The following is a 60,948-nucleotide window of genomic DNA, read 5'->3' as shown; positions in this document are numbered from 1 at the left end:
TCATTGCAGTGGCTGCTTCCATTTAGATGCTGGCTAGCAGACATACATTAAAAAAACTAGAACCTCCACCTGGGGACAGGGATCAACAAAAAACATGGAAACCGACTATTATTGCTAATTCAAACATATACATTAATAAAAGCATTCCCTTTTTTCTTACAACCTTTTAGTTCATTTCTTTATTTTAAATATAGAAAAATATTTCTAGCAACATTCATTTTCTTTGTCTTGCTTTTTTTGTATACATTATTTACAGATTGCACAAACACACCATGTGATGCCAGCATGACTGGATACAATGAGACAGAGTTGCATAGATTCCAGGAGACTGAGTTCTGCGCAGCAATCCCCTTTCCCAACAAACTGGAACTGAAAGAATGTGCAAATTAAAAAAAATATATATAATTACAGTTTATAGCTAGAACAACAATTAAAAACTGATAGGGCTGTCCTGCCTCCTAGTGAACCCCATTTGACTAACAGAATTCTCCACTGCTGTTGCCTCCAGATTCTTATGGAGTTTAGCCTACAGCCCAAGTACCACGGTGGTAAACCTGCTTAAAACACTGACTGCATTCACCCTGAGAACTTCAACAGCAGAGAAAACAACCAAAATCAATACCCTTATGATGCAGCGAGATCTATGGCACAACGAAATCTACAGTACGGAGACAGCGAGAACCACAGAAGACCGTGACTTACATGCTTTAGTGAGATTTCTGTCGCAAGCTAAAATCTGTCCGAGATAAAAATGTCATCAAAAAGTAGGGCTAAAGTGAGGCTACAACAAGCCAGAACACACTTTACCTCAGAATTTATGATTACATATTTAAATGTTATTCATGAACTGCTTATGACATTGTAATATCTGAAACATGAGAGGAAACAGTTCTTATGGCTTAACCGTTTGAAAGAAAAAAATCTTAGTGGATAAAATGAAAGCAACTAAATTTGAAACAAAGAACAAGATAAAACAAACCACTAAAAGCAGGACAATCTCTCATATGAGACACGACACACACTGTAGAATGTATTTGATGGGGTTCACTGTGGGTTTAGGACAGCCTGTCAGCCAATCAAATTATCCGGATTACTATATTTGTTTAAGCCAGGCAGACAATGAGGCCCTGAGTGAAGCTCAATGAGAGAAAAATACAATTAAAAAAATTAAGAATAAAAAGCAGGCATTATATTATACACGTTTAAAATCGGCACAACATTCATTTTCTGTTCTGTACACAAATAATACAGCCGTTTGATGTCCAATCAGTTTTCGGTAAAACCAAAATGAACGCTTAAAACCAAAACCAAATTTGTGCAGCCAAGAGAACAGGATATACCATTACACACTTTGTTTAAAAATCAAGAAATAGATGCAACTGTTAAATAAGTTCAAATACAGTGGTATTGCATCACCAATGTATTACACAATTAGACACATTGCACAAAGAATAAAATAACATATAGACATTACTTTTTTAAAAATGTATTATTATTTTCCTGGTACCACCATTGTCTCCGCCATCGACTGCAAGTGGATGAGCTAAAATCACGTCTGAGTAGAACTACTGCTATGTATGGTTTTCAAAATTGCAATTATTTAATCCACACGTTGGCGTCAAAGATACTGAGATGTTTGGTAGCTTTTTAAAATATATTCTAATAAAAAAATGTCACCTAGATTTACATGCATGTCCGCAAAAACTAAAGCTAGAACGCAGGCCGACTTTTGACTTCTCAGGCTGTTTTTTTTTTGTTTTTTTTTAATAAAGTGTAGGATGCACAGGCTGAGTGTTTGCATATGCCTGCTGCCAGGGGCACCTTTCATCAACAAACCTAATAAGAATACAGCCTCAGACATCTACACATGCAGTTATCCCTACTGAGGGCACTCAGGAAAGTCTTGTCATAACTTACATTTATGTTACATACCAAAGTATTAAGGGATGTTCATATGAACCGTCTACATGCAGGAAAGTGCGATAAGCTCCTGACAATGCTGCCAGCTTAGTGCCGATGTGTATATATATATATACATATATATATACACACACACACACACACACACATATACACACACACAGTTTCGGATTGGTTTTATCTTTTGTCGGCATCGTTCATTTTATGCACATTAGTTTCGGTTTAGGAAAGTCATAACCATTGCATTCCTACTCTTGAAACGTTACTGGGCGTGTCAAGTGATCGAGTGTGAAAAAACCTCGCTCTGATCCGCTCACTTACTTAACATGTACACTTACACCTCCCCAATAGTGAGCCACTTACTCTCCAGTACAAAATGTAATAATGCACTATTGAGGTACCGGGATGATTCTCTATGTAACTGCTGGAAGCCTGTGTGACTGGAGAAAATATAATGAGGGTGCAAGTCTCACAGTACCTTGGTATGAATCCAGGTTCAACTGAAACTCAGCTGCACTTGTGTGATACATTATACAATGGGTTCTAGAAAAGATCAGACCAGCATTATAGACAGCTTGTGTGACATCAGAATTTGCTTTGGCAGATATTGGGGATTTCAGAAGTGCAGAAAAAGAGGACAACATTGAGACAAACCGCATATATTTCAGAGTGTCAGACATGTACCAACTGAACAATTATAACTCTAAAATACAAAGACTTAATACAGGGTTAAAAACTGAAATAGTACTAATGTCTCCTTTAAAAAACTGAGACTTCAGTCTGAAATTCATTTAGCGTCATTCAGGATGGATTGAAGCTGCACATTGTGAATGCAAATGGCCTGCAAGATCTTCTTTTTGTCTGTAGCTTCATTCGTATGTTCTTAACCATTTAATCCAAGCATTTCGGATCTCATGCCGTGGGATAAACCATTACTCCAATCAGAGAGGGCAAGGACTACTAAACCAGCCCTGGTAATTTAAAACTACATCTTCACCAAGACAAACACATAACCCACTCACACCTTCCTGCTGGAATTTCACTTCTCACTGAAGTGGGGGCTTTGACAACATGCTCTCATTATAGTCTGCTATTGTGATCTGACTTGAAAAATATTTCACCCAGCGAGTGAGAAAGACTGACCAAGCGCTTTATGTTGTAAGGCAGACACAGTCTTTGAGAGTGACAGGCAGACAGATGGTGATTAGCCGAGATCCAGTTGATTGAAGCGATACGGTATACAGCAGGAAGACTACATGGCTCTTGTGTAGCATGAGAATCCCTCGCTACTGATAGGTTTAAAAAAAGTTTATAAAAAAACATAAAGGACTGTCACCCAAGAGCCCTCCTTGTGGAGTGGAACGGCAGGGATGGGAAAGTCAAGGCGCACAATTCAGTAACCCCAGATTAAAATGTTCACACCTCCATCTTTTTGATACCTGTGTCTCCCCTACATCTCTCACTTACATCACTGAAGAATAATCTTGCAGCAGATTCACAAAATAAGGGGAGGGGAATACATTAGAATATCTAGTCTGAACATTCCTCCGCCTCCCTGAATCATAGTTCTTGCTTCTCTGAGGAGGGCAGAGTTGATTTCCTGACCCTCACGCTCAACCCATAATCACCAGTGTCCTGTTGTTCTAGCATCACTCCTCTGTGTCTTGGCAGTGAGGGAAGGGCGTGGTGACAGCGTGTTCCTGTGCAAGCGCAGCCAACTCCTTCAAGAACTCTGAGAAAATGATGCCGCAATAGACTGCATTCTTTACTCGCAGTGCCTCGTTCTGGCGTTCCACTGTCCCAGCTGCCGAGCCCTTGAACAGGGCGCTGTGCAGAACCTGCCCTCCGTCTCTCACGTGAGCGAATGCCATTTGGGCTGCCTGTCGTGCCCGCGTCGGACTGTTGGTGTGACGCAGGATCAGCTCACCCAGAGAGGGCTTCCGACTTTTTACTGTAGAAGAACAAACAAGAGATCAAGTTATCCTCAGTAAATCTAGACTTATTGCAGATCATCTTTCTGCTGGAAGAATACCTCTTATTGTAAAATCACTCATCAGAACATTTCTCTTGTATTTATCTAAATTACTACACATCTGTTAAAGCCTAAAACGAACAAGAAATGTAAACAAAAACAAAGCATCCCCCAGGTCAAAATAAAGTTATTAACTCAAAGTGACTACCTTGAAGAGCATATGCTAGTAAGTTAAGATCGCCAGCAAGGTGTGCACACACTCTTACCTAGTGTATCTGACCTCCTTAAGTTTGGCACAGTGATGGGCGAGTCTGCCCAGTCCAGCTTCCCTCGCGCCACCAGGTACTTTCTGGCCTTGCGCAGCATCAATGGAAAATCCGCCTGAGTGGCAGCAAAGGCTTCGATCCTATTCTTCACTGAGCCCAGGACCTACAGCAAGAGAGACAGCGAGCGAGTGTGAGAGAGGAGAGAGAGAGGATGAGAGTGGCAGGGAGACTTGGTAGCTTGGTATAAGGGACTGACAGGTAAATAAAATATGGAGGTGTGGATGAAGATCTGCTGTAAAGAAGAAACACTGATCATGACCAGCAGTGTGAAGCTAGCAACACTAAGTTCCTTTTTTCAAAATAGCACAGCTTTGGCAAAGTCTAAATAAAAGTCCCATAATCTACACCAAAAAAATAGGTTATTTTATGGCACAGCCCCCCCCCCCCAAAAAAAAGAACTAATGAAGCGAAACCACGCTCAAACCCAATACCCAATTTTAACCATTTTTATGTAAACATTAAGCTAGTTTTCTAACATTACCAGATCTTTCATCACAAACAGTTCTATGCCAGATTGTCACAAGAGAGCTGCAAACACATTACAGGCAAGGGTCTCTTAACAGCTGCACCTGCACTAACCTGAGCGTTTGAAACGGAAGTATCGTCACACTCTCGTGCTGTTAATAACATTCTGAACTACACAAGAGTCAGGTTCAGTTTCTGTTCATGTCTCTGGTGTTGGTGGTTTAGCTTTTTTGTTGTAGAAAAACTCCAAACGTAGCTGTCTTTTTGCCATTTTAAAAAGGGCTACATCAAATTCACTGTTTTTAGCACATATTTTTGCTGACTGAAAAAGTGAGTCTTACATGAGAACAAATACAACGGTGAAGGGTCTTAGACACCATTTTGTTGTGTTATTAAGGTTTGAAAAAACTGCACACTTATATTCTCTACCCAATACATATATTTTTTCATTTTTAAATAATAAACCCTGGCAGCAGTGGCGTAGCCAGGATTTTTTTTTTTTTTTTTTTTTTAATCTTTGTCAACTAGAACAGTACCAACTGCTTTTAAAACTGCCGTGCTGTCAAGTGGCTGATGTGCAGGGAACAGTCAGAAGCAACAGAAAATAAAAAAAAAAAAAAAAAAAAAGGAGGCCCGGAATAGATAACAAAAAGAATAAAACAGTTCAACCGTAATCCAGCCTTGGCTATAAACTAATAAAAACAACAGGAGGATGCACAGACTGTCAAAGGTGGAACTCTGAGCACACAACTACTCAGCAGGCTCGAACAACCAGAGCCTACACCTCTCTCCCTGAATGACCCAACTCCAGGTATTTGTACTGCTGCCTACCCTAGCCCCTCCTCTGGACTAGTCGAACACACATTAACAATCGAACTAAAAATATATACAGTTCCACCCCACTGGAATTAACACATTAAAACCTCACGCATACATTTCCCTTTTCTACAGGTTACAAGCAAACTGACCCCAGCACTATGAACAACCCCCTCTAAAGGAAGTATTTTCTCTTTTCCTTTACCAGGCCCACATTAAAATGTATACATTTACAATGCTACAAACACACAAACAATCATAAGCACCAGCTTTGAAGACAAAGTCCCTTTCAGTAGGAGGTAGGGTACTAGTGATGGAATGCATTTAATCCTGTTTTGTTCCTACAGCCGAGTAATTTTAAATCTCCAATTAACCTTTTATAACTAAGATCTTGGAGAAGGTAGTAGCCAATCAATCAATTTAATATGTTTCTTCATAACGGTAACGTTCCAAAGGTTTTTGACCCGCTCATAATAAATACTTGACTTGTCTGGGTCTTTTTCCATGTCTGGAGCTGTACTAAACTGGTTCGAGTCCTATTTCACTAATAGACAGAATTGTGTTTCCTTGGGAGATTGAGAATCAGGATTAACTACAAATTACCTGTGGTGTTCACCAGGGTTTCATTCTTGGTCCCACATTTTCACAGCTTTATATTTCTTTGAAACCTGGGGATACCGCTGTGGTCTCTGATTTCATTGAGTGTTTGAATGATGTATAAAATGTGGATGTCTTTGCATTTTTTGCAGTTAAACTCAGAAAAGACAGAAGTTTTGACTTGGGGGTCTCAGCAAACTGAAGTTTGCCAATTTTACATCAAAACCCAAATCCTGAAGCCAGAATCGTGAACTTCATATTTTATTCCGATTAATGTTTTGAGGCTCATATCTGTAATGTCACCAATACACCAATTTCAATTTTTTTGTATCGGGGGTGTTTTATTGGTGTTAATAGGTTAAAACTGAAAATCAGAAGCCCCAGTTATACCTCAGGGAGTGAAGCAGCCAAACATATCACGTAGTATATCTTTATTCTACCACAGAATCAAGGCAAATGTAGCATATGTAGCAAGGCTGTATGGTAAATCCACAATATAAAGGGTCAAGTTACAGATTACATACCCAGTTTTGGGTGAAGGAAATGTATGGTCAAAAGAGAACAGGAAAATAGGGAGGGAGGGGTGATGGACAAAATGAAGCAATTCAAAAGGAGAAATGTGAGGAGTGGGGAGACAGGAGAGAACATGGGAACAGGGGTTAGGGCGGGTCCCTACCTGGATGAGTGACTTGACACTGGGTTGGAAGACCATGTTGGTGTTTAGCAGGAAGGAGCGGAGCAGGGGTTGGGGGTAGCAGGCTAACTGTGCTAGGATTCCAGTGAGAAGGATATTCACGTACAGAGAGTTCTGCAGCATGTTCTCCAGCTTGGCAAACAGCACCGCAATGAAGGGACCTGGGGAAGAGACAAGGAGCGAGACCTAGGTACTCCCATATTTACTAATCTGTACACATTTACGTGCATACCACTATATTTATAAGCATTTATTGGTGCACATCAATATTAACCTGTGGTTCAACATAACTTACTAATACTTACCAATGCATGCCATTGTGTTCACTCTTGTAAAGTTACATACAGTTGCAGCCTTGGTCAGCTACTTACTTGGAGTGCAATAATGCAAAAATGCTGTACTGTTGCAATCCTGTTTTTTTATGACCGATTCAGCTGCACTTCGTTAGTCTTGCCACCAGATGGCAAAATAAAACAAACCCATTAAAACAAAAGAGGAGGGGTCGCTGCAGACTTAAAGACTATGGTTTAACCCTTTGCAGTCCATTTATTCAGCACTTGTCAGGTCCAACATATTTTCACATGCACTGTTTATTTTACACACCTTTTTTCCCTCCCTAGAGCAAAACAAGTTTAAAATACATTGCATGGCAAAACGACATTAGTACTGCATCTCCAGCCAAGCCCCACCCCTTATACGCTGTATTTTTCACATACCTCTTTATGGATGTACATAATGATCTCCTGATCACTTGTTTTATCACCACGCTCCTCAACAATACGATCCAAGTCATTATTTTATTACTATAACATCTCAAAAAGCTCTGCAAATATCCGTGATATTCTTTGAGTGCTGGATGCAGAAACAAAAATCTCCTTTGTTTGTGTCCGTGTTATCTCTGTGGTGCAGCTGCTAGCTCTATTACTCAGACACGCCCATTTTTTTTTGGTTTCATTCGGCTCCAATCAGTCTCAGTCAGCCATTAAATGGTTCTCTGCTTTTTCTGGAGAAAAATCGACTAGACACCTGTGCTTGACACTTTTTGATGATGTCGGACAGGGTCCGACATTGGACTGGAAATGTAAAATCATAATGTCGGACCTGTTCCGACATAGGACTGCAAAGGGTTAAGGAAAGAAGCTTTCAAAAACATTAAGCTAAGCTACAAATGTAAGCAGAAAGTCAGTTTTTTTTTTTTTTTTTTTATTTCAACACAGGCACAAAAAAACCAAAAAAAAAAACAGATTGTTTTTGCTTCTGTCTGGATCACATCCCAAAGTGAATGTAGATGTTTGGATAATTTTCTACCCTTCTTTTTAATGTCACCTTACTGTACAGTATATTCAAGTGTACAGCACACACATTTCAGGACGTGGGGGGACATGGCCTGGAAATATGATCCTAATATTTCAAAAACAATTCTGGAGATATGCTTCAATGTCAATTGATTTGTTTACTACCCGCTTCCTTGGAATATTTATGATTTTTCATGGTTGTCATCAAAATGTGAAAACAATATTTTCACAGAATACCTTTAGACAGTGCACTACATTGTCTGGCTAAACACTACTGTGTGTGAATAAAACAATGCATACCCCAGCTCACTCGAGGCCATACACAGGGTGTGAATATTTACAACACACTAGGTACCTATGGTAATTCATGTGTTTTGTTGTAAATCCCTTTAAGCTTGTTCAGAAAGACTTTAAAACTAGTGTACCCCATTATCTCCTATGTACTCAGTTACATACCTGTGTAGGGTTGGCTGAGAGGCTGTCCCAATGCTCTGGTCGGGCTAATCAAGGGGGGCACATTCTTCAGTTTAGGGGACCCTGTATCAGCAAGTTCAAATTCATGGGTGGGGGACCTCTCCTCCTCCTCTTTGTGAGAGAGGAGTGGGACACACCCCCCACCCTGGCTGCCATTATTTGCACTGCCAGGATCCTCCTGCCCTGTCTGGGCATGCTGCTCCCGCACTGTCTCCTCCAGCTCCTTCAGCTCCTGGCTGAATGATTCAATGCTAATCCCAGATCCATTGGCCTCTCCTGGGGCTTGGTCCAGCAGCTCCTCAATCAAGCTCTCCACTGACTCCAAGCTCCGAGTTGGCACATTACGTTTACCGAGTGCAGAGAGTTGCTCCTCACTAAGCTGTGATCCATGTGAAACCTGGCTGCCTTGCGACCCCAACAAACCCTTGGATACCTGTGACCCCAGTACACCTTTGGTGACTTCTGACCCCAGTGAACGTTGGCTGACTTTTAGTTCCCCTGAAACCTGGCAGTTTTCCGGATAGTGCCCACTGGTGTCAGGTTGGAGGATCTCACCCTGGGCTCCGTTATGCCCCCCACAACTGTTCTCTCCAGAATCTCTCCGAACCTTTTTTACCTCCATACCCCCATCCTGCCCCTCCGTGGAGTTTGTCACCACCTGCCTGATCCCATTGAAGAGGGGGAGATTCTCTCCTTGTCCTAAGGGGTAGCTCCTGGCAGAGGCCCCTGGAAGCAGGGAGGAGGATGATGTGGGAGACAGCGGGTTAGACATCTCCCTCTGCAGGCTCCGTTTCTTGGTGCGTGGAGTAACTATGACAGAGTTCTTTCCGAGAGTGATATCCCACTCCCCACTGTCCTGCTCCGTGCTCTCCCAGTCTGGGCTGGACCTGTTTGTTGTCTGTTGACTGGGTTTGCGCTCTGCGCTGTCTGATCTGGGTCGATTTGGCACCGCCTGCTGACTGTTGAGGTGCTCTGCATTGATATTTAGGCAAGCCAGTGGGGGTGGAGGTGGAGGCGGTGCGCTGACGGGAGAGGGATCCTCCCCATCATAGGGTGCGGACCAGCCACGGCAGGCCCAGGCACAGAACTCAATGTTCTTCTGAGCATCCCGGAGGTACTCTATATAACCAGACTCCATATCCCCCTGCTCGGAGCCCTGGTGCATGGGGCTTTCAGGAGAGACCACTCCGTGCGGGGATTGAGGAGGATCCACATTCGAACTAGAGCCTATGCTCTGCTGGCGAATAAACAAAGCCAGGCGGGATGGGGTGCTGGGCTTGGAGGCTGGGGACTCAACACTGGGGCTTCCTGGCCCTGGAATACAAAACATCTATGCTGTTAATAGGCAAATCAGAAATGTTTAAAATAATGAACACAGGGACACATCTGTACAGTAAATAAAAATGCCCAAGATCAACGCTCATATGCGTCACCTTTTCCCCAGTAGGCAGGTTCTTCCTCATGCTCAGCAGCACCCAGCTCCAGTCGACAGCACTCTGGGATGAGAGACATGAACTTATCAGCTGACTTGCCATACAGGTCAGTCTCCCTGACAGCGCGCCGTTGACTTAGCATCACGTGGGTGCATGGAAGGAGGTACCTGTAGAGGGAAGGAGAGACTCTGTGTAATGGTGGCTGTTGATCTATGATTTCGCTTTCACCTGTGTTTGTCGTGTACCATGTATAGTTCGCTGGTCTCCCCAGCCCTTCAGCTCAGGTCATCTACTGCAGGGCTCTTTTTTTGAGAGATACCAGGAATAGTGTAATAGTGTGGTTGCTTCCTACTTTCTCATTTGGTTTAAATAAACATACAAAAGTGGAAATGCCCCCCAACCACACTCTTACTTCTATAGGAATTCCAAATCTGTATATATCCTATGATTAGGGCTTCAGTTTTTAGGGTTTATTTTTGATCACAAGATATCTCAAACTTATTTTGAGAGGATTGTGTTTTCTAATTAAACTCACTAAAAGCTGTGAATTACAAGATGTCACTTGATTTTACCTTCATATCTTGACTGAGCCTGATTCTGTTTCACTTAATTTTTATTTCAAACAGGCGTGACAAATTACTTGAATTGCTCATCGCTGATGCTAATTGTATTTCATTCTTGCAGTTGCCTAGTGCTTTTATTATTTTCACTCGTTTAACAGAGTTGTCCTGACAGACTTTCTTTTCAACATAAAGTATCCAGTACAGAGTGTACACTGACAGCAGGTCCATCATTTCAAATATCCTTGGACTTGCAGCAAAAAAAAAAAAAAAAAAAAAAAAAAAAAAAAAAAAATCTTAAACCTAGTCTTAATTAGTAGTTATCCCAAGCTCATAAGACAGGCCTGCTGAAAAGGCCAATTGTAAGATGCTATTTTAGCAGGTACCAGCTCACCAGCTATTTACAGTGTTTGCCCCTCCACAATTGAAGGGGATTTTCCTATGGAACACCAAAACCAGGACCAATTGCACCCTGCTTTGTAAAACTATGTATTACCTGAGAACGAGCTGCAGCATGAAATCCTCGCAGTTCAGAGAAAGAAGTGTCCTGAAGAGACTTAATGAGACCATGCAAAGCTAGAGAGGAGACAGAAACTGAATTAAAAGCTAGAAATGTGTGTATTTGTGAACAAAAACAAAGCATCCCTGTCAAAACAAAGTGTATTCGCTACGCATCCTCATGCAATACAGACACATATGGCTTGTGACTCGAGTTAAGAGCACCAGCAAGGTGAGCAAGGCAAACTAATAGCTAGGATCAGTTTAGAACATTTACAGAGGTGACCTGGGGAGCTGCTGAAAAGAAATGGAAGAAAACGTTTTTATCATAACCCTGGTTCCCTGAAATTTATCCATTACATAATGGGTTAACTTTGTTTACCTGAAAGTTTTGAGACTTCCCAAAGCTGTCATGCAGTGAGCGGCAACGTCATCACACCAGTCTACGCCCCTCCGGAGAGACACTAGGCTCTGTGATGATGTTTGAACTGCACCAGTCAACTTTTTTCTTCAGCCTCCTGCATGTAATGTATGCAGCAACCGAAGACCGTAATGGATACATTTCTATTTCAAGGAACCAGGGTTATGATAACAGCCAAATGTTCCCTTTCAAATACGAAATGTAACAATTACATAATGGGCAATTATACCCAAGCCGTCGCAAAGTGCATTACTTGCAGAATGAGAGGGTCAGACAGTTAGGCTGCCGCAATAGATTTATTGATTTATTATTTTTGGTAAGACCCTGAACTCGTACGCTGTTCTTAAGTGCGGCAGTTTTTATAGGGATATAGAAATAGGCATCCTTGATGTCCACTGTGGTGAGCCAATCACCTGGCCTGAATGACTGCAGTAGCAACTGTTGCATTGCCAACATTTTTAACCTCCCTCGGCTCAGAATAGGTTGACCTGCCTGAGGTCGAGGATTGGTCCGAGGCCACCATCCCGCTTGGGCATGGAGTAGAACTTGGAGGGGATGTACCAAATGAATAGCTTGTTCTTGCAGCAAAACTGCTACCTCCTGAGACACCACAGCGGCGTCCTGTGGGTCCGTGGCTGATGCTGTCATGCCCCGAAAGGGAGAGGTACCGTGCTTAAACTGCAGTAAGCAGCCGCTCTGAAATGTTGTAAGCACCTGGATGTTTGCGCTGCACTGACACCAATGCTCCACATGGCTCCCTGAGAAGGGGCCCTGGACCTGTGGCAGCAAACCCCTAGGGCCGCTGCTCACCTTGTGGCTTGGCCTGAGGCTCTTGCCTCTGTGCCAGGAGGCGTTCTGGCCGCAGGCGCCACTGGCTGTGCTGGTCCCTGAGGCTACTGGCACATGGATAAAAACCCACTCCTTATGCAATAGCAAGCAATGCACTGTAAGAATGTACAGTTGCTGCCTCAGCAGCTAATGACAGAAACAGGACTGCTTGGTAACAGACTGGGATTTAAACACCGGTCAGTAGCGGGCCGAAACAGAGCAAACTTGGCATGCGTGTCTGTGGGGAAACTGCTGCCCAACACTTCTCTATTCCCTGGTGTGTGGCTCTCCCTCAGCCACCTCTTCAAAGAGAAGGTGACTGAGAAGAGCACTACAGAGTGTTCTGTAGGGCTGCACAACAAACATGCAGAAATGTGGTTTACTAGTGCCTCCTCTGTGTGCTGCTGCCTCAGGCAGGAAGAGCATCTGCTTGTCCACAGGCAGGCTGGCCTTGCAAGCGTCACAGGGATAAACCCAGTCATTATGCAAATAGCATAATGTACTGTAAGAATGAAATTACTTACCCTATTCTTAATTTTGTTCTCATCTGAATTTGATCTTATTTTCTACTGCTTTTTCTGTACGTTATAACTGCTCTTATCTGTAATGTGATATTCTGTAATGTGATATTTTACAGTGTGATACTTTGTACTGTGATATTTTGTAACAAACTGTAAGTCGCCCTGAATAAGGGTGTCTAACAAACAACAGGGGAGGGGGGCTGCAGGCCTGAATTTGAATGTTACTGTCCTATATAGGGATTTAGCACCATTGTTCTTCTGCCATGGTAGAATCTCAGTTTAACAATCTCAATTTAAAAGTCTCATCCAAAGGATAACATCATCAACATCCCACATATCTACAAAACCATGCTGGGATGTTGGTTGAGCTAACACTCAATAGAAGATAATCTATTTAAACCACAGCATTTTCTACACTATCTGTCCCCTATTATCTGACCTGGACCAACCTAAAATAAGGTGGTATTAGCTGCAGGCTTTTCCCTTTAACCTTTGTTTACCGTCTATTCCTTGCAATCAGGATAGTCTAAGCCCTCACCCGCGAGTTGCTGCTGATCCTCGTGATAAGTGTGTCCAGGATGGTGTAGTTATCATGCTGGTGCAGCAGGATGAACCGCAGGAAGGTTTTAAGAAGGGCTGTTTCTGTGATGCTGCGCAGGAACAGGTCCAGGTAGGCAGTGCTAGCGATCATCTCCTCTACTGAGGACTGACGGCAGTGGGAGAGAGGAAACAGAAGGAGAAAGAATGAGGGACATGAGGGGAGAATAGGCTTCCAGTTCTTCCATGAATTGAAATAGATACAACGGAGAACAATCCATGGGGGGACGGACGGACAGACAGACAACACTTTTGAATTGATGATTTTTAATCTACCGATTTAATGAACTGACACTGAATCTCATAATTTAGTTTCAACAGCAGACAAAGAAAGTACCGACCTTTCCTGCCCGCTATTCACAACTCTCTGTAGAATCCCGCTTACCTTATGAAGAGCAGGTCCCATCACTGGCACCAGAAACCCGTTGTGAACGTAATCCACCAGTTGGCTCTGCACAAGAGGGTGAGAGACCTGGGGGGCAGAAGACAGAAAGAGAACTACGTTAACACCACACAATAGGCTAATGAAATCAATACAGACTTCACACTGCAGGGGTATTGGGGTATGAATTCTGCTCATATTGCCAATAAAAAGCCTGTCAATGCATCTGCAGCCTGGCAGCCTCAAGGAGATGACGTATCTTTACATCTCGTACCTGTATGACCGCGTTGCAGAACTCAAGGGAGTTCATAAAGAGAACAAGGGATGGCACTCCAATCCAGTCGTCTCTGTGCAAGGCGTGCCAGTCGTCTCCACGCACCTCAATCTTCCGTGGCAGTGAGGAGTAGAGTGCACTCAGACCAGTTGCAAGCACCTACAGGTTGGAAAGAAAGTGGTGTTTACATGGGTATTGTAGCAAGCAACAGCGAAAGACAGGTCAAAAACATGTCATCTCATTAAGACATTGTGGCTTTGGTGAGTGCCCAATGAACAGCAACCAGAATACAATAAGGATCTGAACCTACTTAACCTAGAATAAAGAATGGTTCAGACTTACCAAACCCTAAAACGTGCTGCACTTTGAAAAGGAGATCCCCAAAGTCACTACCTTAAGAGCAGAGACCATGGTCAGAGCTCACAGTTGGAAAATGAGAGGACACAAACTCAGGTCAGAGGAGGTTTTTTTTAACAGAGTGGTGAGTTTATGAAATGAGTTACCATGTCATGCTTTTGCTGATGAGCGACTAGGATCCTTTAGGAGCATACTACACAAGGCTCTGGGATCAGCTACTAGAAACTGGCCAAGCACTTACCGTTCAGAACTTTTCTTAGTTCTTTGGTTATCAAAGTTAAGTTAGCAAATTCCCTGAAGTATGGTGCAGCAGAAACCCGTTAGCTCCTATTACTATAGCAACCTGTGCAGAATGATCCAATGCACCGATAGTTTAAATTATAAAACAATTACAGCCATTCCTTCTTAGACTTCTTTGAAAGTAGATTTTTATTCATAACCATTAACCCTCAGAAATAATTTTCCCCTATTGTAACTGTCATCATATACGATACCTAATACAGTGGATTTTGTTCACATACCTTCAAGCATTTATTCTATAGTGTCAAAAAGACAAATTTATTTATTTACTAAATAATTTTAGATAACTGAAAGCTCTGTACAGGTTGTAATTAGACAATGCAATTACACTGCTCCAAGTTGAAGAGGAGTTGCAAAAGACTGGAATGCCTTACTGGAGTTAAATAATTAATTACCTATGCTATAGACAGGGATTGGATAATTGAATGTATATATGTTGGTTTATTTTCACACAAACGTTTCATTTAATAGCGTTCTACAGTCAAAATAAAATCAAAAAGATAGTAGGCCCTAAACTGCAGTTTCACTGGTTATTATCTAGATGGCACTGCTACACTTACTATAACATATATAGGTCAGAAACATTTGTGCTCGAGTGGGTGCATTCAAGATTGGGGCCAAGTTAAGACAGAAGAAAAATATGCATTGTTGGGCAGCAATTAAAGCGAATGTTCCAGGTCTGGAGTTTCAACACAATTTTGTAACCCTCTGACATTATAACCTTTTGTTGCTTAGCTGGATCCAATTTACTGAAATAGCTTGTTAAGGGTGTTAGGCAAACAGCTCTAGCTGCAAGAGTGGAGCTTGTACTATTGAAATAATCTGTATTTATTACTAGGGAAACATCACCTAACACGGCTCTTGTTTAAACACAGCATGCAGAAGTTAGAATGATTTTACTTGTTTGCAGTGTTTAACTATTGTATACCATCGTTCAGGGAATTGCCTCTCTCTTTGCCAAAGATAAGGAATAATCCAAGACCATTGTCTTTGTACTTCTCAGCATTTCAGACTATTTGCTTAGATGAGAACAATGGGAACGTACTACTGAATCTATTTAGTCTAGAACAAAGACTCTTAAAATGAGTTTCCATGCAAGTTTTATTTTAACTCGAGACATTGGGGGTTGACACGTAAATTAGCTATGCGTAAAGTGCTGTTTTTGAAGATTACTAGTGAAATTGGAAAATGTTGTTTTCATGCGCAGAGAACTGGTACACGAGTGAATCTAAGATGCTGTAATAAAGCAAAGTACCTTGTGCCTGGTTAGTTAATAATGAGTTTTACTGCTCTTGCCCAAATTTGTTTTCAAATATCATTAGTGGGGTATCATATCACTAGTAATGAATACTGTTTCAACTCATTTATCTTACAACTCAATTAAAAATGAACTCAGGTATAAAATGAAACTGACCAACAGGTATTGCAGATCACCATGGCTGAAAACCGGAGTAGACGTTATACGTATTTCCCTTTCATTCAGGCAATACAGCATATAGGTGATCAGGTGATGCTGCGTACACTACCCTGGCTTAGAAACCCTACCCGTCCGGACAGTTGAGGAAGCATTCAACACCATGCTTGGGCAAATACAGGTAGTGGGCACTTGAAAAGTAGGTGGCAAATATTGATGAAACGGACTGAAGTGCATTAGTTCGTTCCCACAATTGTCACTGTGTGCCGTGTCCTGCACAAACTCTTGTCAAAAACAAAATTAGGTGTTCAGGAATCAGTGCTGCCTGTGAGACATGATGGGGAAGGTTACCAGTGTTGCCAAGTCTCATGAGAAAAAAACAAAAAAAACAAACAGCACTGCCTTTCAAAACAAGCGCAACCCATGTTAGCATGTGGGTGTTTATGCAAATTCCAACCCGTAAAAAATAAGCGCACTTGGCAAATGTGAAGGTTACCTCAGCCACCCGTTTCCACTGGACAGCAGCGATTTGAGGAGGCTTGTGCTGTCAGATTCTTGCCTTTTAATTTATTTTTGTCAGTTCTGACAGTGCATCAACAACTTGTTGGATGTGTTGCACTGTTTTGGGCGATCGAGCTGGCTCATGACATCCAGTGGAGGGCATGACATTAACGTGGAGGGCAGACACGCATTGTCTTTGGACATAGCTGGGATCCAAAAAAAACCCCCAAAAAACACAGGAATTAATTCAGTTAGATATTTAAGCAGCTCACTTGCTCTTCTAAGATGGGCATAAAGCAGTTCATGGTAAGTAGTTTTATACAGAACTGTAAACCCACAAGAGATATACAACATGACAGTCCAGACACAATAATAAAAAAAAAAAAGGTGAACTACACCACTGCTAACCATAAAATCGCCTGTCAGCCACTACTTGCTGCTGTCTTGGAAACCACATTAACTACTGACCTGCTCCCTTGTAATATTTATAGTTAAGGATAAACACGCTCATTTACATGTGAAAAGCGGGTTTCCATGCGAAACTGGGTGTAGATTTTCCAGTTTTTCGTCATTTACACAAGTAAATGAGATTTACCTTATCCCTCTCTTTGGCCGTTTTTTTCGTACACAAACCTGATTTACACAAGTAATTCTCCCAAACGTGCACACACATCTCCATTTCACATGTAAATTAACCCGCATGGAAACCCCGAGATGGTTACGCCTAACAAACACCAAGCACAGTACAGAAAACAAGACCATGGGACACAGTTGGAAATTAAGTGGAGACAGACTTCGGACAGACGGAAGGACAAACTTATTCACACAGAGTGACGAAGGCACGGAATAGGTTACCTTGTCATGTTGTGAAATCACTTGAGTTCTTTAAGACCCAAAGTTTTTAGATAAATCAGCCACTAGGAATCAGGGAGTGTTTATGCTTACACGTGGTGTTAGACATATGGTTATATTATAATATACCAGTATATAAAATTGAAATACACAAAAAATAATATTTTTAGAAAATGTAAATCAGTTTATGAATATTCAAAAGAAAACAAATGTTTGAAGTATGCAAAAAGCAAAAATAGCAGAAGTGGGTCAGATGAGGCAGAGGAAGCATAGCGCTACAAATACAGCTGCACTGAGGTATATGTTCGCAGACAAAAGAACATACTGAAAAATAAGGGACACATTAAACTAAAACAAGAAAGTGAACAAAGACAAGCAATTCAATTACTGCGGCTTTTACACACGCTTTAGTTAAATAAAAAAAAAAAAAAAAAAAAAAAGTGCAGAATGACTGTTAATGAGTTTGTCAGAGCGCTGTGTTTTGCAGGACAGCCACTGTTTATTGCAGAGAGGTATGTATTAGTGACATTGTGCTACAGTACTGTCTGTCCATCAGCTAAAACACTGCCTAGAGCCGACAATCTTAATCGTAAATATGACAGAAAATGGTGATGCTTTAGTTTGTAAACTTAAAGAATGCATTGATGGAAATGTCCAGTGTGATTTTTGACACATCTTCCAATTTTGATATTTCAAGGGGATTAAACCTGGTTTATTTTGTGCTGACGTCATGTTCATACCTTCTACAGATGCTATTTCCTTCAGCACAGCGATCGCCCAAACGTTCACAAAGTACCAGTTAACATTGGAAAATGTGGCTTCGACTTGCACAGATTCTGATTCATCATACATGCCAGGGACATTAACCCTAAACTGCTACGCATCATATTCCACATGTAAAGTGTGTATACTGAGATTTTCTGGTATTCTTAACATTGACTGACAGTAACAAATTCTTAAATGATTATCAAATTCGTATACTGTTTACAAGAAATGCATCTCATTTATGTGTAGTGTATTTGTTATTCAGTTCCATAATGTACAATTATACTATAGTGAGTTGGGCGTTTTTGATTTGATCAGTATTGTAAATATCTTGAAATATTGTGCATCACCTGTGTTTTGCTATTACTTGTACTGTGTTACATTTTCAGGCTGTTGCTACTGGAAGAGCAGCACATCGCTGCAAGGGCTAGGAGGTGCAAGAACCATCTGCTTTGAAGGCACAGTGGCCACTTTTCATTTTGTACTTAACACATTAATAAAGAGTTCTTAGTTTTATTTTACTTCAAAGTCTCGTCTGCCTGTTCATTGGGAATCCCTTCTTCCAATCTTTACAAACCCTAAACACCTATTTAACAATAAAGAGAGGCAAAATGAACTCTCCTATAATAGTATAAAAAGTACAAAGGTCAAACGCAAAATATTTCAATATAAAAAGTATTTAAAGTATAATGGTACCGCAAAGTTCAAAACCAACAGTTATAAAAGGAAGTGCTTAAAGGGTTTGCCGTGGGGATCAACAGTAATAAAGAGAACACTATGTACTTTGCACTGCAGGCAATTATTTGTGGTTGTTCAGGTAAATAATTGATCTGTTACTAACTTCCTTGTTTATGCATAGAGCCACGTGACATCTGAAGTTGCTTTGTTTATAAATAAAGTTGAATCTGCACTATTTGAACTGTACTTCTTTGTGCTTGCAGGTTAGTTGTCTTTTTAATGACGACATGAATGTCATAACATTTCCTATAAATCCAAGAACGACCTGTCGTAGACAGTATCCCTTAGTTATAATAGTCTTGTAAACAATTCAGAGGTAGCTAAATACTTTACCTTAGGATTAAAACCAGTCAAAAATATGTCAAACATGTAATCACAACACAAGTCTTACAAAGGTCACCTTCAAGTTCTGATCAAGTGTATCTTTTCAACCAGCTAAACTGAAAACGACATGTTTGTTTTCCTTGTTGTACAGGAGGAAGATCAGGATTCTGGTGGCACCCAATAAGAATGAACAAGCTTGTAGCGAACATCATCAGGGACACTTGATTGACCTTTTGAGGGCAAATTCAGAAATTATTTTGGTCAGAGTTTTGCAACTGTGATGGAGTTTGTGTTGATGTATTCTCTTACTCTTTGAAGTGAGTTTTGACACACTGGCTCAGTGACCGATGGCAATGCTCCAAGAGTTAGAGGAAGACTCTGAATCCTGGCTAGTACAGGTGGATGGAGCAGTGATCAAGGCTGGCTTAACAAGTCTGACACCTTTCGTTGTTTTGGTTTACTTTTGCTAGTCCACATTAGCTTCTTTGAACAATCAATCTGAAAACAAAATTTGGGGGCGGGACTGCAATGCCTCATCTGCTCATGAAACCGTACAGTCTTTCATTGTTATTGGCCCTCAGCCAACCACAGCACGCCTCCTCCCATCACCACACAGTTCTTTCCCCTCTCAGGTGCTGTTCACGTAAATAGTTACAGACCAGACGGTGCGCTTCAGGTGACAGTTATGCAAGTGTCCTTTTGTGGGCTAGGATGAAGGCTACTAGCACTGCCCTGTAGGTCCAGTGTGCCTAACAGAACACAAACAACTAATCACAGAACACTCACTCTCTCATCCACACACACAGAATGTGCAGTCCCTCCCTCGCACCAACACAACATAGATGTTGTATAAACATATTTCGCAGTTTTTTTGTTTGGTTCTTGGACGTACGGGACTATAGCCTACTCAGCACCCCCCGCAGTGCGCCATTGTTTTCAGCTCAGGAGGCATAACTCCAGTTGCGGTCAACTACCACGTGGTGGAGCCTTCATTGACAGGCACTATTGCTTAACTTTGCAACTGCTGTCATTGTTACTACTGCAAACTTTGAGCTGCTGTCATCCCGCATACCCCCAATGACCCTTAGAAGTATCCCCAGAGTACATATATGCTTTAACATATGCACCACTCTTCAGTACTACCGAAAACCAACCAGAAGACACAATATTGTGTGATAATATACTTTTAATTTATAAAAAAAAAAGTAACAGAAAAAAAGGGCTTCATGATGTTTTTTTTCAGTTGGTTATAAACATTCTAAATAAATTTTAAATGTTTAAAACAGGTCTATTCTTGAAGTTAAATGGAAGTTAAACCTAACTATTTAATTCCCACCACATAATAAGTTGCTATAATCTACGTGGTTACTTCAGTGACATTTCAGCTAAACATGTTACAACCGACTCTCTTCTGAACACGTTACAACTGATTGTCGACACCTCATACAGCAAGGCTACCAAAACAAGCACACAAGAGAGCCTGCAGGCTGGGAGAGGACTTCAGACTTGACCAAGCATGAGTCATGACAATACTTCCCTTTTAAACTATACTGTCCACAACAATCTCACAGCATTTGTCAGAAAAGGAAGGTTTGAGCACACAGCATACCAATGATAGGGTGGGTACATATATTTACATAATTCAGTGCAAATCATTCTGTATTTCCCTTTAGTTTTGTTCAGATAGTACCAATCAACTGATGTGTACTGCATTTGTAGGGCCTGAAGTTTGTTTTTAAAATAGACATTCTATCTGAATGTTCTGCAGTCATCTACAGTAATGGAGCTTCCTGATTAGTGGATGAAGGTGTTGAGGTTTCTACTGCTCTGTAGTACAAGGACTATGATACCGCTGGCTCTGTATTAACTAAAGGTACTGCAGTAACATGGTTAGCTCTGTTCAGCATCACAAGGTGTGCACCTTGATTTCTCAGTGGTTATAAAGTCACTTATAAGCCCTTTTATAGAATCCTTATCCAAGGTTCAATATTTCAAAAGGCATTGTGTCTAATCATTTATGAAAATGTAAGGAAATATGGCTTTTTGTACTCACACTGCCATACATCTTTTGACAATACAAAGCCAAGCCAGTTCTACTGACATGTTAATTTACATTGAGCATTGGTACAGCCTGTCAGCGAGGCTCTGGTTTATTAATTATGCATTTGAAGTGCCCTAAATTTGTGCAGCAAATATCTAAAACTCGCCCAAGTCGTCCCATCTCGCCTTTTATCTAACAAAAGGATGGGCTGCAATGAAACACTTCCACAGAAGAAAAATTTAATGCGCCAGGATACGGAGATAATTAAAAAAAAAAAATTCACTGTTCTCTGCTGCCTTTGACTCAGTCGACCACTCTACTCTCCTGTCCTCCCTCACTGACCTGGGACTGTCCAGCACTGCTCTCGTCTGGTTCTCCTCCTACCTGTTTGATCATACATATCTGGTGTCCTGCCGTGGCTCACCCTGTGCCTCTTGGTCTCTTTCAACAGGTGTCCCCCAAAGCGAGGTCCTGGACCCCTTCTGTTTTCTTTCCACACCTACTCCCTTGGTTACCTTATTTCCTCCCACTGCTTCTTGTATCATTTCTATACTGATGATGCCCAGATCTTCTGCTCCTTTCCACCCTCTGACTCCCACATTTCCTCCCGTCTCTCGGTCATCTCCTCCTAGATGCACTCGCATCATCTTAAACTCAACCTCTCCACTCAGATGACCTTTCCTCCCCCCGTTCCTCCCACACCACTGATCTGTCCAAGTTTAATTGCTCTTAGTCGAATTCACTCTTTACTATATTTTATTTTGAACATATCTGAATTCGATCTTACTTTCTACTGATTTTACTGTACTTTATAACTGCTCTTATCTGTAATGCGATATTTTGTAATGTGATATTTTGTAACAACTGTAAGTCGTCTTGGATAAGGGAGTCCAATAAATAATATTATTAACACTCACCGGACAGAAGTAGGAGTTCTCCGAGATGTGCTGTGCCACCACTTGGTTGCCAGCAGAGGTGGCCATGACAAGGAGGAGTGCATCACGGGCCTGCTGCCCGATAGCACCATCACGGTGGATAAAGGTAACAAGCAGAGAAAAGATGAAGAGGTCGGTGGGCCCCTGCTGGGTGGGTGTGTGGAAAAACAGCTCAAGGGTGGAGGGTTCCCTCGCCATGGAGACGCACACCTGGTTTAACAGCAGCACCAGGCTCCCCTCCAGGGCAGGGGTGTTGTGCTGGGGGTCGGTGCATGCACTCAGCAGGGTCAGCAAAGGTTGCAGCACATTCTTGTGCCGAAGTAGAGGCTGCTGGGATTGCCCGATCAGCATCTCAAACAGCTTCAGGAGCGCCCCCTGGCTGTCTGGGTCCAGACCACGCACCAGGTGCCAATGCACCAGCCTGCCCAGGATGTTCTCAGAGACCACCAGTTCTAGAATGGGCCCCATGTTGGCCTGCTTTCCCAGGCACTCCTCCACCATCAGACACAGCATCTGGTCAGTGTGGTTCCTCACAGCACTCAACTCATCACCCTGGCCTGGGGATGGATCCCTCTCCTCTAGGATCCATGACACCTGGAAGAGAGAGTGGCAAAATTTAGGGCTACAGTGGCATCTAAACCTACAGATACAGTGGGCATTTACCGTTTGTTTTTCTGATGCTCCTGGAAGATCCCATTTAGGTCCATCAACATCAGAAAAATGTGTAAAGTTTGACAAACCTTTCTTTGCGTTAGAAAAACATAAACAAAGAATAAACCGCCACTACGCTCCATTATATTAACATTACATCCTGTGTGTAGTGAGGACGCCATGGAGATATGATGTCACTGGGCCTCTACTTTAAAAGGACTATGTGCGTGCATTCAGGACAATGTCCCTACTTACTAGAAAAAGTCCTAGAAAGTTGAAGCCCCTACCTGTCTCCAGTGGTTCTTAAACACAATCAGGCAGGTCTCGGGGTCAGGTGTGACAGGGCTGGACAGCGCTGCACTCCGACTGGCCCGATTCCCGGGTCCTCTCGGGGTCAGCCGGCTTAGCCAGCTCATCCTGTTTGCCAAGGTCAAGGTTCAGAGGTCAAGGGGAGAGGTACATAGGGGGGGGGGGGTAAGGGACAGGGTAAAGGGAGGACGGCAGCAGACAAAGGAAACCAAAAGGGAGATTTTTTGGCTTTGTTACCCAATCAGCTTCTTTCAATCAAGAGAATGCAATCAGCTTCCCCTTTTCAACCAGCTTTTTTCAATCAAGAGAATGCAATGAGCTTCCCTCTCAGCCAGCCAATCAGCTTCTTTGGTGAGTGCTGTCATCCAGTCTGTAGCCAATGCCACTCCATGCCCGATATGTAAGAGGACAGACCTGAAAACCAACAATAATGTTAATATCATTAAATAAATATATATTACATTTATCCGAGCGGCAGAATAAAAAAAGTTGGATGTGTTTGTGACTGTCTTAATAAGGACTACTTCCACCCACAATTACACACAATACAATATTTTAATGCTAGTACATGTGAGGCAAATAACCAATTCTAAATCACAAAAAAATATCTGCAAATATTCAGTTTCTGCTTGACATTAGGTTTCTGTGAGAAGTATACTTTATTTACGCAACAAACTGGTACACTTGAACAACTAACAAATCTGGCCATCAAGTGCTACTGTTTTATTAAACACACTGTGTTACAACTTTACTGGTACTGCAAGTTTTATTTCTGATGAGAAGCTAGTCATTTGTGGATTACTTTTGGAAAATGCACCTTTTTGTAAGCAACCAGAAAAGATAAATTAATGTAAAGTAACTAGGGTAATATGGTTTTGATTTCACACTTTGACAAATGCTGGAAACGCTTCCAATTTTTACCCCAATCGGTCCCCCGGATGATCAATAAACTGTGCATATCATAAAGCATCAGTTGCACATTTTAAGGAATTGTCTTTTCTATAAAACCATTACTAGCCAAATCCCACGTTATGTACAGCACATAGAAAGAGGGCGTCTCCAGAGAGTTTACGGACCCTGGTGTCGTGCCCTTGTAATTCAACATGGTACAGGTGAAGCCCTGGTTAAAAGATCCCCATGAGAGACACCCCTTGTCTTAAAAGACCAGTTGCCTTCAGAACAGATATAGTCACTATAGTAATTGCAACATGTTGTACAATGCCAGCTGCTACAGGAGCCCACTTTCATCCATACAGTAAGAGTGGACACAAAACTAGCCAAAAAGAAAATGTATTACCCTCAAATACCGCATAATGAAATTCCTAGCAGGAAAACAGTAGGCTTATATTATATTCATGTTCAACATTCCAAGGGTATTGTGTTGACTTTCACTGGAGATGGGACACCTACATTTGTCCAGCTCTAACCCAGAACCAAGGCCAGCCCATCCAGGACAGGTTTCCTGTACAAGACTGCTCCTTCAGTCAAACTCAGAACCCAGTCAAACTCAAGGTATTTTTTGATCTTTTTGGTCGGTTTCATTGTTTTAAAGTCCACAATACAATGCTAACTATAATCTGATTGGGTCACAGCTCAAAACATGTTTGTATGTATATAGGGGCTCATTAACTCTCTCACTGCCAGCAGCAACTAAAGTCGACCACCCACTGGGCATTCTATACTGCCTACGCCGACTATAGTCACAAGAAACACGTTGATCGTTTTTTTTTTTTTTTTTCATTTTCTGTCCAATCAAATGCTCATTGCTAGGTAAAATGTTGCACATTCATAAAAATACATGTCAATGTAAAAATGTCTCACGTGTATTTTGTTTGGAGAGCAGATATCGCGATGACATGATCTGAAAGACGAGAGTTGTAGTGGGCGATTGAAAAATAGAAAGAGACTGAGTTATAAGAGAGTGGAGATTTGTTTGTTTAACTGGGATGTAGTGATGAGGAATTTACTGAGGAAGATGTAGAAGGGCCAGAAGATGTAAACAAGGGTGAGCAAATGGAAAGATCAGACTCTAAGGAGTTAGTGACAGAGAGCTGTCACAATAGCTGTTTCTGTACTTTCATTCTGTTTGGCCGATATTAAAAATTATGGATGCAACAGAATTTCTTGCAGCTACACTGCGATAAGACAGAGGTTATGCTGCTTGGTTCTCTGCGTCAGTTGAGTAATGTGGGGAGCTTCAGTTTGGTTATTGACGGGCTTGAAATCAGAGAGAGTTCTGAAACGAGAAATCTCTTATTTTTGTTATTTTCCTTGTCTAACTTTTGAAGCGCATGCTCGAAATGTTACCAAGGTGTGCTTTTTTCACCTGCGTATCATAGCCCGCTTATGATCTAGTCTCTCTCTATCTGATGTGGTGAGACTTGTGCATGTCTGTCTACTCTCAACTTGATTACTGCAATGCCTTGTTTGCTGGTGCCTCAAAACATGCTCTTAAAAGACTACATTATGTTCAGAACTCAACTGCTCGAGTTCTAACTAGATCGAAATCTTATGCGAAACCGGATTTTCAACCATGACAGAAGAAAACGAAGTATAGAGCCAGACATGCGTGTGTGCTTGGCAAAGATACCTCCATGTGTTGGCAGAATTGATGCTCACATTGAGTAAGTAAAACTAATTATTTTTTTATATATATATATATATATATATATATATATATATATATATATATATATATATATATATATATATATATATATATATATATATACACACACACACACACATACATACATACATACACACACACACACACACACACATTTATGTATCAGGGATGGAAATAAGACTCCCACTGCATATTCGTTTAATCCATTCTTGGTTTTAGTAGTATAGGTTTAATAAAACAAACCTAAACTTGTTGACAATTGGGCTAATCGAGCTGGTTGTAAAACTGCTTTGCAATAGGAGTTTGTAAACAAGGGGGCTCAGAAGCAACAAAGTTGAGAACCCTTGAATTGTAGTACCTGAACTTGGCAATTACAACACAAATGTATTTAGAGTCTGTCAGGTACACCTTCGTGTGTGAATATTTTCCCTGCGTTGCTAAAACGCCTCTCAACAGGTGCTGGAAAATCTTCCGCCCAGAAAGGTGTAACCTGACAGAATTTCAGCAGCATATGGTGACTCATACTAACAGCAAGACCAACTGATTTGATAAATGTGTATTGCAATTGTGCAATTGCATGTGTTGTTTACAAGTTGTATATATGTTTGCTCATTAAACTGCGTAGTAAAATGAACTGGAATTGAATAACATGGAATGGGAATTCATTTTAAAAAGGAATTGAAAAACATGAACTGACCTCATGCAATTCCCAATAAAAAGACACCTACCACAAGTCTACCTCAAATAGTTTGAGTAAAAGATTGATTTAAGGTTACGGGTCCAAAATCAACCATATTGAGGCTGAAAATGTACATTTAGGGTTTTCTTCTTTGAGCACAGAGTTGGGTAGAAATCAGAGATGGCAGGGTGTTAAATGCAGTCTTTTTTGATAATCTGTCATGGAATGACTCATGTGCATTCTTAAGGGATGTGTATCTACATTAACCATGACTAAAATTAGACCTGAATATTGTAGCACTCTTGACTTTGCTGCATATATTTATCAGACTAAGCTTTTAACAGATTAATGATTCAATAAGAACAATAGAATCAGGCTAATCACTGTTTAGAGCTCACAGTCCAGAGGGCACGGGTCAATTACTGTAGTGTGCTACTTTACCACAGCCCACGTTTGCATACTCAAAACTCACATTCAGTTAGAAAAACAGTTGTGTCTCGTTAGTTATCAACCTCCACTCACTGGCAGAGATTCATATCTGATCTCATTTCGCCACCATACTACAGTATCGGTCTATCCTATACACTTTTTATCATTGTTTTATTCTCCTAAAAAATATCTAATGCTTCAGTCTTCATATCACTGTTCAATTAGTCAAATTACATTATACAACTGTACTAATAATACAACATGCATACATGTTAATCAAAAAAACAATTAATGAATACAATTAAAATCAACCAATGTTCATCTTCCCAGGGAAATGCCTCTGTGTTAACCAGGCCAGCTTTGTGAGTTCCAGTAGCGACTGCTCCCTTATCTATAGAAGGGAAAAATCTGCCTAATTTCCAATTCCAAGCCTTCTATTTAAAACTATTGCACTTTTAAACATGAACTGCTAATGAAGATGCATTACAGTGACAATGTATGACAGCACTTCGGCGAAGCTCCTGCCAGGCCAGGTGAAAACATCGACTGTAGAAATAATAACACATGTGTCTTAAGGAGCAGTGTCTCGAAATAAATCCAGGTGAATCGTTTTAAAAACAGAACGCTTGGAACAGGAAGGAAGGCAGATTTGACATTATACCGATAGGGGATAAATCGTTACCGGAACTCTTTGGATTCCCATGTGCACCGGTTCGACAGGGACTGAGGAAAACCGGCGCTGACCATCTTGTGAATATATTAGATCTTTGAACGCAGTTACAGTGCACATGTTGTATATAAACCGCTGCGGAAAATGCTTTACTTATTACAGTAAATTCTAACGTGCAATTCAGCACCAAATTCACACTGAATTACCAATGTTTTGATTTTATTGTTACATTTACTGACCCATCTTTTTACCTCCCTATGGTCTCTCTACGCCGCTGGAAACAGTCGTATAACGTGACAGAATTAATCACTACATTTCATATTGCCAGACTTACATTATTTTCTTATGATCAGGCAAACAGCTGCACCAGCTTACTTTCACTGTCTGTCGTGTCTTGGTATCACGGTACGTTATTGTTATATGCTTGAACAGTGTACACACACCAGATATAACACACAGTAATTTGGTTCTATCATCTAATGGCAGTATTCCCCAGAGACAGGAGCTAATTAAAAGACTAAAAACAATATAACAAATATTGTTTTAACTACAATGTAAAATTCTGCTTCATTATTAGCAATACTGTACTACCACGTACTCTAATTACAATGTTCTATTTGTTAATAACGACTCATTCACCGGTGACCTTACTACTGTGGGTGGTGTAAACACCAATGTATTTTCCTGCTCCACACGTCACTGGATCTCCAAGTCCAACTACACCCTATCCCTCATCATTAACGCATTTCCATGCACACCAAAAGTGACACTACATTTATATATAGAGACCATACAATCGGTCTCCAGTATTGCCAGGATTAACCATTTACTTACCTGGCTTTCTCTCTAGTAACCTTTTCTGGTAATTCTCATGAGCATCTTTGATTGTTCTGTAATGTATTACTTACCAGAAACCATCCCCTTGTCAATTTCGGCGTATTATCAGTGAATAACCCAAGCTTCCGACACGGACAACATTAATTCCCGTTCCTCCTCGTCTTCTCGGTAGGGTGACTGTATGTTTCAGACAAGATCACTCTCCTGTCGCAGCCATCTTACTGAAATTCCTCACTCACACACACCCTTGCGTACGCTGGCGTCCTCACGTTGAGCAGGAACACTGCACACGCTCTGGCTCGCCGCATCTTATTTTTCTACCAGTATTCCTGAAGAGACGTGCAGCTGGGGGAGTGACGAGGGTGTGGCTTCAACTGAGACGAGACCGCTGTGATTGGATACAAACGGAGAGGGGGCGAGGAGTAGACAGCAAAACAAGACAGGGAAAACATCCAATTAATGCTCGTTCATTTAACTCTGAATCTAATAAATTGGTGACATTTTATTATACATGAGTACATTGCGTGCGTGTGTGTGTGTGTGTATATATATATATATATATATATATATATATATATATATATATATATATATATATATTAGTTTGATATTGTGCAATACTCTTAATACAATATTTTACGACACAGTGTGTAAATTCCAATCGGGGTTTGTATACTTCACACAAAAATAGTCAAACGAAATACTGCACCTCTGTACCATACATACCAGAGGCAGCACGACAACGTCGTTGTGTTGCACAGATTAAATTATTTGCTTTAGCCCCCCCCCCCCCCCCCCAAACAAAAAAAAAAAACCCCCAAATAAAAATAAATAAATAAATAAATAAACAAACAAACAAACCACACACTAGAAAAACCAACAACCATTCTTAATCTAAATATCTTTGGAGAATCATTTTTAAAAACCTTCTCTTCCCCCCTCTTCAACAGCGCTATTTTTTATTTAGTAGTTGCCAATTAGTTGTATTGTTTTCTCCCCAATTTAGAAATGTCCAATTATATTTAGGCTCCGCCTACTACCCCTGCGCTAGAGAGGGGCAAAGGCGTTTAAACACACGCTTTGGGAAGCCATCGGGACCACTGAGAACCGGTTCTGATTAACGCGTAAAGACTGACTAGACTACGCGTCCTAAAAACGTTAAACGCAAAAAGGTCATAATGTTAAAATCCAACCCGTAATGAAATATATGCTAAGAACAACACGAAGGTAGATAAGGTCATGAACTCGTATCATGCATAATATAGGCCTAATTTACAAATTCATGAACAATTCATGAACATATCAACCTATTTTATTTTTAAATAGCTCATAGCGTAAATTCCAAATTTATCCGCGGAGAGGGAGTAGACTAAGTTGAAACAGATACATTATTTTCGTATTGTTTAGATCTTAATGTTCAAATGGCAGTGCTGAACAAATGTAATTTTGTAATTTTTTTTAATGATCTACTCCATATTTTAAAATAATCGTGATTAGAAACATTAATCTGCTTGGAATATTCTTACAAAAGATGAACCGTGAAACTTAAAAAAAAAAAAAACCTTGTCATCTTCTCCTTAAAACATTATTTACGCTCACTAAAAACAATAACAAACCCAATGCCTTTTAAAATACTAAAATTGTTTCAAAAAAACACACACGGCAGAATGAAGACCAAAAGCGCAGGCATGGATTCGCCTTTAAATTCGATGGCTTTCATTTTTTTTTCTCCAGCCACCCGCTGAATCAGGGTTGCTAATATAATTCTTCCGCTAGCAGCGCATTCAATCAGCTTCATATCACACCGGACAGGTCAAACTGTGGAATCATAAAAGCAGGACCGTTTACTGCTCACCACCTCCAAAACCAATCCATTTACACGCATGACAGCTGCAAACAGGAGAGCATTAACAGAAAATTATGTGCAAAAATAAACGTGCTTGAGTGATTAAAATAAATAAATAGATACTATAATACAATAATTAAATCAAACGTGCCTATTTAAAGTGAAGTGAGCAATCCTGCTACATTACTAATTACATTCCATGCAAGAATATATTCAGTGTTATTAAGTTATAACACCATGCAGGACGCCCTAATGTAAACATTTGCGTTGCATTATTAAAAACAAATCTTAAGCTGACTCGTTTGAATAAGAATTAATAAACACACGCACATTACATATTTTCTGCTTATAAAGTCAATTTTCTTCATGTCAGCGTTTTGAGCATTCATTGTGCTGCCCTATAACGGGAGTTTGATTGGCTGTGGCTGAAATTCCACAATGCATGTGGGCAGGGTTGCAAAGTATTTCGTAATTTAAAAACTAAACACTGATTGGCCATGTGCCAACGTGTTGAATCAAAGCGTTATGGCCCTCTTGGCATAAAATGTTAAATTGGTTCCACGTTAGTAAGAAATGCACTATGCGTTGCATTTTAAAACCCGCGTCCTGAAACAGTCACGTGATGAGAATGCTGCCATGTTATGGAAGGGCATTTTTCACTGGCACTTTTACAACGCGATGTGTCAAAGCATTTTCGGTCCCAATGCCTTGCCATACCCGAAGCGACAGGTATTCGGATTACAGTAATTTGTACAACAGTGACAGAAAAATGAAAGTGACCCAGGACATGAATATTGCCAAATGTCTGACGATGGAATAAATAGTAATTGACCAGTGCCTTACCCACTGATATAGAAACACTAGATAGGATATTACGTCATTTCGGCATGTAAAGAGAGACGCCATCTTTCCTACGTGTGAGTGTAGTTTTCAAAGCCGCTTCACACTACAGCTGTGTACGAGGTCTCGTTTTTATTTGTATTTTTTACATGTTATGTGTCTTCTAGCAGTGTGTTATGCCTCATAACACACCTTATTTATGTCGTTTTACTATGTGCAAGGAATATATTTTGTATTTTAATAAAATTATTTAGTTATTAGGTTTACATTTTGAGACACGAATTTTACGGGCCATCTCGGTGAAACTGTGAAAGTAAGTAGCTTTTGAGGGGTTTTCCTTTCTTAAAAACATTAATAAGACACGGCTGTTCTCTTTCCATTTATATGAATTGTTGTGTATTACGTTCATTATCAGACATTGACATGCCTGTGTAGTGTGCAGGTAGTATAAACTGCAAAGAAGTACGCAACAAAGACTCGTTGAGGAGCGGGCTCACCTTTCACTGGTAACAAGTAATATTACTACATATTTATATTATTTAGTTATATAGAAAGAATAATAATTACTTACTGGTATCTGAATAAATGTTTTCGAATGTGGTTTAGAACATGAAGATCGGTTCAAGCGGTACAGCAATTCTTGAATGACCAGTTACAGTTGGTGTTTTGTTTTATTATATATATACACATACAGGGCGAATTAATACAACATATACATACAGTGGTTGAAAAGAATTACAGTATAAATAAGAGCAAATATGATAATAACTTCAAACCTAATCACAGCAAGTACAATACACAATAACTTAAATCCTAATAAGAGCAAGTACAAGATAAAGTAAGGGTTACATTAAATTAAGGGGTGTAGCAGATAATGACAATAGTTACATCAGGGTTAGATAAGCATGTTACAAGTATCAGATACAGTTAAGGCAGTTTAAATGCAGGATTAAACACAGGTATAACAAGTAGCAATAGCATATACGGGCGATCCTCGACTTACGAAACCTAAGTTGTGAACTCTGTCACATGATGAGAGGCTTAACTTCAGGCAGTGGTAGTTCCAGTTAGGAGTACCGCATACACACACTGAATACGTCATTGGAAAGCCCCTAGTCTGTTCTTTTAAAGAAGCAGTATAGATTTGCATGAGTACAATATAACGGGTTATTATTGTAAAAATATATTATGTGGCCAAATAAATAAAGGAAGTGCCACCAGATGTATTAATATAATTACAAACGTTACCAGGAAGCATTTGTTTTCTTTACTTGGGTTGCCGAATCTTTCATTAAGAGAATCAAACTGTGTGTGTGTGTCTCTCATATCCCTCTAAACTATACAACAGTAAGCTGAAGCGTGCTGCAAAGAGGTTCGTTTTATCTTCAGCTTTGTCTGTCAGGGAAATGCATGGGGAAATCAGATATACAGTTCCTTTCATTTCACAAGAATGTGCGATATGTTTTTTGCAGATGCATATTAAGGCCTCAAGATGGAGCTGTTTAGCAACATATAATTTTAGAGACTTAAAAAATGGATATAGCATGCACACCATACATGATTTTCATCAGAGTAGGGTGAAAGAGGAGAGTTAGTCAAAAATATGTATTGCTGCCAGCAAAGCCAATTTCATAGGGTCCCTGTTCTTGCAAATTCAATACAGAAAGTTTACTCCTTGGGGATTTGAGAGACAGCTAAATTAGAGAAATAGTACTTGGGTCTAAAGACAGGATATCTCTGTTCTAGGTTGCATTAAATCAAGCTTTCCAGAACTTTCCAAAATGCTTATGCAATGTTACAATCAGTTTCTGCATTTTTGTTGATACATGGGGGTATCCTTTGTGTCTGTAAAAAACTGACAGTGGAATGGTAAATCAATTCACTTTTATATGACTTGCATTTGATTTCATTAATTCTATCAGATTTTATAGTGTCATCACATATTGCCATAATCTGTATGTAGCTGGAAAGTAAGACACAACACAATCTGTTAGAACTATGGGCTAGAACTTCTCCAGGTGGATGTTATGGGTGTTATATAATGGGCACATGAGTAAAACCTTAAGACTGTCTAATTTAAGCATGTAAACACTATCATTTCGATCACTGTCACCCATTCAGCCATTTCCCAAAGTAAACCCAACCTCAGCAGTGAGTTTTTGTAACAAAGCTAGTACAGGAAATACTCCTGTGCAATAATTACAATACCACAGTGCCTTTAATTAGCGCTATACTGTAGCGAAAGGCATGAGTGTGAAAAATGTTATATTCATAAACCTTGAATCTTTAATAAATGTACGAAATGGCAAACACAATGATATCACACCTAGTCCCATCAGCAATTTTAAACACTCATTGATAAAATGATTTGCAAGTCAACTAGACAATATTTTTTAGCAAATTGTTTCTTAAGTGTATCCCCTGACAACACACACTCTTTCGTGTCTTTGTGCTTAAAGGTACTCCAGGAACATTGGTTCTATGGTGCAATGTGTTCAGAGTCCTGAGCGAGAAACTCAAAGCTATGCATTTGCATTATAGAGCACATTTATCAGCTATGACATTGAAGATAATGCCAAGTGTGTAGAACTTGCTCCTGTCAACCTAAGTAGTCCAATTAAGAGAATTATAATAACTTCAGTGATGTGTATCATATCTGCAATTCAGAATGAACTGAGCCAGCCTGTTACAGAGCACATCTAACTTAGATAACAAGCTCACAGATGTCACGTCATACAGAGCATTATGGAAGTAATAAGAATATAAGAAAGGTTACAAATGAGAGGAGGCCATTCGGCCCATCTTGCTTGTTTGGTTGTTAGTAGCTTATTGATCCCAGAATCTCATCAAGTAACTTCTTGAAGGATCCTAGGGTGTCAGCTTCAACAACATTACTGGGGAGTTGGTTCCAGACTGGTTCCAGACTTCTCTGTTTTGAATGCCCTTTTATCTAATATTCATTTGTGACCCCTGGTCCTTGTTTCTTTTTTCAGGTCGAAAAAGTCCCCTAGGTCGACATTGTCAATACCTTTTAGAATTTTGAATCCTTGAATCAGGTCGCCGCGTTGCCTTCTTTGTTCAAGACTGAATAAATTCAATTATTTTAGCCTGTCTACATATGACATGCTGTGGCAGGGCGGTAGGAGAGAGCTCTGCACATAGGAGTGGGAGCAGGACAAAGCCCTGCTGTTTAAATGTATTGTTTATTTTAAAAAGGATGATTGTATTTTGTGTTATTTAAAAAGTATTTTGTTTTTCATCGAGAACACAATGTGGGGTTATGATTCAAATGCACTGTGTTGTATTTTGATTTAAAGTATGATGTTTTGTTATTGTTTTCTTTGAGGCGGTGTTAGCAGCTCGTCTTTGTGCATGCATGGTTGGCAGTCTGTGATTACTGCCATGCAAACAAAAACTGGTGTAGAATGTGACCGTCTCTGGAACTGGCTAATTAGATGTTAATTCAGAGATGGTCACAGGGATAAAAGCCTGCGGCTTCTCCTGTTCAGTGCAAGAGGAGAGTGCGAGGAGAACGAGTCTTGGAAACAAGACTAAAAAACAAAAACCATAGGCTCAGTGAAGGTCATTGCCCAGCCTGACCTGGGTTTGGTTGGATCAGTGAAGGTCATTGCCCAGCCTGACCTGGGTTTGGTTGGATCAGTGAAGGTCATTGCCCAGCCTGACCTGGGTTTGGTTGGATCAGTGAAGGTCATTGCCCAGCCTGACCTGGGTTTGGTTGGATCAGTGAAGGTCATTGCCCAGCTGACCTGGGTTTGGTTGGATCAGTAAAGGTTGTTGACCAGCCTGATCTGGGTTTGGTTGGACCAGTGAAGGTGATTTACCAGCCTGACCTGGGTTTGGTTGGATCAGTGAAGGTCATTGCTCAGCCTGACCTGGGTTTGGTTGGATCAGTGAAGGTGATTGCACAGCCTGACTTGGGGTTTGTTGTGTTTTTTTGTTGTGTGTTTGTGATTTGTGTGCTCTTTTTTTATTTCGCTCTGTGAGCATTATTTTTTTGTTCAAATATTTTATTTATTGTTTGTTAATAAAACATAGCGCCACAGTGCGCTTTGCACCCGAGTACCTACATGTCTGTATTTTCAGTTCCTGCTTCTGGCCTGACGTCACCACCCTCAACCATCCTGTCACACATGCCTTTTAAGCCAGGAATAATTCTAGACCTCTTGTTTGCACTCTTCTAGAGCAGCAATATCCTTTTAATAGCGAGGTGACCAGAACTGAACACAATATTGTAGATTAGGTCTTACTAATGCATTATAAAGTTTTAACATTACTTCCCTTGATTTAAATTAATAAACGGGATACAACTCCCATTTCTAGTTTTGAAGGACATTGGGATTTTCTGACCTCCAAACTCAGATATCCTGTGGTGATTTAACCCATACCAAATAGGTCAGTGTCACAATAGATGTTGGTTAAAATTGACTAGTGTTTTCAGTGTTTGACACTGTGGAAAGCAAAATAAATGATGAACAGACATCACCAGTTTGGAAAGCGGGTTCATAGTTAACACACTTTCTTGTACTAAAGCAACGAACAAGTGAAAAACAAAGTCATTTGCATTTGTGGTACTTTAGGTTAGGTAATCACATGACCGAGTGATGTCAAGTGAGGTCCATAGGGATGTGTTTAATGTGTGTTTATCTTTGCAGACAGAGCACTATATAATGGAAGCTTTGTGGCAAAACTTAAAACTGTGTTGTATATCAGACTAGTGACCCTGGGGTTGGTGTCACCAACTTGTGGTAAGTATGATAAAGTATTTTTATGTATCGGTCTACAGGTATGCAGATTGCAAGCCTGGTTAGTACCAAACTACCACAGAAATAAATATCACCTTGTGACAAGGAGTGTTGCAGTGTTCAAGATAATAACAGACAACAAAGCACTGGTGAAATGGTGGTTTTAATTTGTAATCCAATAGTCTGGTGACAACAGTAAACAATAAATGGAGGACTGGCAGTGCACAACGATGTGTACTGTTCAGCTAAATAAACACGGGGTTTAGTCCCAAAATAATAAGCACAGTATTTAAACACACACACACAGTACACAAACACGAGTGCTATTAATGCTAGTGGTGCAAATACAATTTATCCGTGAGCAGTGGTGCAGTGTTGTCCGGGTTTGTGCTGGCCTGTAGCGACAGATCCGGATCGTGTTAGCGTCTAATAAATAACAAACAGTACAGTTAGACATAACAAACAAACAAAAACACTCAGTGATTTTTTACTCATCCTTTAGCGGTTCGACCTTAACCACAACCAAGGCAGAGATCACCTCGATATGTCCCTGTGACAGGATGACGAGTGGTGACGTCAGGCCGGAATGCAGGAAGAACAACACACAGGTAACTGCGGTTGAAAAAAAGATGCGTTATGCACCGTTTATTTAAGAGCAACAATAAATGAAATGTTTTAACAGAAAGACACTTGCTAACAGAGCACAAAAATAAATAATTAAACAAAACAAATCTCAAACACAATGATATGAACAGGCTGGGCAATAGCCTTCACTGATCTACTTTTAGTTTTATTTTTCTCTCTCCTCTTGCTCTCCAGTTCTCCACTTCTGAACACCAACACATGGCCACAGAGAGCTGCAGGCTTTTATGCAGGTGACCATCTCCCGATTAGCAATAAATTAAACAATTAATTACTAGGGAGATAGCCACCTTCTGCACAGGGTTTTTAATTGTGGATGGGAACTTCCACCCACGCTACAACAAATACAAAAACAATACATACGGCCACGCCGTCAAAACAATAATGCGGCTCTTGCCGTCATTTTTACACATAAACTCTAATAAATGAATCATAATACAAAGCTCTCTGACAACATGAAAACAGATCAAATAGAAATAGCATTTAAACCATACAGAAATCAACATATTCATAATATGCATTACAACAGTTGCATAGAAAGGTCAAAGATGACAAAGTAACATACATTATGATTCAAGAAAAACAATATAATACATAAGTAATAATAGAAACAAAGCCACAGGAAATCATCTCTATACAAACTGCATCCCAGAACTTCACTGTTAAAACTGGAAGTTCTTTGATTTCACTGACTAACTAACCACATACATGGAATATTGAAATATACAGAAAATACAGAATTGTATTTATTTAAACACGTTTTGCTGACAGTGTCACATTGTCAGGATCGAAAACACACTATACCCCAAAACAAAAACTCATTCCCAAAATTAACACCATTTGTTTAAGACTTGAAATATTCACGTGCATTGACTACACATGCAACATGCCGTGATGTGGTGGAGGGTTCTCAGCTTCATGTCTTACTGGTGTTCGCTGTAGACACATTTGAAGTTATGCCTAGTCTTACCGAGGCTCAACGGAATAATGCTATGGGACATTTGGAAGCCGGCGAATCTCAATCCGCCATGGTACGACGACTGAACGTTTCCCAGAGAACTATAGGACGACTTTGGCACCGATACCAGCAACTTAGAACAACACTTGACTGCCCAAGATCCGGTAGACCACTTGTGACGACAGCAGCCTAGGACAGATTTATACGCCTACTTCATTTACTTCCACTGCAACCTCTACAACATCTGCAGTGCCAGAAATGCATAGAATTTCTGACCAGACTCTCAGAAACCGCCTATGGGAGGCAGATATCCGAGCAAGGCCAATCAGAGGAGTGATTCTGTCGACTATGACTTCAGTGGTGTTCTAATCACAGAGTATGGCCCATACAAAGATGGAGAAACGTGGTGTTCAGTGATGAATCCAGATTTCTGCTTCGACGTGCAGATGGAAGAGCCCGGGTATGCAGGCGACGTCATGAATGTTTTTTGGCCAACTGTATGCGACACGTTGACAGATTTGGTGGTGGGAGTGTCATGGTGTGGGCAGCAATCTCAGACAGTGGCAGAACCAACCATGTTCATGCCCAAGGCAACCTGACAGCTCAGCGCTATTGTCATGAGATCATACAGCCTCATGTCATCCCATTCATAAACCATCATAACGTCATTTTCCAGCATGACAATGCACGACCGCACACAGCCCGGGGCACCACAGCTTCCTCACTCAGAACAATGTTCAAGTGTTTCCCTGACTGTCTCAATGACCAGATCGGATCCCCATTGAGCATTTGTGGGACGAGCTTGATCGACGTGTGCAACGATGTCACCCTGAACCACAGATGTTACAAGAACTTTTCCAGACTCATGAGCAAGAGTGGGTTCCCATTCCCGAGCATGGGAGATATCAGGTCATCATCGATGCCAATGGTGGGCATACCAGTTACTGTCTTAATGATTTCTGTACAGGTTAGGATCTTTGGAACTGTCTATTTCACTATGCAAACTGTCATACTAATTCTACAAAAAGTACATTCAAAACACCTGTGCATTTCTTTTTTTGAAGAGTATACAGTGCCTATAGAAAGTCTACACCCCCTTGAACTTTTTTCACATTTTGTTGTGTCAGTGCCTCAGAGTTTCATGCATTTAAATGAAGAGTTTTGCGCCAAACATAACGCTTTGCAAATTGTTCTTGCAGTTTAACAGTAGATTTGTAGAATTACTTAAATTTAGCAAATAAATACCAAACTAGGCTACTGTATGGTTTCATTCACAAGTTGTAAAAATAAAACAAACTTCATTTTAAAAGACAACGATTTGCTTTTCATGGGTCAGATTATCCACCTACCATCAGCAGTTCAGCAGTGGCTATCCCATTAAATCATAATTTATTTGAATGGAGTCCAGATGGGTAACTGCATGAATGTGTTGCAAGTATGAAAAATCACAACTTGAATAACTTTTTTATATGCTGTATAGTGCCGTTTGTAAATGTATTGATTCAAATCCGGAGACAGAATGACTGAGAGAATGACACTGTTTCAAATTGCGCCACATTTCTAGATGGATGCAACTGAGCGAAGGAAAGCAATATTCCAAATTCAGCTGCATAAGGTTGAGACCACCAAGCTTCACATGACGCTTTAAAACATTTTGTAGCAAATGCATTCAGAAAATGTTAAGTGTTTTTTTTAATTTCCATATACTAAATATTTTGGGCTAGAAAAGCAAAAAACATGCCTGCCATGATTACTGAAAATGCTGTTTCCCATTGAAAAGCAGCTGCAGTGGGACTCTGTTTTGGTACAAGCAAAATCCTCGCTCCTGAGCAGTGAGAGTTGACAGGCCTGATTGTACACATACTCCTGCCTTCGACCTCTGCATGGGTGCCCTCTGTCCACATGTAAATTACAAAATACAACTACAAGCGTTTCTTATCACAAAAGTTGAAAGGCATTCCGAGAAGTGCAAAGTTAGGTAATGTGTGCTAAAAACTGCTGCCGATCTGTTCCTTTACCAGACTGCCAGTTTTGCGTGCTGCATGCACAAACCATTCATGACATCACAACATTTCAAACACCATTCACGACATCAACCCTACCATATGTAGCATACATTTTAGTAAATCAGTTCCTTCTTTTCTAACTAAATAAATCAGTAAGTATTTACACTAATTTACAGAGCTTAGCAAACTACTAATATGAAGGTGTTAGTAACATGTAATAGTACATCCTGTGAAAAAACACAACTGATTTACTGACGGAAGGTAATGCTTTTCCAAAGCGCATGCATCACTTAAAGGTTATTTGGCTAAAAGCAAATATGTATATCACAGCGAGTTAAATGCAATTAATTCACAGTGAAACAAATGGAAAAGATCTAATCCTGAGATTGTGGAGGGTGTGTGTAAGCCTTTTTTAACGAGCACATATCCCACCCTAATGGAACAAGAGAAACTGCTAGACTCTCAGTTCAGTGGGCTGTGGATGTGGAAATTGAATGGAGCCTTTCAGTTCTGCTGCCTGTCTCCCTGGGGGTGAGAGACTGGTTGCCATGGATATTCTGGATTCATGCAGCTAATGGGTGGGAGTTGTGTAGCTTTGGCAGCCCGGGTCTGTCTAGGGTGGAATATGAAACAGAGGCCTGTGGGTGTGGTGTTGGTGTTGGTGTTCTGGGATATAGAGGGTCGCAGGGTTTGCTTCACTGAATGTTAAAGCTGCTTTTCTTTTTCTGCCAGGCAGAAGCTGCAAATAATATTTGTAAGCTTGTAGCAGGAGATTGAAAATAACTGTTTTTAGCACCACTGAACTACTACTTTTTAACTATCTGAAAATGCTAATCTGGTAAAAACGAGTATGTTTTCATGTAAGTATTAAATATATCATATATATATATATATATATATATATATATATATATATATATATATATATATATATATATAAACGTGTGGTCGACATACATAAATTATACTAACACACCAGGTTTGTTTTGTACTTTTAAAGCTGGATTGTCAACATAACCATAAACAAAACATTATAAAACAATACAAGCCATTCCAGGGTGTTCATTGGTATTTTAAATGTAACAAGATGGGTCGGTAAGAGTCCCACTGGTTTTTAGCATCCTTATAGCTACCCGGTCTCAGTACCAAGCCCTTTTAATATATATATATATATATATATATATATATATATATATATATATATATATATATATATATATATATATATATATATATATATATATATATATATATATATATATATATATATATATATATATATATATATATATATATATATATATATATATTCTGTTTTCTATTTATTTATTTATGTGTGAATGTATGTATTTATTTTTGCTTGTTATTTATATAATTAAAGGTATGATTAAAACTAAATGTCTATAATAATTGATCTATGTAAGCAGCTACAATATATCCCATTGTATCTAAAGTTCAATACTTATTCTGGATTTTGTAGACAATTAAGGGCACCATATTCTGCATCTTTGGATGGGCAAAAAATCAGAGATGTGAAACATTTATTTTGGTAACTAAGCTACTTCTGAACGGAGGGGGTTTGAATCACTCAGGCCTTTGGAAAAGCTTTGTAGAAATAAACAGTAGTATACCGTAGGTCACAGTGTTTAAACAGTTGCCATTAGTTTCTAAAATGAAAGGGGTGATTTTCAAAGTATTTATATGTTGGTGTTTACTTTGACGTTTTTTAAGTAGTTAAATGAACACCTGTCTGTTCTCGCAGGAACTGTAGGAGGCTTCCTTTCAAGAGAACTTCCTCCTGTCCGTTAGTTTAAACATATCACTGATGCTATACAATGAGCAGTAATTCCTCACAGGAATATATAAAACATTAAAAAGAAATAAAAAAAACTTTCAAACAATCCGGTATATCAGTGACATAAATACCAAAGTTAAAGTTATCAGTATGATAAAAATAAAATAATAATTACCAACATGTAGTGTACACACTTACAGGTGACTGACACCTCCATATACAGCTAGCTTTAATGGGGTACAGTAGTTACTTTTCTTCATCAGAACAAAATAAGCAGTGATGCATGTAAAAAGTGTGTACATACATAAATACAAAGAGATAGACACGCACATCATTATATCCTCAGATTCTGAGAAATATTTCTTGTTACACGATGATGTAAAAAATACTTGGTGTGTTTACTAGGATACCTCTTCAAAATTACACACACACACACACACACACACACACACACACACACACACACACACACACACACACACACACACACACACACACACATATACATATATAGTAATGCATGTAGCATGAGTGGGGGGCTGTAATATAAATGTTTTGTTGTATGGCAGGGACCTACCAAGGTAATTGTTTAATTGTTTTGTTTAATTATTAATTATCACCTGCATTTGGCAGTTATTGAAAATTAGGGCCAGGTGCAGGATATAAAAGGGATATAAAAGGCTCCTGCTGCTGTTGAGTCGTAAAGGTCTGTTTAAAATCTACGTTTGGTTTTAGAAGAATCTGTATTATTGTTTTGTTTTGGTGTTATATGTCAGGTAAACAGCTTAGCTATCCTGCACATTGGACAGGGACCTGCATATATGTAGTGAGTGCTCAATAAGAGCTAGGTTTTTTGTTTGTTTTGTGTTTTGAATAAAATTGCACAGAAGTGCTATCCCTGGGTCATGTTTTTAAAGGGGCATGAACCCAAAGCTATGGTCAGCTTGGTTACTATATATATATATAGATAGATAGATAGATAGATAGATAGATATATACACATATACATACACACATTAAAACCTTATGGATTTTTTTTATTCAGATTAAAATATAATTTAAAATGATACTGATTTCAGCCACTTTACTCTTTAAAACAACATAGAGCTATTTTGTAGCTAACCTTGAAAAAGTGTGTTTTAAATGTAGTTCTATATATTTTTACATTCAGAATGGTCTGATACGGTTCTCTAATGGCCTTAAGGTTAATGATCAATGTTGTGGTTGCTATATGAGTTGTAAAAGAACTTAGATTTTTCAGCTCCTGAGTTGTATAAATACTATACACCAATACAGATCAAATGAACTAGGATTTGACCTTTGTTGCAGCACACATTTTAAGGTAGGGATTGTTTCCCAGTGCAGAACAATGCCTCAGATCCACTGCTGGTATGTTTTTGGCTACAGCTACATCTGAATCCTGCCAAGTAGGAGAGGAAAAGGAAAGGATTTTGAAGATAACATACACAAGAGAGAGGCATCAAAAATCCATCTGTTTCTATGATCTCAAAAGATCAGTTCTCAATCCATTTTGTTGCTTTTTTATTTCAGTACACTTTTTGCCAGATGAAACAGTTAAGTTTTCCAACCTTTCATTGGCATTGAATTAAAACAAATCTATATACTGAAACAATAAATGCCTCTGGAACAAAGGGGTAGTACAAAATGTGTTTCTTCAAACTAACGGATCAGAATTATTTGAAAGATAAATGTAAACAGGAATAAAAAGGTAAGACAAGTCATTTTACTTCTAAGTACTCTAATTCATTTGTATGGCTTAACCTATACCGTTTCTGTTACATACATTTTGTTTCAGTACTTATAACAGCATAGTTCTGAACAACTCCAACACAGGATATGCAAGTTCAGAATAGTGTATTTGGTATGCTTAACCCATAAGAAACCCCATAATATAATGTTTGTTTGTCAATAGCCTGTATCTAGCCATCAGAAATACCATTAATAACCATATGATACAGTATTCCCATGTTTTTGACCTGGTCCAAGTAGAACACTGATTGCTTACTTGTACTGCTCTACTTCACAAAGAGGTGATGGGGTGTCTGACTCACAAATGATCTTTTAGAATTGGATAACTCCCTAATCGTCATTAAAGACGTCAACTACTACAGCTTGCAGTAACACATTCACTAGTATATGAGCCCTACCACTCGTGTTTTTTCTTTATGCATCATTAGAGACACAACTGGAATTGGGCTGCATTCTCAAAATGTAATTCGTCTGTTTTAGGTGCATCTCTTGATATACCGTACTTCTTAGTGCTGTCACTAGGATTTACACTTTTTAAAAAAATTAATGTCAATGCCGCCACTCCTCATACCAGAATGCATGTGTGTGTGTCCTGTGTAGCCTCTCTACAAGGATGAATCTTCTGCCAGTTTACATGAGATTAACTGCCAAAATTATCATACAGGTCATAAGGATGAAACAGGAATGGTGTGGCTTTCCTTATAAGCTCTGCCTGTCGGTTAGCATCAGTCAAAGCAGGGACTTTTATTGTTAATATTAGGTGAGCTAGCCAGCATAGATGCCATATAAACTGGCCCTGATGACTTAAGTTCTACACAAAATAAAAGTATACAGTACCATAAAATTAGCATGCACACAACAACCTCAACACTGCCCAAAATCAGCTACTCTCCACCCCAACCAAGTCATGAGCAAAAGCAGCCTATTCATTCATTTAAAATGAACATCTTGGATGTTGAGGGTTCAGAGGAGGTGTTCAAATGCTTTGAAAACAAATGTGTCGTGAGCTGGAGCGAATAAACAGATTATTATTTTAGTTTTAGAATTTTGGAGCACAGAAATAGTGTTATGGCCTTTCAGTGTCCCCTAGTGCCAAGGAACCATGAAACATCTGTCCTGGTGTTTGCTCATGGAACTGTTTATTTGGCATCAAAACATCCATTCAAGGACTCAAACATGGCTTGAATTAAGAAATGTTGCAAATCACAGATATAGCCACACAGGAAGATACAGACAGCCTTCTACAGTACTTGACAGAATATAACTCCTATTATTATGCATATGTTATTCCATTGTCTTTGTTTTTTATGCTTGTATTGCATTATAATCTTACTGTCCTGTTTCATTTGATGAGTGCACGTCTCAGATGTTATGGGTCAGCTTGCACTAGTGTGAAAGAGAATGCATTTGCTAGTGCCTGGCAGCTGTTTGGAAGCTTCATGGGGGGGGGGGGGGAATTCAAATACCTATCTGGATAATAAGATCTCTAAATAGAAGATGCTTAAGGCATTTTTTTATCAAGTGGAAAGAAAGTTAAGATGAATAATTTCAAATAAAAAAGACAAACTAATAGTTCATTGTACACTATAGTAACTCCCAGAAGACATTGCGGCTGTGTTCCAGGGTGCTGAACCAGCTCAGGGACATGTACAGGATCCCAACTCGAAAGGAGCAAACCCAAAGCGAACAATACCGTTCTTCTGACACGCATCTGCATAAAGTTATGTACAGTCAGCAATCGTTAAGTTTACAATGGTACGAAACTACAATGGTCTCAAAAATGAAATGGTTAGCTGGTGCTGTGTAAATAGGTCCCTGTGGCAGAGCAAAGCTCTGCCCTTTTTAAATTGGCAGGGATGGGGTTAATTTCCCCTACCTGCCTGGGTTTATTATGTTCAGGTGGCTGGGGCTGATTAAATGATTAACTTAATTAACAATCAATCAGCGCCCAGCCACCTGACATAAAAGGAGGCCTCTGCTTCTCATTTGGGAGGAGGGAGCTGAGGAAGCAGGTTGGTTTTGTTTGGTTATCTAAATTTTTCTAAATCCAGTGAAGGCATTGCCCAGCCTGGAAATCTTTATTTTTGTAAGTTTTGCTTTTTTTGTTTGGTTATTTGTGTTTAAACATCAATATTTTTGCCCTTGTGCCTTTTTATTTTGTGTTTATTTATAATAAAAGTATATTTTTTTTGAACTGCAGTCTGTCTCTGGGCCTCTATCCACTCGACAGCCTGCCACAGTCCCATTAATACACGGGTGACTTGGACTTGGTTTTAATTCCCATTCAACACTTCAATAACCTGCTTTAATCAATACTTGGCTGTCATTATAGACCAGTGCATGCTAGGGTTACTGCAAACTCTGACAAAAAATCTGATTCAATTTGCATATGTTACGTGCTTTTTAACCCCTTGGATTAGTGCTACTTCCATGCATATTGCAGATTCGTCCAGTGAACACCCTGAACATCTACAGCTTCAAGAGCTTCTCTGTTTAAATCATTGACATTTAAAACAGATCATCGTGTTTACCTTTTTTTTATGGTACTTGAACCATGACAATTGTCAGCAGTCTTCTAATTGAAAATATGAAATTAATGAGATAATGTAAAGTGTAAATAAAATTAAGTGTCTCTAATTACTGTGTATTTACATAGCTGTTACTTAGTAAGCACGTGTGAGCCTAAACGTAATTACAATTTTATTATGCTTAGTTACAATGTACTTAATGTGTCATTTTAAACTATAACCCTAACCCTTTTCTAAACCAGTCGTGTACTTACATATATCTTATAAAAATATTTACACATTAAGGACATTGTAACTGCAGTAAGTATAATACTATTGCAATTATGTGTAAGTACACATGTATTTACTAAGTAACTAATATGTAAATACACTGTAATTAGAAACACTAATGTAAAGTGTGACCATAATTTCTTTGATTCGTGAAAAAAAAACAAAAAAACAAAGTCTTTCAGAAATTGAATTATGCTACTATGGATATTTCTGAAATAAAAAGCACAGCTCTAAGATTCTAAATGTAACTCAAAGTGGAGAACCTCCATGACCCCTCTAAATAGTTGAGTATTGTGGGTACCCATTATTCTACTAGTTGCTTGTTTGTATCAAGGTTACACAAAATTAGTAATGATGTCCGCTTGGTTTGAGAGATATTTCATACCTTCATTTACAATAGAACAAATAACACATTGACTGTAAATGATTGGTTTTAGGCCATACTGAGGAATGTTCTGATGACATTACAAACTTAACAGTTTTTTTAGAGTTAGAATCAAAGTCCAGATTAACCTGTTTTATATCACCTTAATATAATACCTTGTTTGTTATCACGATTTTTGAAAAACCATCCGCCATCACCACAGGTAATTGGAGAAATGACCTCTCTTAATGTCATCTCGCAAACCCACCTATTGTCACGTTTTTTGCAGCCTGTCAAATGGGAGTTCTTAACAGGATACAGTTCAGTTACAAAACGCCACCAAATTTTAACATAGTCAGTGTTAGTCTTAGAAATGCACAGACAAAAAAAACAAAAAAAACACCAAGTATTGCTAGCTCTCATCAGTCAATAATGAATGCCTTTTTTTTTGATAATGACGCTGTTTCTTTCCAGTTAGTTATATAAAACGTATTTGTTCTGTAGTAAACTATATGCATTTATTTCAAATGTAAAGAATGATTAAACATACACAGTATTAAAACACAGCTTTTTAATTCACCGTTTTCATTCTTTTTTCTCTCACTGGTAATGTGTTGTCAGTAAAATGTGAAACTCAATCATGATATAAAACGAGCTCATCTGTAATTATTTTGAAAATGGCAGTACTGTATGTTGCAGTTATATAATCTACATTGTTATTTGGTGTAAAGACCATACTTTAGAAAAACAAGTGGCATCTCAAAGAAATTAAATATCATTGTATCAGTAATTTCACACACAGTAGTGTGAAAGGCTTTCTTTTAATTATTTTATGTTACATATGGTTTAATAATATTCAGACTCCCTTTGAATGGCAAATCCTGTGGGTTCAACACGTTGACCATGCATCATCTAAGTACTGTAGTGTGGGTAGGGTATCAAGGACTGTATTTTCTAAACACAAGTGCTTTATATTAATGACATCACTTACTAGCCTGTGATTAATTAATCAGTGAGTGTTTCTGTAATTCTCATGCTTCTCAAAGTTCCATTCCATCCCATCTTGTCTAGTTATAGAAATTGTGACGTGTACACATAGGCAGTATATAGAGAATGAATGAATGAACATGAGAGACACAGCAGTGGCACTTTACAATATGTCAGAGGTGTGCAGCAATAACATAGATTCTATGGGAATTTCTGAGAATTATTGAACCTCCAACATGTTCCAACTGGTGTCCCATCAGTGGAATCAATTGATGCTGATTCTGAGGGATTCAAACGTCCTATGAGCTGAAGCCTTCAACCTTAAAAAGGGAAGAAGGAACCATCATGTTGGGATGGAAAGCTGCCAAGAAGAATACTTGCAAGCCTGGAAGATGGCAATGTCCAGTGAACCAGACAGGAGTTGGGACTGCAGAGAGAAGCGCGTGCAAAGCAGGCGAGCGAGAATGTTGCAAGAAGCAACAGCAGCAGCAGGAGATTAAGACCCTTGTTGAGGAAACTGGATGGAGTGACAAGCAGAGACGAGCGAGTGAACAGACCCAGTTACTCCAGAAAAGGTAGTGATTACACCTAGGTGCTATTTCTATGAGCTTATTAGACTGAACCATGAGGTTTACCACTCATAAGGACTGAATAAACATGTATTTTATACATATCTCTTGTAATCTAAAACATTTCAGTGTAATTAACAACTGAAGGACTTATCTTAATAAACAGAATGCTGGTGAATGTAGTGATGCAGCAGAAACATATTATGCGGTTCTGATTATCATAATCAGCTTTACTTATTTATAATTAGCATACTGAAAGATGAATGCTGTAATTTTGCTTTTGGGCAGACTGGCAAATCAGTAACAGTTTCAATCACATTTCACCCCCCAGGGTTTCATACAGTAGATATACATGTATATTAGTGACACTCATAGAGGTATTTCATCTTACTGTATTGCAGTCCCAAACCTCCTATGTTATTGTTCAATTGACATGTTTCTGTTTTTATATGATAAGGATCAGATGTATATGGCCATAGAATGCATTTAAATTTCACTAAACATTCTTCTTCCTCTATATCTTTGTGTAGCAGGGAGAGATCTGTGCTGACTCTGCTGGCGTGTTCACGGTACTGCGGGAAGAGGGCGGCAGCCTTCCAACAACTGCCTGTGAGTCATGGCAGTGACACGGGGAGGTGGGAAGGTAGGTGTGTGGACTTTCCCCCTCTCTGAATGGCTGAGAGGCGAGTCTTGGCAGATTGCTAGCCCTATATAAAAAATACTCTACTGTTTCCTCAGGTCTGCCTTTGTAGACGCGCTGTGTGTGTGCGGAAGCGCTGGTCGAGGATGGAGAGACCAGCTGAGAACAGTGAACAAGTCAGAGAGTGACAGCGGGGAACCCTTGGGCAGACCCCGAACTATTGTTTAGAGCAGGCAGGGAGCCGACAGAGTAGGACGGTGATCCGGGTCGTGCGGGTAGCGGCGACCAGGATAACGCTGCCGAGTGCAGCACCTTTTATTTGTAGTTTTATTACTGTTTTATTTTCCCTTGTTCTTTTCGCCTTCTGTTTTCATTATTATTTCTTTGAGCACCTGCGAGTGCACTTGCTGTTCGCTTACCAACTTTGATATTTCCGTGGTGCTGTCTATCATCGTTGATAGGCAGCCCACGGCCAACAGTGCCCTCTGCCGGGGAAAAATAAGAACTGGCCTAAAAATAAAACTGGGCACCTGTGCGGTGTTTTCAATTACACCTGTCTGTCTCCTGGTCAGTGAATTACCCACACCCCTTCCACACTTTGTATAAATTGTAACTGTTTTTCCTGGTAAACTGTACTTTCACTGTCACTCCCTCATGTTTAATGAGGAACTTTGAGCAGACAACGAAAACTGACCTTCTGGAAATGTAAGCCAGTGAGCGTCCTTAACATAAGATAGGAGGCAGAGATGAAGGATTGAACCCCATTAACCCCAGGTTAAAAAACATAATCCCATTATCACCAGAATAGATTGAATTGTAGTCTGATTATGTAAATGTTAAAGTGAATGTTTCTATGTTATAGCTTGTGTAAATAATGCTGTCTATGATACTGTATTCAAAATATTTCAGTCTCTGACATTTTAACATTATATTAACCCTTTGCGGTTCTATATCGGACCAGGTCCAACCTTACAATTTTCCCTTTCCAGTCCGATGTCGGACCCTGTCTGACATCATCATAAAGACCTAAAGCACAGATCTCTAGTCGTTTTTTCTCTGGAAAAAGCTGAGAAAACTTTTCAATGGCCAAGTGAGACTGATAGGAGCTGAATGAAGGTGAAAAAAGGGCGTATCTGATAGCCCCTGCACCACAGAGACAACACGGACACAAACAAAGGAGAGAGCTGCTTCCGCATCCAGCGCTCAAAGAATATCACAGACATCTGCAGAGCTTTTTAAGATGTTATAGTAATAAAATAATGACTTGAATCACATTATTGAGGAGTTTGGTGATAAAACGAGTGATCAGGAGAGGATTTATCAATATGCACTTCTATAAGGTATGTGAAAAATACAGCGAACAAGGGGTGGGGCTTGGCTGGAGATGCAGTACTGATGTCGTTTTGCCATGCACTGCCTTTTAAACTCATTTTACTCTGAAAAAATAAATTTTTTAAACAGCGCGTGTAAAATAAACAGCGAGTGTGAAAATAGACTGGACCTGACGTGCCTGATAAGCGCTGACTAAATGGACTGCAAAGGGTTAAGTTGTATATTATGGGCATTCATGAATGTTAATTGGTTTTGAGCATATTGTTCTTCGTTTGAACTTGAGTAGAATGTGATTATGTAGAATTGCATGTGAAAAATGCTTTTCAGCTGACCAAATCTATTGTTGTAAGTACGTTATTTTTTCGTATTGCATTTTTATTCATACTTTTATATAATGTGCTTAGTGAAAACAAATTAAATAAACAAAAATAGAAAACAGGTAAGGCACTATATTGGGCTATAATGTGACTGGTTCAATCAAAAACTACAGAGAAGTTTATTCAAAAACAGGCCTAAAGCATGTCAAGTGGATTAGTGGGGAGAGAAAGTGCCTTCGAACAACAGCTGTGCTCCTAAGGGAGGAGAAGGGTCTGTTTGTACACATACAATCAAGCTGCCTTGCTGCTTTCCTCAGGGTCCACTAAAGCAGAGGTAGGAAGAGGTAACAATCTGTTGATTTTAAATCTGCAAACAACACACTAACCATGGGAATTGACTGTATGATGCTAATGATGACCAAATTAACTCTGCATCAGCACAGGGATAATCCACCCCCTTTATATTGAGTGAATGATGGACATTACTCTCTCAGTGGTCCCAAATATGTGTTGCGACACTGTAATTTACATATCTAGCAGTTTGGTTTCGGTGTTTTAACCACGTCCTGAGAGACGTAGGATCTGCTGCAAGCCACCATCTCTATTGTCTGTGACAGTCTACCTTTGGGAAGGAATCCCCACAGCATCAAACACATATCAGCGGTACTGCAGCCTGGAATGCAGCTTATTGTCACAATCCTGTGGGAACAACAACTTGAGAATGGCTAACATACAGAACTATAAATTAGCATGTTTTTAACACAGCTTGGAGAACAAATATACCAAGCTTTTAGAAGATCTCTTGGCCTGTGTTTGTGTAGGTTTCTTCTTTTTTTACATTTATGAACACATTTCTGGGTATAAGATTTTGTTAGCATCACTCTCTCTATGTTACTAATTAAATATACACTACAATCCAACTTTCGGTACCCTGTTTCAGTGCTGTTACAATGCTTTTTGGAGGGCTGTGAATGTAAGAGCAAATAAAAATAAAGATACACCTAATATAAAATACATATTATTACTGTAATATATTACACTGTAAATACACACAAGTTGTTACATTGCTTGCATTGTAACAAAAATTATATCTTTGGACGTAAACCTTATTGTAAACAAATTGCACATTATAACTGCCTATGGAAATAAAGTAGTGCTAAAATAAATTGGATAGTCATTGAATTGGTAGAAGCAGTTCCCAATAAAGAAAGAAACATGCCACACTAACAAATGGAGCAGCTTATTTTCAATGAGTATTTTCCCTTTTAAACCATATTTTAACACCTTGTGTTCACACCGTGCATTCAATTTGAATACATAAACAAAAATATAGAACAATGCATACTCTGTTTTGATTTAATAGCTTGCTAATACTGTATATTTTTATATTGTTTTTCATGCCTTCCTCCTTTGTGCATCATTCCAGTGAATGATGTTTGTAGTGGCTAGTTACATTGTTCCAGGGGAAAGGAATGAGGTGGTTCCCAGAAACTTTGAATTGTTTCTGGATAAGATAAATGTTACAACAGACTATTGCAGCCTTCTACTGGAAGTGACTGCCCACCTTTTTTATGTTTAGACTGGAAGCAATGTGCTGTATATCTTCAATCTGTATATTAAGAAAGTTTATACTGGCAACACACGAAAATAATGTGTGCCACTGTGCCAAATTGAAAGCCATCAGAGAATCTTGTCATTATTTGTGTTGACAGTGATGAGAGACTGTAGATTATGGTTTCTTTTGGTTGTCACTAAGCTAACATGCACAAGTTCAGAGCTGTTCATTTTGCTTTGAGCAATGTAATGATGTAATGAAAATGTACAGTACATGTATTTGAAAAGGTGGTTTTAGAGACAAATAACTATTTACATTGGACAACACAAACAAGATTCGTCATGTTATTTACAGAGGTCTCTGTTTGCACAACTGCTAAATCTGAGGCAAAAGGAAAAGCCATTAAATGTACAGGTGTTCTTACTAGCAGAGCTAATAATTTACTGTATAACTGTGACTTGTTATGTTTGAAACAACTTTTGTTCTGCCTCAAAAAAAAAAATTCAAAAAAATACTTCAGTTAAACCTCTTAATAATGGAACATCTAATCGTTTGCCTGATGGGGTGGATTGGGTTTTCCTGCTCTCAGCACAATGAGGGTTGCAAAGGCAATAAAGTTTACAGACATTGCTCTCGGGTCAACCCTGAGCTTCTTACTCAGGGATACTTTTATTATTGTTAAAAAGAGCATTTTTCATTACACAGTAGTTTAGCTACGGTATTTGTGTGGTTAATAAAAGGTTTTGGGAAGTTGGTAAAGCTAACTAAACATCACAGTTTAACTAAACAACAGGTAACATCAAGTATACTATAAAGCACTGACAGGGCACTTTCACGCCTTAGTTTTGGTTCAAAGGATTTGAATCAGAATTAATTTGCAAACAAACCACAAATGCAGAGATTGTCTTTAGTTCATTTCACACCAGAAAAAGCTTGAGTTCAGTTTGAAGTGAATTCTTAGTTTGCTATTTGATTCTTTTGTAAACACCATGGATATACACAGGTTAAGTATGCACTGAGGAGAATAAGAAAAACTGACCAATTGACCTTTCCCTACATAACACCCCAACCACAGGACAAAGGTAACCTAAATATTTAGAACAGGAGGTTAGAAAATGTTCTTTATACAGTGTTCCACAGTATTATAGCAGTGTTATACTAGTTATATTCTGGGTGTAGTACATGGCAAAAGTGTGTCATATATTCCATTGTATGATAAACTACTTGAGAAACAACTAATGTTGCCAACTTTGAGACGTGATTTTACTTGTATTGGGATAACTAAGTGAGCTCCCCTCCAAGTGAACAGAGACGACCTCTTGAGTGATCTTAGTTAACTTTATTTGATGTATGGACATTTCATAACACCTCGACTGTTCAATGTGTATCAGACAGCCCTAATGAACCAAGTGCGAAAGGGTACATACTGTATACATTTATGAAAGGAGGGGATGTGGGTTCAATTCCTTGCTGGGACAACCAAGCAGATCTGGAAATAGTACTACAGTGCAGGACGGACACCTGTCCAAAGGGAATATATTACTGTATTTTGCAAGAAAAAAACACACAACTGTAACTGCTTGGCCACAGCTTCTGGAACCATCAGACCTTTTATGGGAGCAAATATTTTTTTAACTGAAGGCCGCAGACAGCAGACAATGGGAACTTTGTTTGAACCCTGGCCATTCTGATGGAACAAGTGATACCTAAAAACAGCTGAACTTTTAATTCAGTTGTAATATCGTGGACACACTGAACCTCAAGTACAACAGAAATAACAATTGATGCTGATGGACTGTCCACAAGACAGGACTGCTGGTGCATATATGCAAGGGGTGAGACCTGGCAATTAGGGAGGCTATTGGATAGGTGAAGTCCTGGCTGTACTCTTCCCTTGGATGAATATTAAGAAATGGTATTGTAGTATGACTTCCATACATTGCCCTACATGAAAGTTGTATATGCTGTGTTTAACTAGGGTGTCAATAAGGTTGAATTTGTTGTTTTACTCTGTAAAGCAATTCAAGGGGCAGACTTTGTGTACATCTATATTGAATTACATGCAGAATTGACTATGCATGGAAGAGTCCCAGGAATAGATAACCATGCAGATGGATGGAACTGGATGAAAAGAGTGACAATGACACCCATATTATCACTAGTGACACTGACAATATCCCTGATTATGAGCCCTTTTCACAAAACTGTTGTAAGAAAGTTTTATTATGCAATGTTTTATTAAGGAATGTTTTTTTTTATTATTGTTTGTACTAATGATTAAATACATTTTTCAGTCTATAAAACCTTTTTTTTTTACAAATTAAAAATAACTGTTTAAAATAAAAGAGAATGTTTATAAACAATTTCCAAAAAACAGTTTTGATGAATGTTTTTTTTTAAGAGTTTTTATAAACATTCTTGAGAAAAACAGTATTTTGAAATATTAGAATAAACTAGTTTCCTTGGCTTTCAATAATATTACAATCACAGTAGATTAATACAGCAAAAATACTTTTTTTTTGCAGAAAAACACATTAGTTCTTGGGACAAAGAGAAAATATAAATGTACTACAGTATATGCCTATCGACGCACCTCTTTAAAATTCACATAGCAGCTCTAACAGCTATGCTCCTGTCAGTCTGCTTTATCTCACAGATATTTTAGCAACCAAAGACACACTGGGTGAAGACTAGTAGCATGTCACTGAGCTGCTTGTTACTATGGAAACAAAACGGAGACAAGCTAGGACTGCCAGCATTATTTTGTATTGTAACACTTTTAAATATTGTGCTACTGTACATTCAACAGGATTTATATCAACATATTGTTTCTGGGTTTGATACTCAAATTTTCTGTAGGTCTAAGTGCAGAAAATAATATAATTAAGTTACTAAATATCATGGAAGTTTTGTAGCCGGCTTCGTTTGAGTGATACTGTAAGGTGTTCAGTACAATGCCATTTTTGTTGTTGTTATTTTGCAAGCCTTGGTTATTGTTTCATTGATAAACTGATAAGCAGACTTTTTATTTTATAACTCTTCAGTTATTCTACTTTTATACAAGTCTCATATATTGTGTGCCAAGTGCATTATGAAGCTAAACGTACAGTGTATGGTATACAACACTACATATATGGTGCATTCCGTGCTCTGATCAATTCTTTACACATTCTGTCATTCCCTTTTTGTTTGTGAATTCAGACAAAGTTAACAGTCTTCTTTGGCTCTGCACTTCCAAATGCTCTCATTGTCCAGACATTCAAGTAACCACACTGGAGAGCTTTTAATTACTATCCAGGCACACCATCATTGGAGCCTAAACATTACATAGACATTCTCTTATAATATATGAATTGTGAAACCTAAAAACGAATACTCACCAGGATTTATAAAGCATGTACACAATACTGTGTTTAACTAGGGGTTGAGATTGCTGTTTTTTTACTCTGTAAAGCAAGTCAAGGGACAGACTTTATGTCCAGCCACATGGTATTAAAAAGGAATTATACAAAGAAAATTATTCAAACATTTCTGTTGAAGTGAACCCAGATCTAATCACAAAACAGATGTGCGCAAAATGAATGCATCACTGTCTACACGGTTTGCATCATAAAGGATATGCAGTTCAATTCGTTGCTTGACACTAAATGAAGATATGATTACAAATATGATTCTAAAATATGAATACAGTTTAAATAAATGTACATAAGTAAGAGAGGAACCCTTACAATCTTAAAAGTAGAAACCTCTTCTAGAGGGGCAGACACTGATGGATTTGTATTAGGACGGCAATGATTTAATTTCTTAAATAGCTCTTAAATACTCTTTCTTGAAGGAGCTACATAGACACGATAAAGGAAGATAAGCGCAAAACATTTCCGGTGTCAGAAAAAGTAATTACTGTACAACCATTCCATGGACTAGAAACCCTTCTTTACATTTTAAGTATGACTACTTTTGAATTTGTAGGTCGCTAGCTATGTTTACTGATTTGACAATTGTGACGCTATCACAACATCACCATGATGACAATGATTTTAAATATTAGAACAATTGAAGTACAAATGTACATTTCTGATGAATTATCTTCTGGTACTGGGTATTGCCTGGTTTCCAGCGGTTCTAAATATAGATTAAACACACCGCTATGCCTTCCCTTTCAATGACAAATAGCAATGAGCTAAATAGTACAGACAATGTCAACCTCAAGGTATTGTCTTTTCACTCCACTCAAAGCCTCTAACTTTCTGGTAACTGTTTGTATCAGTCCAAAGTCATGCCCAATCTATCTTCTATCCATCTTGTTTTGTGCCTGGCCTGGTTTAATTTTGTCTCTGTGATTATCCTTGCCCATATTTTGGATTTGGTTTTAAGTTTTGACCCATTTGCATGTATTTGATGTAAACCCTTTTACCTATGTCTGACAGTCCTAGATTCACTGATAATATTTGTTTTTAGGCCTAATGTGAGCCTGTCCGTAAGGCACCTTTAACATGTTTGCATGTTATGCTGATAGGCCAAATGGCGTCCTCTTGTTCGTAAATCTTCTTGTGCTCTTATGTTCTGATTGTCCATATCAATTGGCACAGTATATACAGATATTTAAGTGTGCTAAGAGTTACAACTCAAGTCAACAGATAAATTGACTTTTACATTGAATACTGTTTAAGACGCTTCAAAGATTTTGATACAGTAACTGAAGAGAGCATGTACTTCCATCAAAGGCTTAAAATCTAAAAAAGTGCTTTGAGGTATTTTAGTTGTCGTTGAGATGTACTTTTATTGAGTCTGCACTGCAATCCGAATGTTGCTGCTATGGAAGGGACACCAGAGGGCTCCCAGCAAGTTCACAGCTGTGCATATCAGGCACAATTAAGTCCAGAACATTTCTCTTTATTTACGCTCTGTGGGACCAATTTCTCAACATATCTGATGTTTCATCCCATTGCCTGACGCAGTGAATCAGCTGCCACATCATGAACAAATAACTTCTTTTCAGACATTGGTTAAAGCCAGAGAGGATGTCTTAAGGTGTAAGATTTCACTAGTTTTCTATTGGATTTATATGGTTAATGAATAAAAAACTAAGAAAAGTCATTTTTCAATCCCGTCCATTCCTCATAATGGTTAGAAAGGAAAAATAAATGTTTTGCATCTGGACAATAATTTGTTAAATAGAACCCAAGCAAGTCTTCTCAGATTAGCCATCATACTTAAGAAGTGAGGCATTACCCAAAATCATACTGCTTTCTCGGGAGTCTTCTCACATACATCACTGTCATAGGCATAGACACTGTGACCTGTAATTTAAACATTTAATATCCAAGATATTCTAACGGTTTCTTCTGAGGAATTGCAATAAAAGTTTAAAAAAAAAACAGCACAAAGACACACCGTCCTCAATAAACTTCAGCCAGGAAGTGACAAAAAACTGAAGGCATGAGCTTGAACCACAAACCTGTTTCCAAAACATACCGAATTTGGATTTTTAGGATTTTGCTGACAATTGTGTGTGCAAAAATAAGAACATGTGTAAGTCAAGATATACAACTGCCAATAAAACTGATTATCTGAAACGTCATAAAATATGATGGACAAGGAACTTTCTGAACTGAATTGTTCATAGGCGCATGACCTTGCTTAGTTTTCAGCGTACTTCAGCATTAGTGCATTGAATACGGCTATTGAAAACAAGCATCTTGCAATGCAGTCCAAAAATGCAGAGATAGGGTTTAGCAACAAGTTGACTGGTGTTTTATATATTATATTTAGAGAACAAGAGGGTATTGCAGGTTGATGCAGTTAAGGAAGAGCCATTGAACATTATCAAGTGCAGTGCAATCTAAAGTATTGAAACTAGTGCTGATCTGTTCTAAAATGTTTTGTTATCTACCAAAAAAGGTACAGGATCTGCTACGAAAATGAAAACAAAAGAAATAAGAACAATGTGCACTGGTTGGGAAAGCAATCCCGGGTTCTGTTGCATTGAACATTTCAATAAATGGCACAGAGCAAGTTGATAATGGCACACGTTTTGATGTTGTTTGATTTTTATTTGATAATTACTGTTTACTGATTATTGTTCCAGAAACATTTCCCATTTTCCTCAGTCCCCAGAAAGTAGATTATCTTGCAGTATATACCACAACCCCTCTTAGGTTTACAGTGTTGTAATTAACATTTTAACTTTGTTTGATTCTACATTTAAAAAATAGGCCATGGTGTCAAATATTGGTACCCCCTTTTCATGAAGTGACCCAAATAGCAGTGGGGGCTGCACTTGGATAAAGGGGATAGGAGTTAAGGCAAAGTACCCAAGTTTGTAGGATGTGTTATGAGGACAATGTAGTAAAGACTTATTAATGCTTGCAAAAAAAAAAAATCTTAATTTGCTTTAACCCTTAGCGGTCCATTTATCCAGCGCCTATCAGGCGCGTCAGATCCAATTTATTTTCAGATGTGGTGTTTATTTTACATGCACTGTTTAAAAGTATTTTTTTTCACAGTAAAACAGGTTTACAAGGCACTGTAAAAGGACACTCAGTTCTGCATCTCCAGCCAAGCCCCACCCCTTGTTTGCTCTATTTATCACATACCTCTTTATAGACGTGCATACTGATAAATCCTCTCCTGATCACTCGTTTTATCACCAAACTCCTCAATAATGTGATCCAAGTCATTATTTTATTACTATAACATCTCAAAAAGCTCTGCAGATGTCTGTGATATTCTTTGAGCGCTGGATGCGGAAGCAGCTATCTTGTTTTTTTTATGTCCGTATTAGGTCTCTGGTGCAGGGCCTCTGTGTATTGTCCAGATCCACCCCTTTTTTATCTCTCGGCTCCTATTGGTCTCACTCAGCCATTGAAAGGTTTTCTCTGCTTTGTGTGGAGAAAAAATGACTAGAGACCTGTGCTTGATGTCTTTTTGATGATGTTGGACAGGCTCCAACATCGGACCGAAAAGGGAAAATTGTAATGTTGGATCTGGTCCGACATAGGACCGCAAAGGGTTAAAGGACAGGGACAAAAAAAGTATGACAATCCTATGGCATCATTATTACTAACAAACACAAATATTTAGAACTTTTAACATTATGTGAAGTGCCTTATTAGGATACTTACAGAATGCATTACTTTTTTCAATATTATGGAGAAACTCCAACAACAAGGGATCTCATTATTAGGGGTGTGCCCGAGTAAGAGCACAAATAAGTATTTGTATTGAGTATTTTTTTCAGAGTAGGGATAATACACAAGTCATTTAGCTATTACTCATTATGTGGAGAAAAAATAAAATAAAAAATATATGCAAAGTTTGTCTTTCATTTTAATATTGATGCTGCTTAAAATGTAACCTTCATAATGACTTTTTTTGATGGTTCTAGTGTTAACATGAAATACTATATACCACGATGGCTTCCGGTAGACTTTTGCGATATCATTGTGTAGTTTATTTGATTACATGATATTAAATAAAAGATCTACATTATGTTCATGGAAGATTTTTTTTAAATTATGTCTCAATCCTAAAATTCTATTTGATGCAAAACGTTACGTTACTGACGTAACTCTGGATCCCTTTCAGTTTGAATTCAATCAATACTTTTGGGATTTGCCTGCCACAGGTCAGATATTCATTGAGCATTTTAGTACTTGAAGTTGCACGCTCACACCACAAACATTAGTTTGACAGTAGCGAGACGTCCTTCGGCTGCTGTCCGTTCACACTCCCTCGTGACAGCTTTGGTATACTTTCCCAAAATTATTGATTGGTGGTCATCTTTGAGTTGATGTAACCCTGGTTCCCTGAAAGAGAAGACAACCACCAAACCTTGTGAGGTTGCGTCACTCGCATTCGCGGGTTCGATGAAAAAGAGGATTTGAGCTCCACGGAGTGACTACTTATTCCCTTGGTTGTCGGGACCGAGAACATCATTCCCCGGAAGGGCCTATCGGCAGCTTTGATATAAAATGCCCAGTGAATAGCTGACCTGTGGCAGGCATATCCCAAAAGTATTGGTTGGTGGTTGTCTTCGAATTGAAAGGGAACTTTTGGCCATAGCTGTACATTAATCTCCAACCCATCACAGACACCCCATTTGATAATAACAAATAACAATTCTTACTCAACAAGAATTAAAGTGTAATCACTAACCCACTGTCTGGATGCAAATCAGGGCCAGAGATTTTAACAGCACTTCTGGTTTTAGCCCTGTCCACTTCCGATGACGTCATATGAGTAAAATCTGAATATGAATATTTGTATGTATACTGGTTTCAGAGTACGAGTAAGAGTAACGGGTTCTCTGCACATCCCAACTTAGTATTGTCCCAACACATGCTGGAGGACAGTGTACCTACTTTCATATACATTTCAAAGGTTTGGAAAGCTTAAGACCCTTGTCAGTCTAGCCATTGTAATTAATCATTAACATTATAGTAATAATTATATATATATATATATATATATATATATATATATATATATATATATATATATATATATATATATATATATATAGTGTATGTAAATTCAACATCATATTCTTAAGATTATGTTATATTGTTTCATATGGATGTGGCCACAGTTTAATTCTACATTACTTTTAAAAACATTCAAAACCAAAACAGCAGTTTCCCGATAATTTAGTTTGTTTCAGATAGATATCCCAACTAACCCCAGCTATTTTATAATATTCAAAACATATGTCTTAAGATAAATGAATAAATCTCTGAGCTCATCTGTTGGTGTGGCTGTAGAGGGTTTTGAAGAAGAATATGTGTGAAAATGTCACACCGCAATGCTTACTGGCCAGCAATAATCCTATCAATATAGAAGTGTAAAGCGTGTATGGATACTAGTCAGGATATCTCATAGATGATCTTAAAACAATTAACTTCAATTTGCAATGCTGAAGAAAAATAAACCTTCAGCTTCCATGGATATCTTAAATAATCAAGTGGATGTACCCTAAAGCAACTGTTCAGCACAAGCTCTGTTCTTTCCCTAACTACACCGTTTGTGAAAACATGACACCACCTGTGACATTATAAATAATATACACTCGTAAATCTATAACTATCCACAGTGTGATTACAAATCTCTAGAGTAAGCTTACGAAGGTTTCACAAGTCAGACATTTTTTGTAAAAACATCACCTTGTAAATGCACTTCAGTTAACATTTTCAAGGCTGTGTGGCTAAATGTGTGCTGTTTAAATAAAACTAAAACATTTTCAAGCAATGTAATTTGAGTCCAA

The 60,948-nt window shown here is 39.0% G+C and overlaps 1 protein-coding gene across 1 annotated transcript; it reads right to left on the bottom strand.

The window, feature by feature from the left end:
• Nucleotides 1–1,167: 1,167 nt before the first annotated feature.
• On the bottom strand, nt 1,168–28,827 carry LOC121327660 (FTS and Hook-interacting protein-like). Its single transcript, XM_041271798.1, has 12 exons — nt 28,576–28,827; nt 23,239–23,674; nt 22,283–22,894; nt 14,074–14,232; nt 13,803–13,889; nt 13,359–13,526; nt 11,049–11,128; nt 9,993–10,159; nt 8,542–9,873; nt 6,773–6,951; nt 4,159–4,321; nt 1,168–3,871 (listed from the first exon to the last, which is right to left on the bottom strand). Exons 2-12 carry the CDS (start codon nt 23,365–23,367, stop codon nt 3,570–3,572), a joined length of 3,378 nt encoding a protein of 1,125 aa, XP_041127732.1. The 5' UTR covers nt 23,368–23,674; nt 28,576–28,827; the 3' UTR covers nt 1,168–3,569.
• Nucleotides 28,828–60,948: the final 32,121 nt, after the last annotated feature.

Source organism: Polyodon spathula, chromosome 15, assembly GCF_017654505.1.
Source record: "Polyodon spathula isolate WHYD16114869_AA chromosome 15, ASM1765450v1, whole genome shotgun sequence".
NCBI classification, from domain to species: domain Eukaryota; kingdom Metazoa; phylum Chordata; class Actinopteri; order Acipenseriformes; family Polyodontidae; genus Polyodon; species Polyodon spathula.
This window is presented reverse-complemented; position numbering and strand designations above follow the sequence as displayed.

Bases quoted from the DNA above. Each gene is read 5' to 3' on its own strand.
- LOC121327660 (XM_041271798.1), bottom strand. From the start codon at position 23,367: ATGAGCTGGCTAAGCCGGCTGACCCCGAGAGGACCCGGGAATCGGGCC. The intron at 13,890-14,073 runs GTACGAGATGTA...TCTGCCCCCCAG, and splicing joins TCTGCAACGCGGTCATACAG to GTCTCTCACCCTCTTGTGCA. The intron at 10,160-11,048 runs GTAATACATAGT...TTCCCTCTACAG, and splicing joins ATGCTGCAGCTCGTTCTCAG to GTACCTCCTTCCATGCACCC.